Source organism: Schistocerca serialis, chromosome 2 (assembly GCF_023864345.2).
Source record: "Schistocerca serialis cubense isolate TAMUIC-IGC-003099 chromosome 2, iqSchSeri2.2, whole genome shotgun sequence".
NCBI classification, from domain to species: Eukaryota; Metazoa; Arthropoda; class Insecta; order Orthoptera; family Acrididae; genus Schistocerca; species Schistocerca serialis.
The window spans coordinates 120,614,493-120,686,581 of record NC_064639.1 but is presented as its reverse complement, the minus strand read 5'-3'; the positions used below and the strand labels follow the sequence as shown (position 1 = coordinate 120,686,581).

The following is a 72,089-nucleotide window of genomic DNA, read 5'->3' as shown; positions in this document are numbered from 1 at the left end:
TCATAAACACTTATCTATATTATGTGGAACTCTGCCCCATGAGATTTATTGCTACAATATCTATTCCATCCCATGGTCTAAGAAACCAGCAGTTAATAAGGAAATGAATCAAATGTTTGAATGGCATACCAGCCCACTGTTAGCTGTTAAAAATATGGTGGTGATGTTCACTTGGTTGTGGATGTGAGGTTTATGAACAATATTATTGTCCTGTATGAACTCATCCAGAGAATTCTGAAGAATGATTACAGAAATTTGTTGGGGTTAAATTTCTCACTTGAATTGAATTATGAAGTTCATACTAAGTAGTAAAACTCATTGAAGAATATAAGAAATACACAGCCTTTACTTTCAGTGGAAGAAGCTCTCAGTTCTGTGTACGCCATTTGGCTTATGTATGATTTCAGAAGCATTTATCACTTCCCTGGATGCTGTCCCTGGACCTGGACTGCTTGACCAAGTTACACTGTATGTTAATGATATACTAATAGCTACACAAATGGGAAGGACTCACGGAAGTATTAGAAAAATCACTGCACAAATTTGTCGAGATGGGAATACCAACAAATTTGCAAAAGTAAATTTAGCAGAGAGAAGGTTAAGTTTCTTGGACACTACTGCAATAACACCTGACCCTGATAACATTAGTGCCATCAAAATTTTTACATACTAAGACACAATTTAAAGCATTCTTGGGCTTATGCTTATTTTTTCCTTGATTTGTACCCAACCACCTTTAAAACAGTTAACACTTGCCAAGTCTTTTGAAGAAAAATAAGAGAGGCTTTGGTGAAGTCCAACATTCTGCATCATCCTGATATGAGTGAAGATATCTGTTTAATTACTGATGCATCATTTTCTGGATCAGGATCTTGCTCGTTTCAGATACATGAGGAAGGTGGAAAATGAGAAATCAGAGTTTGCTAGCTGCTCCTTATCTGAATGTGAACACTCATACTCCACTGTTAAATTAGAAACTTTAGCAGTGGTTTGAGGGCTTAGAATATTCATCTATTACATTTATGGAAAGGAAATTAAAATTTTTTGTTGACCATCAGGCATTTACCTAACTCATGTGATGTAAATTACTGCAGCCCCACTTAGGATGCTGATTTTTGTTTCTACAGGAACACATGGTCACATGCATATCTGACCCTTTACATATCCCAACATTATAGCAGATGTACCTATCATGATTACCTCAAGGCTTGTCCGAATACACTAAAATGATTGAAGAAACCACTGTCAATCAAGTACTGTTTGACAAGATTGTTTTTATTGACAGTATTACTTAAACATGTGTAGGAACATGGCTGATTGCAGACGCAGACAATCATTGGCAGAAGATAAAAACATTACTTACACAAAATCCATTAGACAAACTGAACCAGCACTACATGATACGGAATGACATCCTATTCTATTGAAAAAATCCTAAGTTATATGCTACAGAGTCAATAGCAGGAGCTCCAGTCATCAGGAGAATGATGATCCATTACAGCCCAACAATTAGCAAACCTGCTGTGCTGCAATCTGACAATGCTTGTCAAACTTAGAAAACATTTATGCATGGTTGTGATATTAAACAGATATTAATGTCATTTTTTTTTCACCCAGAAGTAAATCCATGTGAATGTGACTCAAAGAGTTCAGTAGATTCGTTAGGACATATGCACACACTCATCAGACCAAATGGGTCAAGTATTTACACTTCTTTGAACAGATGGTAAACAATCTAGTACAACATCCAATTCACTCCAGTTAAAATGATAAGTAAATCTGAAAGTAGAAATAAATGGATGAATCCATTGCCAAGAGTATATAGATAAGAGTGTTCCTGGGAGGAAAAGGTCAGGTAATTATTACACTCATGTGACAGGTGCACTTATGTAAACTGCACTATGATAGGAAGCTATGACATGTACAAAACTAGGAGGTAGGAGAATACATTCTTTTAAGAACCCACCCAAAATCATCACTTTTGTATAAGAAAAATTGTAAGTGATAACTTTAATATACTGTACTTATAGGATTGTAAAAACACCCCATCCTGGAAGTTATCTTCTGGCTGATCCTAAAAGTGATAAAATGAAGGGATTATAGTCCTGTCAGTTTAAAAAAGTATTTTCTATGTAATTGGTTTAATTTTTGTATATGTAATATTTATGTTTAACTATTTATTTATTGAGTGCTGTTTACAACTAGTTAACCAGCAATGTCTACAAAGTCCTGAGTCAAATAGAACAGGGAGATGACCCTTGAGGCCTAAGAATATGTGTTTAGGTCACTTCCTGACTATTAACCCAGATGACGAATAATTTGCTAGGAGCTTGGCTGCCTTAACCATTACTTGGCAGTCTATATATACATGGTGAGTCACGTAAGACATAACACCCTTTTCGTGAATGGTTACCTGTATCAAAACGTGGTTTTTTGTCAAATATTAGAGCATTGAAGGACCTGTAATTGTTTTTCTTTGGTTAATGTTTTTAGTATCGGTATCAGTGGAGATACTGAAGCAAGTAAGTTTTTTTTTACATGGAACCCTATACATTGTGTAACTGCATCTGATAGTTCTTGAGAAGACAATTACAGTGTTACAGCTTTTTGTTAATGTTGACACTGGAAACTGTTGTAAAAAATTTGAGAAATGTCCTAGAATGTGAGAGCACAGTGGCCAGAAAGGGCATTTGCAGTGCAAACACTGCCAAGCAGGCATCTCGGACCAAGCTGCACGGTTGTATACCATAAGGTAGGTCTGTGCTATGAGACTAAAGCTTTAGTTCCCCCTGAATCAACTTACCACTAGATGCAGGTTCACCTATGAATGCTGTTTATGGAAATACGATGCAGGCTAGAATGTTGTGTATGACAAAGGACTTAGAAAAACTATTTCACATTTATGTATGCTCTTATGTCTACTTTTTCTGTGGTGACTTTGGATGTCTGCGCCAGATGTTGTTGGTGTAGTGCTAATGCTTGAATCTTTCTTATTCATTTGCAGGTGGTTCTGTAGTTCAGCAGTAATTGGCACCAGCAGAGTGTTCCAAAATGGAGTCTGATATGGACATGCATATAAAACAGTGATGTGTGATTTAATTCTTTAGTGCTGAAGACTTGCTAAAAGTGCGTGGAGACAATAAAATAGACACGAGTGATGTGAGGTGATGGGTACAGCATTTTCAAAGCGTTGAAAAAGGTATACATGACAAGTCACAGCCTGGTTGACCCTGCACAGCTTTCATTACTCACAATGAAGAGCATCCTGATCAACTCAACCAGGCTGATTGGCAGATAACAACTAGAGAATCGTGTACAGAGCTGAATGTTGGCTGTAATGCCTTGGAAAAAATATTGGAACACTTTGGTTGTCACAAAGTCTGTGTGAGGTGCGTTCTGAGGGTGCTTACAGAAGATTAAAAAACTCATCAAAAGGAAGTTTGACAGTACCTACTGGACCAATATGAAGCTGAAGGTGACAATTTTCTGAATAGTATCATCAATGGAAGTGAGATGTGGTGTCACTTCTACAAGCAAGAATCCAAATGACAGTCCATGGAATCATGACGTACGAATTGTCCATCAACTGAAAAGAGACAGTCATCTGCAGGCAAAGTGATGTGCAGACTTCTGGGATAGCCAGTGTGGGGTTCTTTTGGATACTCTGGAGCCTGGAGAAACTGTCAATTCAACATGCTACAAGATGACACTGACTAAGCTGAAAGTCTCCATTTCCAGGGTAAGACCAGAGAAGAAGACCAACTTTCACCCGCAACATGTTAATGCCAGACCCCACAGCAGTTTTGCGACCACTCAACCCACTGCAGAATTCGGCAGGACTGTCTTACCACATCCACTGTACAGTCCCGATTTAGCATCTTCAGATTTCCATCTCTTTTGGCCTCTGAAAGATAGACTCTGTGGTGAACATTGTCAAGACTCGGATGTTGCTGTCAAAGTTAGCTTCTGCTAACTAAAGCGGTTAGCCTCAGTTGGATATGATTTTGACAAAGTGCAGCATGCAGGCTCTGGTTCATCGTTGACAAAGTGCATAACAAATGGTAGTGACTATGTGGAAAAATGACAGTCTGTAGCTGAAATACTGCTCTATTTAGCTGTTCTGTTGTGATTTGTGTATCTCCTGTAGTTTCCATGAATAAAAATAGCAGGAATTACTTTCAGAATGACCTTTGTAGATTTACATGAGCTGAAACAGTACAGATGTAAGTACAGTGGATGATATGGTAGAGCACACACTGGCCAATTGGTGACCCATTTCATCTGGTGTAGTGGAGGTTTTGTCATAGACTGCATTCTTGAGCGTTCCCCAAAGAAAAAAATAGAGTCAAATTGGGAGACCTTGCAGGCCATTTGACAACAGAATATTGTCCTGTCCAGCATCCAGGAAAATTCTCATTCAGTATTTACACTGCAGCACAGGTGAGTGAGATGGACAATGGTTGTATTATGGCCATGCTCACTGTTGGATATCCTGTGGTACCTCTTCTAGAAGAACCAGAAGAATGTTTGTCAAAAAGTGTGTGTAAGTATATCCATTTAGAATGCTTGAGATGGAGTAATGTCCCACAATGTAATTTCCTATGTTGCTACACCATATGTGTATGCTCCATGGCTATTGATGTTGCAACTGATGAAGCCAATGTAGAGCTTCAGCTGCCCAGTAGTGCATGTTATGCAAATTTATGTTAGCATGGTTAGTAAATGTTGCCTCATTGATAAAGAGCACACCTTGGAAAAATGTAAGATTGTCCCTCAGTTGCTAAAGGGCTAACCAACAATATTATATACAACATTCGAAATCAAGGCCATCAAGAGCCTGATATAGTGACAATGATAGGGATGGAAATTCTCTTGATGCAGAATGCAAATGACATACGTCTGGCTGAGTCCACATTCCTTGGCAATATAACTAGTACTATTGTGCAATTCATTAGTGTCATAGCCAGAACAGCTTCTTCATGTTCTCTGCCAGTTGCAGTCTTCTTTCTTGTCCTCTTTTTGATGTTCAAGCAGCCTGTCTACGCTAGCATCTTAATAATTTGTACAATTGCCTAGCACACCAGACAATGACAATCCTGATAGATAGGCATATACCATTGTACTGTTTTCATGGAATTTCTCTTGCTTTCACCATATAAATGTCAAAAATCAATAATTCTAATGGAAAACTTAAGGCTATATGGAACATGGTGGAATGAGAGACAGGACAACAAGCCACAGTACGGGATAGCAGCACTACTGAACTGAAAGGAAGGGCTGTGAAAGTGAGTCACACGTAGCAAACACATTTAATAATCATTTGTTAAATATAGTAGAAAGTTAGGAATACAAACAATTCAAGAGAAAAAATCACAGCATTTTGTTGAAAAAGTAACTCACACAGAATTCAATCATACGAATGTATCACCAACTTCTCCTTCCCATATTGAGAAAATTGTATGTTCTCTCAAAGATAAAAGCTCATTTGGGCTGTCAGTGTTCCCAGTAGAATACTAAAGGTTTGTTCCCACATAATAAGCCCAGTCTTATCCGTAATATGTAACTCATCACAACTCAAGGCACCTTTCCAGAGAGACTGAAATATGCTGTTGTCAAATCCCTATTTTAAAAAAAGTGGTAGGAGAGATGTCAATGACTACCAATTTGTTTCACTGCTGACACAATTTTCCAAAATTTTTGAAAAGATGATGTAAAATAGTATCTCAATTAAGCAACAATAATATCCTCAGCAAACACTGTTTGGGTTTCAGAAGAGTTGCTCCACTGAGAATGCCATTTATGTGTTCACTTACCAAATTTTACAATTGTTAAATAATAAAAATAATGCCTGCTGGTATTTTTTGTGCCCTATCTAAGAAATTTGACTGCGTGAGTAATCACAGTATTCTCCTAGATAAATTGAAGTTTTATGGGATTGATGGTATAGCCAACCAATGGATAATGTCATGTCTAACAAAAAAATGCAGGAAGTTGTACTTAGTAATGTTATAACGTCAAGTTGAACACATATATTTCAAAACGACACAACACATATAAGTCACTGTGCAAGTTGTCAAAGCAAGACATGTGAACACTGTAACATTCGAATGAGCACTGAGTCCAAGTCTAGCGACTGCTGGCTGGCTGGCTGGCTGCTTAGGTGGCGCAGCTGCTGCGTGGCTGGCAGACAGCGCCGCATGTAGAGGATGTGCGTAATTGTGCGGTAGCACTTTGAATGATTGGCGAGTCACAACACTTTTCCCCCCTTTGAAATTTTTTCACTGGTCTTGATGGAGGTGGCCTGTAGATTGCTAACGTCCATAGGCGTTGTGTGACTGGCCGTAAAGTCTCGAGGAGGAGGAGGCTTCCCGTACGGACGGAAGTGTCCCCGATGATAACGGGTCGAGATGACAGGAGAAGTAGGGGTCAAATCTGCTAGGGCCCTGTGCGCCAATCTGCCCATTGCGGCAAGTCCAGTTGATATAACAGGAGACATGGGCGATGTGTCGGCGTCCGTAGGAGGAGGAGGCAAGTAGATTGGCTCCGGCAGATGATGGTCATCCGGTTCCTGCATGGGCACGTCTCCTGATGGCGTCCATTCTTGTACTGGCACCAAGATGATGGTGAGAGGGCTGCATTATGAGTAATGAGAGACGCGAAGATCCCGAGCGTCCGGTAGAGCTGAAGGTGGTGTAGCGGCATTCGGAACAGGCGTTGCCGGCACATGAGGCCGAAGCTGGTCCGAATGATGCACTGCAACACCCGTATCCGTCTGGATTTCATACAGGTGTTGGCCACGGTGTTGTAAGATGAGGCCTGGACTCCATTTTGGCCACCTGCCATATCTCTGTATCTAGCTAGACAAAGTCGTCGGTGGTGAACCAGTCAAGTGAAGGCACCCGCGACCATGAGGTGGAAGGCCGCAGGAGATGAAGTAGCGTGCGGGGCTGTCGGCCATGTAAGAGCTCAGCTGGGCTGTGGTCGCCCATGGGGGTGAAATGGTAAGAAGCCAGAAACTGGAGAAGCGCATCATCTGCAGCAGAAGAAGTCAGGAGTTTCCGCATCTGAGCCTTAAATGTGCGGACCAGTCGTTCAGCCTCACCGTTTGATTGTGGATGGAACGGAGGGGCCGTGACATGCATAACGCCGTGACGGGCACAAAAATCTGCAAATTTGGAAGAGGAAAATTGCGGACCATTATCAGTAACAAGAGCAGAGGGAAGGCCTTCCAAAGAAAAAATGCGGGTGAGAGCACTTGTGGTTGCCGAGGTGGTAGGCGACGTGCAACGGACAATGAAAGGAAAGTTAGAGTAGGCGTCAATTACAAGGAGCCAATAAGTACGTAAAAAAGGTCCTGCAAAGTCAGCATGAATGTGCTCCCAGGGTGTCTCAGGCAAAGGCCACGGTGACAAAGATGACTTCGGGGCGGCGGCCTGTGACGCACAAGGGCCGCAGGCAGTGACCATGTGTGCGATTTCAGAGTCGATGCCAGGCCAGTACACATGACGGCACACCAGAGATTTTGTGTGAGATACACCTCAGTGCCCTTGGTGAAGGAGGCGCAAGACCGAAGCATGCAAAGACGCAGGTACCACAACTCGCGGCAAAGCATTGTCAATGGAAAGGAGGATAACACCGTCCCAAGCCATGAGGCAGTAGCGCAAAACGTAGTAGTTCCGCAACGGGTCAGAAGTCTTGGCGGACGGGCGATCTGGCCAACCCTTCTGAATACAGCGTAAAACCCGGGAGAGGGTAGGGTCAGAACCCACAGCAGCCGCCAGCCGGTCCCCGGTGATGGGGAATCCGTCCACAACCCGCTGCTCGGCAACATCCAGGTGGAAACACAAAAGTTCATCCCTATCGAATGCCAGATCAGGACCCATGGGAAGGTGAGACAGAGCATCAGCATTAGCATGTTGAGCCGTCGGCTGGAAATGAATCTCATAATTGAAACGAGACAAGTAAAGAGCCCAACGCTGGAGGCGGTGTGCAGCCTTGTCGGGAAGTGACGTTGAGGGATGAAACAAGGAAACAAGTGGTTTGTGATCCGTAACAAGATGAAATTTGGATCCATAGAGAAAAACACCAAACTTATGAAGAGCACAAATAATGGCCAAAGCTTCTTTTTCAATTTGAGAATACTTTTGTTGGGCGTCCGTGAGTGTTTTGGAGGCATAAGCAATGGGTTGTTCAGAGCCGTCTGAAAAACGGTGTGCAAGGACTGCACTGACCCCATATTGAGAGGCGTCCGTTGCAAGAAGAAGATGTTGGCCAGGTCGATAAGTAGGCAGACACGGGGCCTGTTTCAGCATAGTCCTCAATTTCTGGAAAGCCACATCATATGACGCGGACCAGTGAAAAGGCACGTTTTTATGCAACAGGCGATGCAACGGCTGAGCCACCGAAGCAGCAGATGGTAAGAACTTGTGATAGTATGCTATTTTCCCCAAGAAGGCCTGTAGTTCCTTAACAGATGTAGGGCGAGGAAGGGCATCGATCGCAGCAACAGTTTGCTGAAGGGACGAATACCATCCCGAGAGAGTTGAAACCCCAAGTACGTGATAGATGCCTGAAAAAATTTTGATTTCTGAAGATTACACTTAAGACCGGCAGTCTGTAAGACATCAAAAAGCGTGCGGAGGTTCTGAAGATGTTCTTCAGTGGTGGAGCCAGTGACAACAATGTAATTTATACACCCAGGGACAGGGAGCAATAATTGTTCCAAGAATCGCTGAAAGAGAGCAGGGGCGCTGGCAACCCTGAATGGCAATCGTTGGTATTGATAGAGGCCGAAAGGCATGTTAAGGACCAGAAACTGCCGGGAAGCAGCGTAGAGAGGAAGTTGATGATAAGCTTCTGACAGGTCAATTTCAGAAAAATACTGGCCTCCCGCAAGTTTAGTGAACAATTCTTCAGGTCAAGGCATAGGGTAAGTGTCGATGAGGCATTGCGCATTTACAGTGGCTTTAAAATCGCCACAGAGACGAATGTCACCATTGGGCTTAGCAACGACAATGACAGGAGAGGACCACTCACTGGAAGTGACAGGAAGCAAGACTCCTGAAGTAGTGAGACGATCCAGCTCCCGTTTTACCCTATCACAAAGGGCCACAGGAATGGGCCGAGCCCAAAAAAACTTAGGCCGAGCAGTGGGTTTGAGCGTGATATGAGCTTCAAAGTTGCTTGCACGGCCTAACCCAGGAGAAAAAAGGGACGAAAATGTTGTCGACAAGGAATCCAATTGAGCATAAGGAATAGCATCAGAGACGATATTGACAGAGTCGTCTATGGAGAACCCAAAAACGCGAAAGGGATCGAAACCAAAAAGATTCTCTGCGTTACTCTGGTCGACCACAAATACGAGAACAGTGTGAACGACGGATTTGTAAGATACCTCAGCATTAAATTGTCCCAAGAGAGAAATCCTCTGTTTATTGTACGTCCGTAACTGCCGAGTGACAGGTGATAGGAGTGGAGAACCCAACTGAAGATACGTCTGAGAATTAATTATAGTGGCAGCAGAACCGGTATCCACCTGCATGCGAACATCCCGACCAAGGATTTGGACAGTGAGGAACAACTTCCCTGAAAGGGAAGAAGTACAATTGATAGACAACACGGAATCAGACTCAGCGTCATGTTCATGAACATCATGTATGCGGTCAGATTTGCAAACGGAAGACACATGACCTTTCTTTTTGCAATTGTGACACACAGCCCAACGCTGGGGGCAATCCTCGCATGAATGTTTCATAAAACACCTCGGACATGAAGGAAGTTGTCGGGGATTTTGCTGCAGTTTCTTAGAGGGTTGTGTACGGTTAGGCCGAGGCTGGGCGTGGGAGCGTACTGCGGCCATGTCGGCCGGCGGGGACGCACCACACGTGTCGTCAACAGTGCACAGAGGTTATATTTCCCCGACATCACCCCACGCCTCTATTTGCGCCCCAGCGGAGCGAGAAATTTCAAAAGACTGCGTGATGGATAGGACTTCGTCTAGAGTCGGATTTGTCAACTGAAGGGCACGTTGTCGAACTTCTTTGTCGGGTGCCGACCGGATAATAGCATCCCGTACCATCGAATCGGCATGGGATTCTTTGTGAACTTCAGTAACAAATTGACACTTTCGACTGAGGCCGTGAAGTTCAGCAGCCCAAGCGCGATAGGACTGATGCTGTTGTTTTTGACAACGATAAAAGGCAACACGAGAGGCTACCACATGCGTTTGCTTTTGAAAATAGACAGACAGAAGCGAGCACATTTCAGCAAAGGACAAAGATGCAGGATCTTTCAAAGGAGTCAATTGCGACAACAACCGATACATTTGAGGTTAAATCCAGGAAAGGAACAGAGACTTACATGTTTGTTCATCCACGACATGAAATGCCAAGAAGTGCTGTCGAAGACGTTTTTCATAATGAGACCAGTCTTCTGCCATCTCATCGTAAGGAGGAAAAGGAGGTATAGACAACGACGAGAAATGCTCCGCATTTGATGCCACGACGGAATTGGAAATCACCGATGTTAGAAGCGTTTGCTGTTCAATGACACCTTGCAATAGTTGCTCGACAGTAGCCATGGAAACCTGTGGGTCAACAATGAAAAGGAAAAATCCACTACCACGTCGCCAATTGTTATAGCGTCAAGTTGAACACATATATTTCAAAGCGACACAACACATATAAGTCACTGAGCAAGTTGTCAAAGCAAGACATGTGAACACTGTAACATTCGAATGAGCACTGAGTCCAAGTCTAGCAGCCGCTGGCTGGCTGGCCCCTTAGGTGGCGCAGCTGCTGCATGGCTGGCAGACAGCGCCGCATGTAGAGGATGCGCGTAATTGCGCAGCGGCACTTTGAATGATCGGCGAGTCACAAGTAATTCAACCAATATGATCTGAGGATGTGATTATGACTAGAGAGAAATCCCTATGGGGTTTCTCAAACTCAGGCTTACTTTTGTTCCTTACATATGTAAATAATCATCTGTAAAACAACAAGAAGCTGAATTAGTTCTTTTTGCAGATGACACCAGTATTGTAATCAATCCAAGTGTGCATAAACAAGTAGAAGAAATATCAGCAATGTAGGAAAAGACAGATTGCTACTTACTGTAAAGAAGACATGTCAAGTGGCAGACAGACAAAATTAAAAGACACTTACATACAATTTTTGGCCATAGCCTTCATCAGTAAAAGAGAGAGACACTCACCATTCACACACACAAGCAAGCACACGTCACGCACACACGACTGCCAACTCCTGCAACTATCAAGTGGGATGCAAGCAGCAATCTGGAGGGGGTGGTGAAGGGGAAGGGATAGTAGTGTGTGGGTGGTGGAAGAGATGAATGCTGTCTAGTGAAGTGTGCAGGAACTAGAATGTCAACAGGAACAGCATCAGTAGGTTATGGGGCAGGGAGTTGTGGGAAAGAGGAGCAATAGTGGAGAGGAGTGGGCAAAGACGGGCAGATGCATTGGGAAAGGAACAGCATCAGTAGGTTATGGGGCAGGGAGTTGTGGGAAAGAGGAGCAATAGTGGAGAGGAGTGGGCAAAGACGGGCAGATGCATTGGGAAAGGACTGTGAGTAAACAGGATGGGTGATGAGTGGGGAGGAAATGATAGAACAGAGGGGGTGGAAACCGTTGAGTGGAGAGTGTGGAGACAGCACATTACTGTAGGTTGAGGCTAGGATAATTATTTTATTTTTATTTTTTTTATTTACACGTTAAGTTCCATAGGAGCAGACTGAGGAGCAAATCTCCAAGGTCATGGAACGTGTCAGTACATGAAATTACAACATTAAAGTAATAACAGATAAAAATTAATGTTTATGAACCTGGCAAAAGTCACTCCATAAGATTTAGTAAATGCAGTCAACAACACAATAAGAATCAGTTTAAATTTTCAAGGAACTCCTCGACAGAATAGAAGGAGTGACCCATGAGGAAACTCTTCAGTTTAAATTTGAAAGCATGTGGATTACTGCTAAGATATTACAAATGGAGTGGTAGCTTATCGAAAATGGATGCAGCAGTATACTGCACACCTTTCTGCACAAGAGTTAAGGAAGTCCGATCCAAATACAGGTTTGATTTCTGCTGAGTATTAACTGACTGAAAACTGCTTATTCTTGGGAATAAGCTAATATTGTTAACAAGAAATGACAGTAAGGAATATATATATTGAGAGGCCAATGTTAAAATACGCGGACTCGTGAACAGGGGTCGACAAGAGGTTCATGAACTTACACCACTTATTGCACCTCAAAAATATACTTTTAGAATGGGAAGAGTTACCCCCAAAATATAATATCATACGACATAAGTGAATGAAAATAAGCAAAGTAGACTAATTTTTGTGTTGAACGATCACTCGCTTCAGATACCGTACGAATGGTAAAAATTGCAGCATTAAGTCTTTGAACAAGATCCTAAATGAGGGCTTTCCACGATAACTTACTATCTATCTGAACACCTAGAAATTTGAACTCTTCAGTTTTACTAATCATATGCCCATTCAGTGAAATTAAAACGTCAAGTTTTGTTAAATTGTGTGTTTGAAACTGTAAAAACTGAGTCTTACAGTGATTTAGTATTAGTTTATTTTCTACAAGCCATGAACTTAGGTCATGCACTGCACTATTTGAAACCGAGCCAATGTTGCACACAATATCCTTTACTACCAGGCTAGTGTCATCAGCAGGTGACAGAAGATGTCAGAAGTAGGATCAAAAAGGCAAAAGGGGCCTTTGCCAAGCTGCGACCAGTTTGGACACCTTGTGAAATATTGTTGAATGTAAAGCTTAAAATCTTTGACTCAAATGTAAAATCTGTTCTCTTTTATGGGTGAGAGATGTGGAAGGTGACAGCACAAATTAAAACAAAGAGTACAAACCTTCAACAATAAATGTTTGAGGACTATACTTGGTATGCTGGCCAAATGTTATCTCAAATCAAGAATTATGGAAATGCACCCAACAATGGAAAGCTGAGATATCCGTAAAAGAAAGGAAATGGGGAGGGACTGGACACACCCTGAGAAGAGGCCCGCAACATATTCCAAAGTAAGCTTTAGAACGGAACCCACAAGGAGCAAGGAGGAGAAGCAGACCAAGGTCGACCTGGCACAGGACTGTTGAAGTTGAAGTGGCAGCCATTGGCCACTCCTGGAGTAACATCATGAAGATGGCAACAAACAGCATCAGATGGAGAGCTCTAATATGTGTGCTATGCTCCACATCTAAGTAAAAGGAATTAAGTAAGTAATGATATCTGTACAATGTCTGGTTCTTGTGCAATAAATAACTGAAAGTGTTCCCGGACTTTATGTACACCCTATATATTTCCTTGCCACCCTGATTTTCCCCATCTGTCTTTTGTTTCCCTACCTCTTTCCCCATCAAATAATCCCCTCTACTCCACCCCCTCTTTTGTACTGAAAGACACTCCTGTCCCATCAATAATATGACCCAGCCCTCAATCCTTGTGGCATCACATTCTTACCTTCCTCACGACCACACTTTTCCTCTTGAACAGTAGGCTTCCTATACCAGGGCAGTTCCTTCCAGTTTTAGTGCCAGAAAGTGCTTCTTTTAAATATCAGTGTTTTGGTATTGTGTTTCAACTGTGTTTTTATTCCATTTCATTTTCCCTTCTCTTATTGCCGTTTTTAACCAAAATAAAAACTTTCGCTTTATTTTCATCTTCAAAAAGTTTTGAATTCATTGTAAATATCTAGGTTTTGTTATCAGTTGGCTTAAGAATGAGTTGACTGTACCATTGAAAGCTATGCCTCCACCCATATGGGTGGGTGGGTGGTTGAGTGGGTGGGTGGGTTGGTTGGTTGGTTGGTTGGTTAAACCCAGAAGATGGCCACCATAACTATGGCCTAAATGTTTCGCCCGTAAACTTTTACGTCAATTTGTACTCATCCGGGCCTGCTGCATTGTACACATCATATAATAACATTATGTATTAACCTAAGAGACCAAGACACTGCTGTGCTCGATTATATTAGTTATTACAATAGAACTTTATATGCAGGAAGTATTTAGTTTGGTCTCATAGTATAATATATAACATTTGTGTCATATTATTTACTGTATTTCCAGTAACAAATAAATAAAATCACACAACGAAATATCCTATTAACTTTCAAAAATGGTTATGGAAATGCCAGAAATTGAAATAATTTGAAATCAAGTTCTGATGATAATAACAACATTATTTACCCATTTTGAAAATGCTCCATTTTTTGAACAAAAGTTTGAAATACTTTTGTTCACAGGGATTTTCCTAGGGAGTCTAATGAGCCATCATGTTCAACTTTTGGTGCTGCCCATATTGATAGTGTTCTCAGTCTGGAATGTTCTACATCAAATACTATTCCTGTTACCGGCAGAATAAAGAGGGCTGATAGGAATTGGGCTCAGAATGATATAAATGAAGTGCAGATGAAGATATGGGCCCTTGCAGAATTTTTGACAGAAGAAATATCACCAGTACAGCTATTTGAACTGTTTTACGATGACATTATTGTGGACATGCTAGCCAATTACACAAGTATTTATGCTCATCAGCAGGGAGATACAACATCCAATGTACCAAATGCAGAAATAAGAGTATTCTTGGCCATATTTCTTCTGACAGGTCACAACCCTTTACCAAGATATAGAATGCACTGGTAAATGAGGGAGGGTTGCCATACTCCAGCTGTGTCAAAAGCAATGTCAAGAAGTAGATTTGAAAAAAATTGTGAAATATATACATGCCTGTGATAACAACAGCTTATCCAAAGATGACAGATTTTCAAAAGTGAGACCCCTTTGGAAACTCTTGGATGATAGGTGGCTAAGAGCTTTCAATAACGAAAGACTGCTATGTATTGATGAAGCCATGATTCCATATTATGGTAGACACGGAACAAAGCAACATATGGCAGGTAAACTGATAAGGTTTGGTTATAAAGTCCGGTGTCTTTGCACAAGACTAGGGCACCTATTCCAAGCTAAACCATACAATGGTGCTGCAACAGGAAACACAAGACCTGAGATTGGTGTAGGTGGTTCAGTTGTGTTAGACCTAGTATCAACACTCCCATTTCAGAATGAACAGACGTGATTTCTTTTTTGATAACTTTTTCACTTCATTGCCACTTTTGGATGCACTAAAAGAAAAGGGCTGCACTGGAACAGGAACAATTTGCTCAATTAGAACAGAGGGTGCTCCTCTGCAAGACCTTCAAAAAATGAAAAAAGTTCCAAGAGGAACATATGACTAAGTAACCGATAATAAATCTGGATTGACTCCGATTCGCCACCATGACAATAGCATTGTTACCATCGCCTGAAACAGAAGTAGAGTTCAACCAACTGGACAATCCAAATGATACAGTAAGAGCGAGAGAAAGTTTACTGACATAATTACTCCTGCTGCAGTTCTTAGCTACAACACTTACATGGGAGGAGTGGGCAGACTTGATGAAAATATTGGGAAATATAGGATTAATTTCAGAACGAAGTAATAGCACTACCAACTTCTTGCTTTTCCACTAACTGCATCAATAAAGAATGCTTGGTTGATGTATAGACAAACAATACTGTATAAGGCCAATCCACTCTATCTTCTTGGCTTCACAAGGTATGTGGTCAACTGCTAATTTCAAAAGTACAGCTCATGCCAGTCACCTGCCCATCCAGTGCGAAATCCAAAAGCCTTACATAAAAGGGTGCTCAATGATGTAAGCTGTGATGGACAAGATCATCTGATTGTACCATTAGGCAAACAACTAAGATGTGGCCAGTGCAAGAACACAACAAAACAATGTAAGAAATACAAAATTCCTTTGCATGCAAATTGTTTTGCACAGTTTCATACAAACTGAAGTCGAAACTGAACTCACTAAAACACAGTGTAACCTGTTTATTCCTTTTTGGTTATATATTCACATTTTTTAAGGTCTGTAAATAAGCTGTATAAAATGTGTAGTGAGAAAAACAAACGTGAACATGAAAAACTTACATTCGTACACTCCCGTTCCCACAGTTACATTTTTTTGTACGAAATATATATTTATACAATCATGAATGTGGTATTTATGGTTTATCTACATTCCAAACATAAAATTTAAACATGAATTCGTACAAGATTTGAATAGCAAACCTTTTGGATACAGCAGATTAAGGAGGCCAATGCCGTGTTGATCGCTAAGATGTGAATAAATGCCTTCAGACTACCGCGTAACAGTGGATGCCTTTCAATCGTACTAAAGCACAATTTCATTCCTTATGAAACATAATGAGTTAATACTGAATGCGGCTATGAAACTATTATTTCCAGGTAATTGATGCCGCACATATTTCCTTGAAGAATTTTGTTTGGTAAATTGAAGTTTGTAGTAATGCCAGGACTAAACACCATAATTATTTCATATGTTTCGTAACAGAATGGTAAATTCTGATGTGAAAAGGAATTTGCAAGTGTTGACATCATATGGTTTTATGTGTAACTGACGTCGTTACGTGGTAATAGAACCTTACACATTCCTTAATACCAAACCATATTCAGTGTGGATTTGCTGCCTAATATTAGAGGACCGAAAAATTACGGCCTTAACTGTCTTTATTAAAAATGAGACAAAGTTTCGCGACACAACCGCTCCATGACTGCAACGCTTCCAAGCGGAGATCGCTTCAACTCGCTGTTCTAGCGATACAAATGTGCAATACAGCGGGAAATACGTATTGCCGCATGTCCACGACGTAGAGACGCGGCTGTGTGTTTTTAGTTACAAACTCGAAGCCAAGGGCGGAAGCGCTTCCATTAGTTTGTAGTTTTGACACCAGCAAACGGACCATGCTGCATAGAACCAAAAGACATCTGACGAGGAGTCAAAGACAAGAAGTAGCGAGCACCCAGTGGATACAAGAAATTGTGGCGACGTCATTTATCCACTGCGCCAAAAACAGCGGGTGAAAGCTGCAGCTGATAGATATTTATCTTTGCCGTAGTCGGCTTTGTTACGAGTTTTTTATTCTTGTTAGTTTTTGATCTGTGCTTGGAAAATAAAATGTTTTCTCATCTCATGAAAAAGCTGCTACTTCATAAAATATAAAGGCTCCCATAGTGGTGACCCCGAAAAATCGTAGCAGGAGCATAAAGAAAATATATATACCGACGAGAATAATGAATTCAGAGACAAAAACATGGGGCAGTGGAATCAAGATTGAAGACTACAGTCTGTTCGACCAAGGATCGCGGTCCACGCCCTTTGATTCGCCACAAAACGGAACGACAGATGTTAACGCAAAAGATGGGAGTACCTACGCGCGACACGGAAATGTTAAGCTTTCCGTGTTCTGGCCCACGCGCCCCCAGCTTTGGTTTACGCAGGCTGAATGCATATTGCGGCAGCGTGGGGTGTCTAACAACATTGACAAATTTAATATAGTGGTTTCACATACAAATTTAGAAGTGATAGAGCAAGTAGAAGAAACCTTGTCGCAACAAAATTTCTTTGTGCTAAAGGAAGCTCTCATACAGCATTATACGTTGTCACCAGATGTGCGACTACAAAAAATTTTCGCATACGAAAATTTGGGCGACAAGACTCCGTCACAAGTACTCAAAGCCTTACGTACATTAGCCGGCCCGGAACTCCTACCTGAAGAGTCTTTACGTCTAATATGGCTTCGTAAACTTCCTGCCAACATCCGTGCCGTCATTGCAGCAGAAACAGACTTACCATTGCAAGTCTTAGCAAAAAAAGGCAGACAGCATCGCAAACACCTTAACCGAAGTTTCTGCGAGTTCCGAATTCAACTACAGCCAGGATAGAGGCCCAAGAACGTGTAGTGTGATGGAATCTGACGTCAGTGAGCCAGGAACATGCAATAATACTCCCCAACAGCAGTGCTCATCGACCGAACCCACCATACAGCAACTGGCAGCACAAGTGGCAAAACTCAACGTGCAAGTAACTTCACACCACCAGCAGCTACGAAGTCGGAAAAGACGAAGAAATGCTATCCAACACGATTTGACAGATCAATGGTGCTGGTACCACAGACGCTTCGGTAACACTGCCCGTCAACGTATTCAACCCTGCAGCTACCCAAACTTAAAAGGCGGGCGTTAAAGGGCGCTAACGTCCGTCAACAACAACATAGGCGCCCGAGTCATAGCGTGATTCAAAGAGGCGAAAACGCCACGGTATCTGCAGTCAACCAATCACACCGATTGTTCGTGTTGGACCTCTCTTCAGGTGAGAAGTTTCTGATTGACACAGGTTCAGAAGTCAGTGTTTATCCAAGAAAGAGAGGTGATATACTCACGACAACAACGCAACATGTGCTGACTGCGGCAAACAATTCCAGAATATCTACCTATGGTGAGAAACAGTTGGCATTACATCTGAACTCCAACTTCCATCCAAAATGGACTTTTGTGGTTGCTGATGTGCCGAGTCCTATAATTGGAGCGGACTTTTTATGGAACTACCGACTTATGCCCGATCTGATTATCCGTCGTTTGGTGACAGTTCCCACAGAAGGGATATTGCCTACTGCGTCTTCCGCGTCGGTTCAAGTGCAGTGCGATGTGCCCGTGTCTTTCCGCACGAAGATTTCCGGCTCCTCTACCGCATCATCCGCGTCGGGATATTGTGATACGATTTCGTACCCGCAACTAAGCGGGGCGCACGCGTGTGCGTCACGCAAGAAGACACCCGACAGTCGTAACGATTCGTATACTGTAGGCAATATCAGAGCACTGTCGGAGGAATCACTTTTTCGTAAACTGCTTCAAGACTTTCCAGCACTTACCGAACCCGTCAACGCAACCAGGAAATGCAGACACAATACTCAACACCACATCAGCACGACACAAGGTCAATGCGTTGCCTTCCGCCCGCGGCGTCCGCCTCCAGAGAAGTTGCTCGCGGGGCGAGCTGAGTTCGACAGACTTCTAAAAACAGGCATTGTAAGTAGGTCTGATAGTTCATGGGCATCTCCAATTCACATGGTCCGTAAAAAAGACAATTCATGGAGAGTATGTGGAGACTACAGGGCGCTCAATGCCCGCACAATTTCCGACCGCTACCCAGTACCCAATGTGACTGATTTTAACAGTACGATTAGCAATGCTAAAATATTTAGTGCGATTGATTGCGCCAAAGCATTTACCCAGATTCCCATGGCTCCATCTGACATTAAAAAAACAGCAGTTATAACACCATTCGGTTTGTTTGAGTACAATTTTATGCCATTTGGCCTCAGAAACGCTGCCCAAACATGGCAAAGATTCATGCATGAGGTGCTTCGAGAACTACCATTCGTATTTTGTTATATGGACGACATTTTAGTATTCTCTGGTTCTGTATATCAGCATGTCGAACATCTGCGGCAGCTTTTCCGCCGTCTGACAGAGTATGGCACAATTATTAACGAAACAAAGTGCACGTTTGGAAAACGCCAGGTTAAGTTCCTGGGATATTTGGTTTCAGCAGCAGGCCTGTCACCTTTGCCTGAGCGGGTTGAAGCAGTACAACAGATGCCCCTTCCCACACAACTTACAAAGGACTTCGCAGATTTTTAGGCATGCTCAACTATTACAGACGTCACTTACCTAAATTAGCTGCCGCCCAAGAGCCACTCACAACGTTACTTGCAGGTAAAAATACAACAGGAAATCGTAAAATTCCATGGAGTCCAGATACTGAAGCAGCTTTCCATGACTTAAAGAAATGTCTTCCTCGGGCAACACTACTGGGACATCCAAGATTGAGCGCTCCTTTAGCGCTCATGGTTGATGCGAGCCAAACAGCAGTGGGTGCAGCGCTACAGCAAGAAGTTGATGGCAGATGGCAGCCGCTCGCATTTTTCTCTAAAAACCTGACTCGACAGCAGCAAAAATGGAGTGCTATTGACCGTGAGTTGCTTGCTATTTACTTAGCCATAAAGCATTTTCGCACGTCTGTCGAAGGGAGGCACTTTGCAATTTTTACCCATCACAAGCCGTTAGTAGCTATATTTCAACGAGACACAGAGCTCAATTCACCACGTCAGTGCAGGCAAGTCGAGTACATTGCACAGTTCACAACTGACGTGCGTCACATTTCAGGAAAAGACAACCTGATCGCAGATTGCCTGTCTAGGAATTGTGCCAGTTTAAATTCAATTCGTTGGACCGAGTTAGCGTCTAAACAACGAGAAGATCCTTTCTTGCGCCGTCTAATAGAGGAACAGAGAACTGCGCTGCAGCTCAGACGTGTGTCTGTCCCAAATGTTCCAGACGGAATTTGGTGTGATGCAGCAAAAGGAAAGGAGCGACCTTACATACCAGAACAATATCGTCGCGAGATTTATAGTGCACTACATAACCTATCACATCCAGGAGTACGAGCTACAGCCAATTTAGTTTCCTCCAAAGTAGTGTGGCCTGGAATACAAAAAGATTGTCGGGCGTGGGCGCGTGCATGCCTAACATGCCAGCGTAATAAAATCAGCAGACATGTCTTTGCACCTATTGCTGACTTCCCGACGCCATCTGCAAGATTTTCACATACATATGTGGACATTGTGGCCCCACTATCATGCTCTACAGAACAACGCTATTTGCTCACAATCATTGATCGTTTTGCCAGGTGGCCAGAAGTAGATGTAATACAAGACATTTCTGCGGAGTCGGTTGCAAAAGCACTGTTGCATTCATGGTTCTCCAGGTTTGGCGTTCCGCAAAACATAACAACAGATCGCGGAAGGCAGTTTGAAAGCCAACTGTTCAATGAACTTTTACTACTGTGCGGGTGCAACCACTTACGCATCACAAGCTATCATCCATCTAGTAATGGAATGGTGGAACGACTACACCGCACGCTCAAAGCTGCATAAATGTGTAGTTCCACTTCATGGCCTGAAGCACTACCGCTGGTCCTACTCGGATTGAGAACGGCCGTGAAGGAGGACTTACAATGCTCTTCCGCAGAATTGGTTTATGGCGAGCAATTGAGGGTTCCTGGAGAATTTGTCGTTCCAGCATCTACACAGCCGTTCGCCCCTGAGCTATGCACGCAATTCGTGAGACAACTCAGCGTTAGAATGAGAAACATCAAACCCACTAACCCTGTCAGACATGGAGACCGGAGAGTGTTTGTACATAAAGACCTGCAAGCAACGTCCCACGTTACGGATGATACGGTGCACCCGCCGCTTGTTTCGCCTTACTCTGGACCATACAGGGTAATCACAAGAGGAAGCCACAGCTTCAAAATTGATAATGATGGTAAAGAAGAGACAGTCTCAATTGAGCGGCTTAAACCTGCTTACACCGAAGAGGGTACACTCCTTCCTCGGTCTGCAAAATCACCCTCAAACGTGGAGGCCAAAGAAACAGCAGAGAGTCTCGCCGAGCCCTCGGTTTCAGAAGAGGACAACGAAGCAGCAAGTGCAGAACAGGTTTCAAAAGGAGGGGGGCTGATGTGGCGCCAAAAACAGCGGGTGAAAGCTGCAGCTGATAGATATTTATCTTTTCCGTAGTCGGCTTGGTTACGAGTTGTTTATTCTTGTTAGTTTTTGATCTGTGCTTGGAAAATAAAATGTTTTCTCATCTCATGAAAAAGCTGTTACTTCATAAAATATAAAGGCTCCCGTAAAATGAAGAATGGAAAATGGAAGTTACATGGTCTTCACGTACTAGAGGTTGAATTTTCGATACCTGCGTGGGTAACGAATTTAATATATACCGTTGCTGAGTACATCCTTTGTGTGGATCAGAGTGGCAGAATCAACAAACGTCAGATTTCAATTCGAAGTGTTATTGGTACGTCAAAATAAATTCAGATGCAATAATACACAACATGTGATGCGTAATTTCGCAATGATGAGCAGATTCAAATGTTTTTTTGGGTCTACATTCTGCATATCTGTGGAAGGCTTGGAGAAATTTAACCGGACTACCGTATCTGAAGAATTGCATTGAGGAAGGGACAGTAGGAAGAGGATTCCATGTATCGAAAAGACTGATGCCGAAATTTCCGGGTCGCTAGCTCGAGTGTAACATACGTGATGACATTTATTTCAAATTTTAATCGATCAGTGTAAATATTTAGAAACCAATAATCCAAAGGAATTAACTTTAATTTACTGCGAATGTTTTCTGTAAATTAGCTGCCGTTTATTGACAGAGCACTTCAAAACTTTGACGCTGAAGCAAGAGTACGCATATTTTTGAATGTGAAAGATGCATTGCCCTTGACAGTATATAGCTTTAATTTTAAGACATACTGAAAACGATGACGACCCATTACAACAGCAATGACACTGAAAAATTGTGATTTATATTTCGGTAACCACTCGTTGCAGTGTAGTAAGATTTCACCCTAGTTTTACTACAACTATAGCACTGCACAACCTGGAACGATATGCATCCTTCCTTTAACTACATACAGGGGCGCCAATATGTAAGTACGTCATGGAAGTGATTCTCCGATGTGCATTCGATTCCATTAAAAGTTCTCGAGAACAGACGATTAGCCTATGTCGAGAACAGAGTTATCGATTAGTGGAAGGTCTCGTTTTCGACTATATATAATGTAAATTTCTATGTATATTATCTAATACAGTGACTAAGTTAGTTTTTCATGTAACTTAATAACTCAGCTGCGTCTGGAAATGCCTAATAAATTAATAAACAAAAATGGTTGTAAATAAAATACTGTGTGTTTCATATTCAAAGTACGGAAATTTATTTCGCGTGCGGTTGGCTAGACTGATACCGATGGCAGTTGTTGTTGTTGTAGTTTGAAATGGCGGATGAGGGAGAAGCAATTGACAGAGGTGATGGTGACACTCAGAAACCGGATAAAATGTTTACGTTGAAAAAGTGGAATGCTGTTGCTATGTGGAGCTGGGATGTAGAATGTGATACTTGCGCAATTTGCCGCGTTCAAGTTATGGGTAAGTTCGGCGAATTATTGAAAATAATTCCACTGCATTGTGTATTTACAAATAAATATATAGCTTATAGTAATAGTACATTGTGTTTATTTATTATTATCTTGTAACTTCGGATGTACATCAGATAACGGTGTCGTCTTGCTGTTCATGTTGTATAGTAATCGTACTGACAATAATAACTACAAACTTTCCTTAAAGATTCGCTTAACTGAACCTAAATACTATCTGAAAAAAGGTGCACAGACATTCTGTTCCATTTGATGAGATTTCTGAATAGTCTCAATATTGACAACTAGCTTTGAAGTTCAGAAATGTAAAACGCTGTATGTCACAAAACTTAGCGTTCTATTAGCCGCACGATCATTTCACTAGTAAGTCGCAGTTGGCATCGGACAACTCGTGCAAATACTCGGGTGTAACAACTTGTAGGTATGTGAAATGGAACGATAACAATGCTCAGTCGTAGGTAAAGCAGGTGACAGACTTAGCTTCATTGGTAAAATGTTAGGGAAATGTAATCAGTCTACCAAAGAGATTGCATACAAACCATTGTGTGACACATCACGGAATATTCCTCAAATGTCTCTGTTGACCCATTGTGAGTATTCAACTGTGTAGGACCGCACCAAATAGCTGTAACAGGTGGTATGAATGGTCACATGTTTTGTACCCTATTGGGAGAGCATCACGCAATGGGAAAACTGAACTGGCAAATGCTTAAGACAGATATGAACTATTCCGTGAAACATACTTCCAAAAGTTCAAGAACCAGCTTTAAGGCAGAAATTCAGAAGTTTGTATATTGAAACTTAAGTCCACAAGAACAGTTTTTTTCTTCCGTTTCCTTATTCAGTGTTGGATTTCTTAGGTACTTATTGTATCTGATACAACTAATTACTGTAGCCTCAAACTGCTGTATCTTGTAAATACAAAATAAAATATGTTTTCATGAAGTTTGACACTGTAGACCGGCAGTACACCCGTGGATATTTTGACTTTAATTGATTAATTTATGTAACAGACTTTGGTAATATAAGTTGGGTAGAGACCCACAACACATTATGAAATTTTCAAAAACAGTGATGGCTTTAAGAAAAACTGTTAGTTTTTTACTTTTTGGTCAATAGAAATTATTTATGGACCTAGTGGGTAAGTGCTTGTTAAAAAGTCAAAATGTCTGAGGTTTGATCCCTAGTCAGTCATAGGACCTCTGGCAATGGTTTGTGCAAGTGAAAATGCAAATTTACTGTGGTACAGGATCCATTTTAAACTGTAGGTCCTCTTATGTCTGGCTGGGTAAGTCACTTCAAAGCTCACAGGCTGACAAAGGCATACCACTTCAAATAGGACCATGCCTGGAAAAGCACTGCAATTATCAAACTGACATTTGTTTGAAACTGTGTGTTTTTCTAGTTCTTTACAACTTAGGACCCTTGAATCTCTATATTTTTCCCCAGTTTATGTAGAAAGTTTGGGTAGTGTTTTCACCTCACTTTTATTGTTTGCTGTTGTGTTACTGCAATGGACAAAGTATTTGCTTTTATTAACACACCCTCTCCCACTTTTCTGTGATGGAAGGGTAAGTGGTGGAGTTTTATTGGAAGACCAGTGTTAAAGGCCTGTTATCATCTTGATGTTGATTTATTTGTCTGTCTGAAGTAAATACATTGGCTAAATATTTCAGCCAGCTGCATTGGTGTTAGTCTGTGCAGCATTTTTATCTATTTATTTATTGATTTATTCATTTATCCAGGGATCACTTCACAATGATTTAATGAGATGAAAGTAAATTACTCAAAATATATGTACAAACAGAATGTAGCGTGGGGGTGGGAGGGGGGTTTCTGAATAGAAGAGTTCAGCAGTCTTTTCATTGTCTGTCTGTGACTCAAAGCAATTCTGTGCATTGATTAGTAGTCCATCCTTTTCATATTATTATTATTGCATACCAGGACCATCCATTGTTTGGATTTTTCAAATAGTTCTTTACAATGAGCCTGATACACACTGCTTCTAGTTATTATTCTTATGACCCTTATCTACAGTTTAAAAATTATGTCCATGTTTTGTGCCTTTGGTCCCATGAAAAGAATCCCACACCTAAAAATTGAGTGTATGTAGGAATACTACGTCATTCCAAGACATTAACTGTTACATACTGATGATAGAAACCTAAAAGTATAATATTTTGATGACATTCATTCTTTTGCCAGTAGATTTGTGTGTTCATTCCATGTTAATTACAAGGTTGGTCTTCACACCAGTAAGAGCTGTCGGAAAATGAATATTGTATGAGGCAGCTCTTACAGGGCAGCTGGTTGATGCCAACAGTGTGATCCCCTGATTGGAGTGGGTGATATCAGGGTGGACACTCTGCACATGAAGGGTGCAAAGCCCCATACTTCTGGCTGCTCTTCCATGACCGTCTCTTCAGACACGAACAGTTCTCTCTCTGCTCCTATCTTTGCTTCTTCGGCCGTCCCCTCCCTGGCCACCCCATGGGAGGAGGGTCAGGCCTGCCGGCGTGGAGTGAAACCCTTTCCTCATTACTTGGCTTGTTCCGGGACAGATGGGGAGACTTTTGCCTCTACCAAACTACTCTTTTTTTGTAGAAGCTAAGTTTGGTGAATTTGACTCACTTAGTGAGATGCAATCTGGTCCCCTACTGATTAAAACCTCTTCTGTCAGTCAATTATCTTCCCTTTCTGCTTGTGAGCACTTAGGAGACACTACAGTGAGCATCACTCCTCACCAGTCCTTAAATATGACTCGGGGCATTACCTTCCATAGTGATCTCTTTCTTCAATTTGGTGAGGAACTCAGGACTAATTTGGCACTGCACAGCATTCATTTTGTCCAGCAGGTCAAGAGAGATCCTGAGGACAATTGCATTGATATCTGCACTTTCATCCTGGCTTTTGGGGGGATGCCCATCTGGAAAAAGTCAAATTTATTGTTTGCTGTTGCCAACTGAAGCCCTAAATCCCATCTTCCATGTGCTGTTTCTGGTGTCCCCATTTTGGTAACATGTCTTCGCAATGTATGGCGGATCTTATTTGTGGCGACTGTGGTCACCCTCTCCATGTGGTGAGCTCTTGTACCCTATCGCCTAAGTGTATGAACCGTTACAGCCCATATTTTCATCGTTTGCTGGATCGCTGAATCTATAAAAAGAAAAGCAAGATTCAGGAATTCAAAGCTCTCGACCCTCTATCCTTCTGAGGCTGGACAGAAATTCAATCTTCTCCACCCGGTATCTTTAACATCCTCCTTTGCTTCTGTTGCATCCTTTCCCTCTCCTCCTTACCTCTGTCCTGTCCCCTATCCCTTTCCTTCTTTCTGGCGATACGTATCCCCTCCCCTCACGGAACAACTCTTTTTCCTCGGCTGGAGAAGGAGCCTTCTTCTCAGGCACCCCCTGTTGATGGGGCTGCCTTGAGGAGTTCCTTTCCTGGTGTCACTAGGACAGGGAGCATGTTACTTCGAGTTGGATGTGGGACCCATGTTCTGTGGACCTCAAGGTCGCTCGTTCTCTTTTGGAACCTCATATTGCTGTGACTTGTGCACTTCTTGAACTCACCTCCTCTCACCCGCCAAGGAGAAAAGGAGGTGGGGTAAGTCTGGAGACAAGTCCCCTCCCCCCCCCCCCACCCCCCCCCCACCCGCCGCCCGACATTGCAGGGGGGTATCGTCCCCTATCTGAGAGTGTCTGATCTTACGTTCATGGATGTCACTCTGCACTCTGTACTTACTGGTAATTGACACTGTTCGGCACAATGAATGATTCTGGCCTGTTCAACATCCATCTGATCTCTTACTCTCCTCCAATGAAACTGTAATTGTTATTTTTGTTATCTTCAAGAATTGCAGTCTCTTCTTTCTGTCTACTCTGTAGCTTGTTGTATTGCAAGAATCTCATTTTGTGGCTACTCATTCACCAACTCTTCACTGTTTCCAAGCCTTCTGCCGGAACCATGTTGGCCCTTTGCGAGTGCCTGGTGGTGTCTATACATTGATCTGCAGATAGATCATTAGTTCTTGGGTTCCTCTTCTTATTGTGCTGTTAGTGGTGGCCATGTGGATCCATTTAGATTCTGTGGTAACAAAGGTAACAATATGCAATCTTCCCCCCCCCCCCCCCTCCCACACACACACACACACACACACACACACACACACACACACACACACACACCAGACTGGCCTCCTACACTTTCCTTGCCCTCCTTCGACAGCTCCACCACCACAACTTCCTTTGACCAGGGCAGGATTTTTGAGGACCTATTGGTTTGTTGAATACCTGCTGACAGTACTTAAGCTGTACCTCCTCAACACTGGGCATCCCCCCCCCCCCCCACACAATCACACTGTAATGTGGCACATGTCACATGGTACTTCTGTTGGCCCTTGATATTTCTGCCTGTAGCCATGGATTCCTTCCCTCCATTCAGTGCAGAGTTCATGACGATTGGTGTGACAGCGACTAATGTTCATAGGGTTGTCTTTTCCTTGGCTACTATCCCAACCGTTCCACCACGCAATGGCATTGATGAATCTGTATGGAGTTTCATCAATACCATCCTCTTGACAGCTGCTTGGCGATTCCTTCTTTCTTAGGTTCTCCCCAGTGAAAGACTGTCTCTTGGTGAACCCCTGAAATTGCTACGGCTATTAAAGACTGCTGTCACGCCCTCCAACACCACAAACAGCATTCTTCCCTTGGCCTTTAAATCACCTATTATCTTGTTGAATGCCAAAAATTGATTTGTTGGGAACAGTGTGTTGATCCCAAAGGGCCACATACTCCCTCTTAACAGGTTTGAGCCCATGTCACGTTGGAATCCTGGGGAATGAAATCACTGACAGGCGGCCAAATCGGCTACCAGTAAGCTGGCTTTTGACATTGGTGTTCTGGCACCGGACATCTGATCGGTATTATGGCATCAAGTGCTAAGAATTTGGGATATGGAATGGCACACTCTGACTTCACCAAACAAATCGCAGGCGATAAAGGAGACCACAAATTTGTGGATGTCTTCCATTGTCCTTCGCTCACTCCACATCGTCCCTACTTGGCTGACTCAAGGTCATTTCCTCTGTCGCAAGGATCCGCCCCACTGTTGTAGTGGTGCCTGTTTGACAGTGGTCCTCATTTTGATGGACTGCCCTAGCATAACCACCTTGCAACATACCCTTAATCTTCCAGAGTCGCTAACTCTGGTGTTAGCATACGATGCCTCAGCGGCTGACCTGGTCTTGTGGTTTATCCGTGAAGAGAATTTTTATCAGTCTCTATAAGGAAGAGCATCTCAGCCTTGTCGACTCTTTGAGGGGTTGGCAGGGTGCCCTGCTGTCTCCTTTGCTCTGAAAAGGTAACGGCTGTCTATGCTTGGTGGTCTGCCCCCAGCTCTCGATCTACCTGGTCCTTCGCTCTTCTTCCTCCTTCTGATGTGTTATGTTTGACCTGGTGTTCTTACTCTGTGATTCTCTCATCCTGTCCATGTCGCTAGTCTTATCTGGGTATCTTTTGGTGGGCTATGTCTGGTAAGCGATTTGCCTGAGGGGGGGGGGGGGGAGGCTGTATTGGGCTCTTCTGGGTGCTCTCTGGATGGAGCAACTCGCCTGACCTTCTTTTCTTTTTTTTTTTTTTTTTTTTTTTTTTTCCCTCACTTTTCTTTATTCTTCTTCCTTTCTCTAGGCTATGTTGATCTTCACTTGACCTTGTGGTTTTCCTACCTTGAGTTTCATGCTCTAGCCCCTTGTTTGGTGTGTAGTTTTGTTGCCTTGCAGGTTTCAGATAGGAGGGACTGATGACCATGTAGTTTGGTCCCTGTAATCATTAAACCAGCCATTCATTGAAATTTGATATTCCCCTTATGCAATGAAGAAAGAGGTGAAATAAGTATGAAGGAAGTTGCTTTTGACAGGTATTAGAATAAAGGTTAAAGAAATGATTTCTTCGTAGCTGCCCTTTACAGTAGGGGATATTTTTCTCTTCAAATCAATAATTGTGTCAAGAGCTTCAAATAACGCTATTCTGAACTCTGTAAATGGCCAGTATTGTACTTCTCCCACTTTGGAAACCTGTATGTGCTTCATGACAAAAGTTTTATTTATTCATGTAACTCATTAGTCTTTCGTGAATGATTAATTTATTTTTGAGAATCCATGCAACAGTGAAACTGGCCTATAGTATTCAATACTTACCCACATTTTCTTTCTTTCGTAAGGGAACATCATGTGTGCTTAAGGTACTAAGGAAAAATACGCGAACTGTAGGACTCGTTTATTGTATTTGTTAGTAGGGCTTGTATACTGTTCATAGATGCCTTTAGAACAGAGACAGAAATCTGTTGTAGAAATCATCATCATTATTATTGTTTTTGCTGTGTAAGTCATCATTGATGCAACATGTGTTTTAGAAAGATTTTGTTGCAACTTCTTTGCAATACCAGAGAAATATTCATTTATAAAGTTTGGCAGTTCATGAGGAGGATTTATTATTATTATTATTATTATACCCCATCTGTTGTTTTTATGTTACTTTTGCCTGTATTTTCCATGTTTTATTACTTCCCATACCACTTTGCTTACATTTTCTGCATTGTATGTTATTTTATCATTGAATGACTTTTTTGCAGTAAGCAGTACACTCCTGTATATTTTTTATATCTATGATTTTATATCTATGATAGTAATCTAGGAACTGTGGGTTAGTGCAGTGCTTTCGTAAAGAACTGAGAAATTTGTCTGGTAGGACTTTCTAATACAGTTACCCATCGTTTTTCTGGTGCCACTTCTTTCGATGTGGCTGTGTGTGGAAATGTCCCTTCAAAAATTAATTTAAACAATATGTAAAATTTAGAGAATGTAGCATCAACATTGTTTTCAATATAAACTTCATCCCAGGTTTGATTTGCCGTTGCCCTTGAAAATATGTAATTTGTTTTGAGAATATTCTGTAGTAGTCCTGCAGTTTTTACCAAGCCTGTCTTTGGCTTTGTTATTTGATTGTAATGATCAGCAAGACCAAGGTCTTTATATACTTTAACATTTTTCCTATTGATATCTGTAAGGATATGGTGTAAGAGTGATAGTGAACTTTTCAGTGCCGTAGTAATTATGTTTACAATTTGTGCCTCCCAAGAAGTGTTAATTATGTTTAGGAAGTTATTCCAATATTATGAAAAGGGTGCTACTCAGCGGAGATGCCGCGTCACAGAAAGCCACAACAAAAAGTGTGTCATAAAAAGAGCTTTCAGCCAACAAGGCCTTTCTCGAAAATAGGTCACGCGCGCGTGCCCACACACACACACACACACACACACACACACACACACACACACACTTTCTCTCTCTCTCTCTCTCTCTCTCTCTCTCTCTCTCTCTGGCAGCTGAAGCCAGACTATAAACAGCAGAGCATGGTGCGAAATGCAACTGGGTGGGGGTAAGGAGGAGGCTGGTGCTGGTGGGGGCAGGGATAGCAGGTTAGGGGTGGGGGACGATAAGGTGCTGCTAGTGGAAGCATGCAGGGATGAGGTGGAGAGAGGGTAGGGCAGCTAGGTGCAGTCAGGAGGTAAGATGAAGGCCGGAGGAGAGAGGGGAGGTTAGTAGAAAAAGAGAGAAGTAAAAAGACTGGGTGTGTTGTTGGAATACGGAGCTCACACAGCGCTGGAATGGAAGCACGAAAGAAGCTAGATGGGTAAGGACAGTGATTAAGGAAGTTATTACTAATTTCACCCTTAGCATCTGTGTTAATGTTCAGGTCTCACCATATTATTATGTTACTTTTGGGGACTGAGACTCTTCTAGAACTTAATTTGTTGAAGAAACTGTCCACATGATCTCCAGATGAGCGGTACAAGCATAAAATGGCTATTTGTGGGTGTCTAACTTTGTTAGTTCAGCATCTGCCACTTCAGAATGTTTATGTGCACTAATTGTGACCAAATCGTCACTAGCTTTAAAATGTGCACTACCTTTCTCATCTAGATATGATTTCCAACCCTTTAAGGTAGTTCTCCAGTAGCAACCTGCACATTCATATGATAGTAGCACTGTATGCTGTACACCATTGCTTTGTAATGCAGATCACCAATCTGCTCAAGTCTCTAATCCAACTTCAAGCTGGTGAAGTTTTAAAAAACTTCACGTTTTGATGATGGATGGATAATTCTGAACAAATTTGTCGTGTTAGTGCACTCGAGGTGGTACAGTCTATCTTTCGTGTACATGTTGAAGACGTCTGTAAACTGGTTGAGACACTTTCATGGGAGGGTTCACAATGTATGGCCGCACGATGGCCACTATAGTCTCGCTCATTAACTCTACCAACTTCCTGTCCCAGTCCTTTCCTGATAGTCCCCAGGAGCTCCAGGGCAGCGTGCGCTCAGTTAGTCAGTCAGTCAGTCAGTCAGTCAGTCAGTGCCATCTCTTACTTCACATTGAGTCACCATACAGCGCTGCCACGCTGCCAAGATGAGGCTGATCATGCTGCTGGAACAGCTCAGCTGTGCTCACACTATCTGATTTCCTTCGTAGCCAAGTGTCAGCAAATCTGTGTATGAGCCGATTCCAAGGGGAAATGTGGCAGTGCATGTCACTGTAAAGATCTGTCATAAAAAAGTGCTACATAGTATGCATTTGTTGAATTTGGGTGGCCATTTCTGTTTTATTTGCAATTTTCTACAGTTTTATACCATTACTGTGCATATATAGAAGCATCGTGACTTTCAGTTTTGTATTTTGTTGTTGTTTTTTGCTACTTTCACATACCTCACAATATTATTGTTCGGGAGTGCTGTGTCCCAGATGTAAACTACCCAATGGAAAGTAGGAATTAATTACACCTTAGAAGATTTATACTGAAAACAATGTGAAACATAGCTCAGCGTAATCACTTGTGTCCAGATCTGTAGCCAGTTTGTCTCCTGTATACACTATCACAGTAATAGTGTCACGACTGAGAGGAGACCTGGTCCGTACTCCAGGAGGCCCACCAGATGACCCTCCTACCGGGCCACGACGCTGCAACTTAATCCCATGGGGCTGCATCTTGATTGGCTCCGCTGATTCAAGCGGTATGCTGCTGCATCTGTTGTGGCGTCCCAGCTGTGAGCACTTTGAAGTGTGCCACACTGCTGCCACTGGAGCATTGGCACACAGTGCTTGAAAAAGTGCTGGCTGCGTCTTGTGTGCGGCGACCACGCTGTGCAAATGCACAGCACAACACAGAGTTACTACTTTGTAGTAACAAACATATATTTACATACCAGCTACTTCAAGAATGACATTCAGTGTGGCCGCTTGCCAAATTATTTATTATTAGCAAGCAAAAATATTCAGAGCTAGTTAAGCAACTATTGGCCCATTTTAAAACACGAACACATAGACATTTTCAGAATGGGTCACTGATTTGCATGGTGTTGTAAGGGATTGCAATTTCATATGTGATCATGGTGGGCAGGAGATTGCTTATACTAACAGACTGATCAGATATCATTATACAGGATGTATACCATACCGGGACAACCGGGAGTTTTTTCATCTGGGAGAAAACTGGGAAAAACCCAATAATTATTCGGAATTCCAGTAATTTTTCATGGTTTTAATTTTCAGTTAAATTTTTTAAATTTTGACTGATAAGAACCGATACTCTAACGAAGAATATTACTGTATCCCACTACTGCAGAATTATACTGCAGCAACAAAACATAAATGAGAGAAAAATACCAAAATAAGATTGTAGTTGCAAAGGAAATGTGCCATTGACAACAGCAAAACACCGTGCACACACAACTGTCTGCCAACAGCAAAATGTGTCGAAGGTGTAGGACGAAGACTATGCAATGCTTCATAACAACAAACTGCTTCTGATGAGTGTGACATCACAACTGTTTACTTTAAGTTTGTTTGAGCAGTTGCCAGAGGGCTCATGCACATGCGCAGTTCTGTCGCATATAAACAGTACATTCTCCCGCTTTTCTGGCTACTTGAAGCCACATGCTAACCGGAAAAAAAAATTTCTAGTATGTCCAAGCTGCTAGATTCGTGCATGCACAGAGCAGTCTGAGTTGTTATGGGGAGGGGGGGTAATCTCCACATGATACATGTTTATGTATAGTGATTTTGCTGTTTCCTCTTCATGTACGGCTCCCACATCAAATGAAAACAAAATGGATTTCTGTAACTGGGAACTATCAAATGAATTAAAATACATTCACATAATAACAGAAGGCTGAAATATATTATTAATTTCAGTTTTCTGTTTTTATATCATTTTCACGTTTTTGGCAGTCAAGCAATAATCACCTGGCAGAACAACGAAGTTATTTTTCCTGATATGCTAAAGAAGTTTGGTTTTTATTAATTTTTTCCACTGAGGCAGTCAATTTGTTTGAAATGAAGCATTTGATTCTACAGTATAGGCTAGTTCCTACTGTTCACTGAATTTCAAGTGCACGTTTTCATCTTCTGACACGCATGGAATTGTGCCATAATGAAGAACCAAACATGAGGTAGTACAGTACTGATACTCCAAGAAGATTTACAGCCCGAAAACCACAATGAAATCTTAATAACAGGTTGGAACCTACTTCATTGTGAATCTTGACATACAAATGTGCACTTCAAGCAGAATTATACAATTTAGTGTGGTTTATGAACTTCCAATTCTCTTGGCGCATCCTCTGATGTCTTGTTTCTTTTATGATGTAACATAAGATACCTTAATGCTTTATATTTACGAACATACAGATTTCTTACGCAGTCGTAGCTGTGTGAGTGCAGTAACACCTGTTTTCTGGCACACTCTGGCAACTGCTGAAACAAACCTATTTCTAAGAGGTCTTGGGGAAAAAATTGCAAATGGTGGTTTGATAAGCGTTAATTTCAAAGTAAATTTCCTTTTACTTCATGTATGAGAATGTGCAATTAATTTCTTAAATCGCAGAGCTGTTTGACTCTCGTTTACAGCTTAACATTTTGAGGACGGAGCACTTTGAAGAATTTTAAGCCCAAGAGACCAGACATTTATTTCGTTATTTGAAATTTTACTAGAAAATTTTTGTGATGCATCTTACATATTACATATGAAAGCTTAGCTTCTCTTGTAGCTTATTATTCTTCGAGATCAATATTATAAGTGAAAGCTTAGCTCTTCTTGTAGCTACACTATGTATATTAATTTAAATCATTAAATTGTCCTGTTTGTGTGTTTGCACTACTTAACAGTGACGTTGCTGTTGGCTGAGTACACCACATGCCCTGAATATCTGCTGTCATCAGCTGCAGAGATCACATGACATGAGCTATGATTGGCTCACAAAAGGGTATCACAGTCTTGGTTTGAATGCTTTGAAAACTAACGTGTTGTGTTTGGTGGAATTCGAATTTACACTTTTGTAGTTACCAAAATATGCAGCTTATCGTAGTATGAAAAAATGCAGTGTACATGTTGCTGCACATCATCAATCATCTTTCCATCATCAAAGATCTTTCCAAAACTCTTATTTTTCTTTCCTTCTAAAGTGGTAGTGGAAGGTTTACGCCGATGATCTATAAAATGTCAACTATTCAAAGGACTAGTAAGTTTTACAGTTCTGTGGGAAAGTACACTGTCACTTAACATGGAAAAAGTGTATTTTCACCTGGGAAAAGGATAACACTGTCACTTAACATGGAAAAAGTGTATTTTCACCTGGGAAAAGGATATTTTTTAACCGGGAAATGTGGGAGTATTTTTCCTTGTCCACATATACACCCTGTTATAATGCACACTACTCATTATACTCTGTGCAATTTGGCTCTAAAATATGGCAACAGTGAAGTTTTAAAGATAGGTGAAGCATGTGAAGCTATGCAGTGAACTATGAAAACAATCAAGGGTGAAAGTATAGAAGATTCACATGAAATTTTTCACATGACCAGCCACTACAAATATAAAAGGCCACATATCATGGACCAAGAAAAAACTGTGTTGCAAGTGGAGTCACATCAGCTGAAGAAATCAAGAGTAATGAAATTATCAACAGTGAAGATGCAGGAAGAATCTATATACCACAGGAAATCAGTGGCTGCACAATGACCTTGCTGCTGGATACTCGTGCCACTTCTTCTGTAATAGACCTGGATGCTTAAGAATGACTGGGATCACCAGAATACTTCACTTCAAATCTGATATTGAAAACATTCAATGGAGCCCCAATTAACTTAAAGCAAAAAATGATGGGAATGGTAAAATACAGTGGAACAACCAAAAAAGCTTCCATTAATGACTGTCAACTCGTGAAAAGCAGCAAATCTCTGTGTCATGAACTGGTTCAATGCCTTAAGTTTAAATATTAGTGAAAATAAGTAACTGATTATGAACATTGTGAACCAAAATAGCTTTAAAGAAGCCGAGAAGAAAATACGCCGGGAGCATGAATCTATGTTCCCGAATGGCTTAAGCACCTGCAGATCAATTCTGAAATTGAAGTCAGGAGCTACACCAAAATTTTTCTAGTGCAGACCAGTGCCATTTGCTATGATGGATAAAGTTAGAGAAGAAATTGAAAGACTGACCAAAGAACGATTCTGGAAGCCTTTCAGTGGGCTGACCCAATTGTGGCTGTACCAACTATAAATCCACAGCTGGAAATAGATTAGTATCTGATTCCAAGACCTGAGAAGCTCTTGCAGTAAATCAGAAATGGCAAAAACAGGTTTATCAGACACAAATCTCCAGTTGAAACTGGATGAAGAATCCAAGGGGATGACAATTTTAAATACTCCACTTGGACTGTGAAAGGTGCTTTTCTTGTATACTGAAATATTTCAGTGAAAACTTTCTCTGTGAGCAATGACAAAAAGCATTCCAAATAATTTGAGACTTAACATAAATTGATAATTGTGACAAGAATGCGTATTCCAGTGGTGATACCAAACAATCTCTCTTGCAGATGCACTACGTGGTGCAGGTAGGTTGATAATATGGAAATTAGAATTCAGTAATATTTTGATATGCCATCGTCAGTGAAATTGAAAGCGAGATAGTATCAGGGCAGTTTTTGATGATGCATGACTGTTCAATTTGGAACAATTCTATTTCAAGATAAAAAGATCGACAAATTTATTTTTTATTTTTATTTATTTATTTATTTTTTTTTTTTTGGGGGGGGGGGGGGGGGGGAGGTGAAGGTGGTCATGTCTTCAGTTAATGAAGAATTATTGAGAGAACACAAATAGTGTTAGATCATTTCATCATTGAAAAACCTGCCTCCAACTTCTTGCAATCATTGTCTGTAAAACATAAAAATATAATAAAAATTCTATTCATGACAAGGAAATAAGGTAGGTAATTAGTTTTGAAATAATTACACACTTATAACTTAATTATATAGCTTAATTATTTTCGGTAAACAGTACTACATGAGACTCGTGTCTGATATTTACAAGCTATCACAGACGGAAGGTACAAATCTAATCATGAGATAACCGAAGATCAATCTGGTCATTCGTTATCTGTGATACAAAGTAAAAGTTTGGGTAATTCCAGAAGCTGCTTCGTTAAGTAAAAGTTTGGGTAATTCCGGAAGCTGCTTCTTTGACCCATGTTTACTTTGGTTACAAAGAGAAATAATGTAAATGAACAGATAAAAAGATCTACTCACCAAGCAGTGTCTGGGGTACACGCACATGCTAATATGGTTTCATAAAAAATATGTTCACATGAATATACTTAAGTTTGTGCCTCCATACAAGTCTTTTTAAGTGAGCCATTTTGTTTTCTTGTGTCTTCTAATAATTCCTATCATGTGTCTCTTCATTGCTCCCTGATAAACTTTGTTTTTGGACAGTTTTGATATTAAAAATCTATTCTTTGCTGCTGTCCTTTACAGACATATTAGGAGCTTAGTTTTGGAAACTGTTTGGTTTACCAACTGTGGTTTTTAACCCTCTCTTTATTTCATTTGGAACCCATTTATTCTTCATTTGTCCTAAATACGAACTTCATTGTTCACTACTACTATTCTCTTTTTATACCTTGGTAGTATTTTTCTTTAGTCTAATTGTAATTGATTTACAGTCCTAGAATAGCTGTATTAAATTTTTTAATTGGTCATTGAAATTATTTTTCTCTAGATGCAGATAGTACGGTGTAATCAGTAATAAAACACTGGTTCAGCTATATTTCATTCTGTTTTTTTCCTAATTTAGGAAAGAGAAAACTTCCTGTAGGACTGCTGCAAATAGTTTTGGTGATACAAAATCTTCTATTCTGACTTCTTTCGAGTTTGAATTTTTGAGCATCCTTCTGAAGCCTAATGGAAGTTGGCGAATTTGCCAATATGTTCTTCATTGTATGAACATAAACTATCCCTTGGTAGTTAAATGGTGATCAGGCTACTGATATAAACAATCAGGGTGATATTGTAAGTGGTACTTTACTGGGATTTATTAGTACTGTGTACATGACTTGTTCCCAGTCTCTCTTGAGTCCTTTAATAGATATTCTTTTTTAGAACACAAAACTCGTTGCTGTACCTCTCTAAAAGTAAAACTAAATATGTTCCATAGTAAAAGTAGTTCATAGTAGAGCTAACATGCAGATAGAGATCAGTAGCAAAGTGTCCAGCTTGTATCTGTTGTAATCTATTAAAACACGTACAATAATTTTTACTGGTAGCAAAAGTAGTAAAAGTACATTTTTCTAAATTTTATAGTGCAATCCAGTGTTTGTATGTGATCACGGAATCTTAATGTAAACAACAGCTCTTGTATTAGAAGAGTGCTGTGTTAAGAGAGAATTTTCAGATAACACAATGTACAAATTTTAGCGAAAAAATTGATTGGACGTTAGATATAAGTTTCCATAACATGTTTATGTTAAGACGAAGTAATTGTTTTCTCCTTTACGCTATGAAACTGTAAGCATTTGTTTTGGATGTAATGTGTTTCAAATACGTACTTTGTGTACCAACTATCCCTTATCTCAGTGGAAGAGGATGGAACAGCAAACGTATTCAGTGGTTGTTGGGGGTGAAGGGGTGGGGTTGATGCAAACCTTAAGTAATTGTTGGGGAGCAGGGCAAGCAAACTTATTCATTGTTTTTAGTCTATCATGAATTAGATGTCCATATTTCAGTATAACTGTTAAGCAAATGTGTGTCAGTATTGTGGGAAGGTGTGTTAGGGAGGCAGTGCTGTGTTGTTCTACAAAGAGAAACAATTCATTAATATTCAGTCAGTGGTATGGCCCCAGTTCTATTGGTCCTGCTTCTCGAAAACAATTTTATTCCTGTAATTTTGGAAGAGACAGCATATAACTAGGTTGTTGCTGTTGCTGTTGCTGCTGCTGCTGCTGCTGCTGCTATCACTATTTGAGAAACACTGTGAATCCCATCTTGATGGAAAAAAGTCATAATTTCTTTGAAAAAGGAGATATTTCTTTTTGGACTCTAAAAATTTCATTATTTCCAAATATACTTTTCCTTTCCACAATTTGGAAAACAGATTAATCTATGACATGAATAAGATTCTGTTGAGATTTGGCAAGCTCCTTCCATTAGTGATTGCAAAGAAAGAAACAAAAAGTTTCACTTTTCAAGCGTCTACACATAGCCACACTTTACACATTCTTTCATCTGTAATTGAGCTGTGTGCATTCGGTTCTCTGGTCATTGTTTTCTGTTCCCTGTCATAGTTTTCCGTGAAATGTTTAAGAGATTTTACCCTCACAACTCACTGGGCTGGACCTATTGGTTCCAGCTGTTGAACTTTCAGGTTTTTAGTAGTCATGTCGACACCAAATGCTAGCACAACACATGTTTACATGTTTTTCCTCTTTGCTGATTCAAGAATTGTATTTGACATGTCACAGTTACCAGGACATGATGCAATGGATCACAGCTTCTTGACCTTGCAGGGGCTCGCAACTCTTTTGACAATTTGGGCTTGGCAACCACAGGACCCCAGCCTTTGCACCACTACTTCCTTTCTCTGCTGAAAGCCTATAATTCCACTTTCCTTTTCCCCCCTCTGTCTTTCCATTGGGGGGGGGGGGGTGTTTTCCTGGTACAGACCCCGCTTGGATGTGGTACATGATTTAAGACCGTAGTTTTCCATTTCACTTCCGGCACTCCCTACACCTTTTCATTAACAGATACATGCTCTCCATTATTGGGTTTGATCTGCTAACACTTTTTCAAATTTTCTGGAGGTATGGCTCATGCAGGGAAGGTCAACTGGCATGGTGTATGTTCCAATTTGTGCCTTTCCATGTTAGCAGCCTTCCTTTCCTGTAAGGTAGTATGCCCTAAATCCAGCACGGTAGCCATCCCTTTGAGTGGGTATGGGAAGGTCGTCAACCACCTGCACAGTGGTAGCCCCCTGATCACACAGGGATCCCACTGTTGTTGCTCGAGCTGAAAACTCTCCGTGTATGCTGAGGAGTATGTGCCTGTTATGACTGGGACATGGGGATTCCGAGCAATGGATTGATGTCCAGCTAGCTCTTGCTGAGACTGTGTAGCACTCTTGGGAAGAGTGCTCATTTGGAGTGGGTGTGCAGCTGAAGTGGATGAAGCTTTCTCCTGCTGGTGGTCATATGACCCCAGCAGGCCCTTTAGAAGGAAAGAACTTGTTCAACGCAGAGTGGTAGCAACCCCAAAAGTTTCCTTTCCTGGCTACGCCGTTGGAGGAATGTAGAACTAAGTGACAAGCAGGGGGATATTCCCCCTAATACCTAGTGTGTAAAAGGACAGATCTGGATTCTTTTTTAGTCACAAAGACTTTGCAGGAAAAGTTTGGGGAAGTTGCAACCATCTCAAAAATGAAGTGTTATTTCAATTAGAACAGCATCCCCTGCATAGTCATGAGCGTTACTACCTTGTGACAAGCTGGGTGACATTTTGGTGACTATCACTCCCCATAATAATTCAAATATGGTTCAAGGCATCATTTTCCATCGTGACCCCCTCTTGCAGTCTGACGATGAGCTATGTGCCAACTTGAACCGATGGAGTGTATGCTTTCTGACATGTCCGTAGGTTGCCGGAGGACAATAGGGTTGCTACTGGGGTCTTAATCTTTGCTGCCTTTGAGAGGGATTTGTTGCCTGGAAATGTCAAGGGGATGCGAAACTAAAGCCACCTACCACCCCATCGACCCTGCATGAGGTGCATCAAATGTATGGGATTGTGGATGACCTTTGCATGCGAATGTCCCTTGTGCCCCTCTCCCATTGTCTGCATCAACTATGGAGAGCACCATGATTCCTGCTCACCAGACTGCACTGTCTTTCAGAGAGAGGAAAAATACAGGGATATGAGACTCTGGCTAGATTGTATACAAAGAGTCCAAGAGAAAGTACGAATGTCTACTTCCTGCATGTGTGACAGTGTCATATGCCACACGTACAACAGTATCACCCTCTCTGATGATGGTATTCTTGTCTTTTATGCCTCCTCAGGGCCATTAGACCATGCCTGCCCCCTGTCCTGTTGGTTAGGGTTTTCCTCCTACTGCTTCCCCCATACCCACTTTGGGAGCAATGGCTCTCCACTTGAGGGGGACACCGATCCCCACACCCCAGCTGGAGACGCATCACCTCCGTTTGGCCTCTCACACCACTTCGACAATCCCTTCCATGGTTTCTTCCAGACTGCAGCCAGATACCAGCCAGTAGATGAAGGAGCCATAGGCTGCTGGCCATAGGGCTTTGCAGTCTTCCTCTGTCCTTGGAATTAATTCAGGACAGCTCTTGCAGTGATTTGAACCACCTAAGGAGAAGAAAGATATAAAATGTCTTCAAAGATGAAGGAGATTCCTATGGTCCTCATTCCACTGGATCCCACCTGTACCACTTCTGTGGCTTGGCTGAGGTGCCGGTCTCAGTGGCCCCTGAGGCTCTAGCTCACACCACACAACATGTCTCAGAACCTGTGTATGTTGATACCATAAACTGTCAACCAGTGGCAGCAGTCGATCTCTTGGGCATAACCTCCTTGGTTCCTTCATGCCCTCATAGTATACTGATAGCACGAATCTCCAGTAGCATTGAAGTGATTTTTTCCACCATCTGGCAGAGCTATGACATCTCTTTAAGCTCCTCCCTGCTTTCTGCATTGCCATTGAAGAAATGTGGTTTCCAGCAATGTGGATCCCTGCCCTGTGTGGCTGCTGGGAATATATTAAGAATTGTGGTATGATAGGGTGTTGGGTGGCATTTGCACTTGTTATGGATGCTATATATGGCAAACTTGTGCCTCTTGATAAAACTTCAGAGGCTGTGGCTGTTCGGGTAAGGGCATTTTAGGATTTTTCTGTCTGCAATTTTTTATATCCCTCCCAATGGTGAAGTGAAGTGCCTCAGAAAGTATTTTCTGCATTGGTTTCACAGCCCCCTCCCTCCTCCCCTTCCTGATCTTCGGGGCGACTTCAATGCCCAAAATCATTTGTGGGTTGGCCACGGTAAAGACATAGAAAACTTACTGGCAGATCTTGACTTCTCTTGTGAATACTAGTGCACCCACACAGTTCAGTGTGCCATATTGAAATTACTCGTTCATCAATTTCTGTATTTTCAGCCCTTGTCTTCTTCCACCCATCCATTGGAGAGTCCATAATGACCTATTGGTAGTGACCACTTCACGATCTGCCTATCTCTTCCTCAGTGTGACTCCCCTGGGTGTCTGGCCAGATGGACTTTCAGCGTGGATGCTTTCACCTCCATTATCATTCTTAGCTCTCTGCTACAGAGAGGTAGTGACACAGCTGTCCAGAGTGTAACTGAAGCCATTCTACTGGTAGCAAACTTAGCGATCTCCTATTCTTCAGGAACTGCTTGTCGAAGATAGGACTTTGATGGACCTCAGAAAACGCCGGGGATCTTGGAGATCCCGGGCCGGCTTTCCAGTGCCATAAGCGGCATCCATCGATGGAGCACCTGATTCAAACTACTACTTGCTCAGGTCTGCGACCTAATAAAGTAACGGAAGCAAGAATATTGGGAATGGTACCTTTCAACCATTGGACCATGTAAGCCTCCTTCGCTGGTTTGGTTGGGGATCGGACACTTCTATGGATACCAGTCCCCTGCAGGTTTACCTGCTATTTCCTTTAACGGTGCTGTCTTCACTGTTCCAGACACTGTTGTTGAACGTTTTGCTCTGCATTTTGCTCGAGCCTTTGTGTCTGAGAACTATCAACTTGCCTTTCATATCCATAAACAGCAGGTTGAGTGAATGCACTTACCTTCCACTACATGCCACCTGGAGTCTTATAATACTTCATTCATTGAGTGGGAATTCCTCACTGCCCTAGCTCTTTTCCCTGATACAACCCCAGGGCTGATACAGACCACATCCACAACTAAATGCTTAGATACGTAACACTGGGTTGTCAGCATTGTCTTACTATCTTCAACCGTGTCTGGAGTAAGGGTGAGTTCCCATCTGAGTGGCGAGAAAGCATTATCATCCTGGTACTGAAACTGGGCAAGCATCCACTAGAAATGGACAGCTATTTCCCAGTTGGTCTCATCAGTGTTATCTGTAAGTTGCTTGAATGCATGGTGAGCCAGCTGCTGTGATGGCTCATTGAGTCTCAGGGCTTTCTGACTCTATCTCAGGGCAGTTTTCGCCAGTGCTGTTCCACTGCTGATAATTTGGTTGTTTCAGTATCACTGTTCTTGTATGCCAATGATTTTTGCTTTTTCTGTTGCTCCTCTGGTGTGGATATTGCAGAACATCGACTACAGGGTGGCATTTGAAAGGTGTAGTCATGGGCCCTTATCCACATATTTGTTTTCAGCCTCAAAGACTCATGTCATGCACTTCTGTTGACATTGTACTGTTCAGCTGCAACCAGAACCTTATCTTGATGAACAATTACTCAATGTGGTGGATATTTATCACTTTTCGATGTGGCTTCCTCATCTTTACCAGTTTAAGCAGAAGTGCTGGCTACACCTTACTACACTCGCTACCTCAGTAACACCAACAGAGGTGCAGACTGCAGCTTTACAAATCCATGATGCTGTCCTATCATGATTATGGGAGTCTGGCATATTGTTTGACTTTGCGATCACGGGATGCAATACACCACTGTGGGGTCCGTCTTGCAACAGGAGTCTTTCGAACTAACCCTGTGAACAGCCCACTCACTGAGGCTAGGTTACCTCCAGTGTGGACCAGGAACCAACAGTGATTATACTATACACTTTCATGACTCCCCTAAGCACCGGAACTACTTTGTCCTTTTTCCTTGTAGGTAGATCCACTTCCCTCAATAGAGGCACAGAACTGGGATTGCACTTCAGTTAGATTAGTGTCTTTGCTCTGAATTCCAACTGCCCCCACGTGACCTGTTGTTTGGGAGCAATTGTGTGCACCCCCATGGCATGCACCCCAACCTCGGATTTGTCTCAATTTATTTTCTAGACCAAAGGATTCGGTTGCCCCCGTGATTTTTGTCACCTGTTCCTGGCTGTCGTCAATACACTTCTGGGTTACAAAGTGGTATACACTGAGGGCTCAACAATTGATAGACAAGGCATTTTTGCATACCTACATGAAAGGTCACAGTGAACTATGCTTCCTGCCAAACGGATGCAGTGTCTTCACTGTCGAATTGATGGCTGTCAAGCGAGCACTTAGGCATGCTCGTTCTTGCACCAGCGAGTTGCTTCTAACCTACAGTGACTCCGAGCGATCTTTGGGCTATAGATCAGTGCTACCGTTGTTACCCATCCATCAACATCTACATAAATACTCCAAAAGCCACCTAAGGTGAATGGCAGGCGGCACTCTGTACCATTATTTGTCATTTCCCCTTGTATTCCACTTGCAAGTAGAGCAAGGGAAAAACTATTGTATGTACGCCTCCGTATGAGCCGTAATTTCTCTTATCTTCATGGTCCTTATGTTTGATGTATGTTGGTGGCAGCAGAATCGTTCAGCAATCAGTTTCAAATTATGGTTCTTTAAATTTTCTCAGTAGTGTTTCCCGAAAGGAACGCCACCTTGCCTCCAGGGATTCCCATCTCAGTTCCCAAAGCAACTCCGTAGCACTTACATTTTGTTCAAATCTAACTGTAACAAATCTAGCAGCCTTCCTCTGAATTGCTTCGATGTCTTCCTTCTATCTGACCAGGTATAGATTCGAAACACTCGAGCAGTACTCAAGAATAGGTCGCACCAGTCTCCTATATGTGGTCTCCTTTACAGGTGAGTCACTCTTTTCTAAAATTCTCCCAGTAAACTGAAGTCAACCATTTGCCTTCCCTACCACAGTTTTCACATGCTCGTTCCACCTTATAGCGCTTTGCAGTGTTACGACCAGATATTTAAACGACCTCACTGTGTCAAGCTGGACACTGGTAATACTGTATCCAAACATTACATATTTGTCAAAGCTATCCAGGATCTTTCTGAGCTTCAAGCTGGACAGCTAGTTGTCTTTGTTTGGATTGCTGGACATATTGGGATCGTAGGGAATGAACAAACAGACTGGTTGGCAGAGTTGGCTGCCAGGATGTTGATTTTGGACAAAGTAACTGAGGGAAATAGAGACCACTTCCATGTGGCTGTCTTCCCTTCACACTTCTCTCTTGCTCTCCTTTGTCGCCTACGCATTGGCGACATGTGGCTGAACCATGGCCACATTTGCTGATGTGAGGACCAACCTTACTGCTGATGTGGTACCCATCTGATGGTGGCCCACATCCTACTAGACTGCTCAAATTTGGCTGCTTTGTGGTGATATCTTCAAACTTTCTGACATGCTACCTCTGCTGCTAGCAGACAATGCCAAAGAGACTGACCTAGTTTTACATTTCTCCTGTGAATGTGGTCTCTATTCATCACTGCGAAGTGAGGCACTGTGGTCTCATTGACTGCCTGAGGAGCTGGAAGGCACCTTTCACCTGCTCTGGCCCAGGGAACTCACAGCAGTCCGTGTTTGGTGGCTATTACCCTTTGAACTTTTTTATTCTTCTTTCCTACTTCTCCTAGCTTTTAGTTCTGTCTTACTGTATCTTTTTTACAGTTGGGCTTCCCAGGATTTGCCTTTTATATCCTTCCTCCGTGGAATTATTCCTGGTTTGACGCATATAGGATGAAGAGACTGATGACATCACAGTTTGGTCCCTTTAACTCCAAAAAACCAACCAACAGCTTCTTGAAACGTCGGAGCTCCAAACAGTGGTGACTGCAGTGGTTGTAACGGTTCTGTGGCTGGTCTTGAAAAAGATGCACCATTGAAACAGTGGGCATTTAGAGAAACTCAATTCCTAGTGATAGTATTAGTAGGCTGTATGCGATGGTGGTTGCCAGTGTTTGTGCTCTAGACCCTGGCAGACTGTATAAACCCAAAAAAGTTCTTTCCCTTAGTGTTGTAATTGATGCAACATAGCCAGAAAGTGAACTGCTTCTGATCAGCCATGTTAGTCATTGGGTCTGTTGAGCTGTATAATGAAGATAATTTTTTTTTTAATTTTCTGCACAATATCTTGCTGCATCATGTTAGCCACAATTTCCATTATTGATTTGTATTGCTGTCACCAAACAAATGTTGCGTCCTTTGTGGTACATCGTTCTTCCATTTTTGAGAAGTATGTTGAAGTTTACATTGATTGTTCCATGACCTCTGTGTGTTTCCTGTTCTTTCTAGGATCATGAGTGAACTGATAACTACTAGGAAAGCTGTTCTATAGTTGAGTTGGTGTAAGTTGATCCCAAAAATTGCAATGAGCTGGGCATGGCAGCTTTGCGTAACACTATGACAACTCTTCAGTTTTGTCGTAGCTGTGTAGACTGTACTGTTTTGCCTCCAGCTGTTAGCACTTCACAGTTGAAAGCTGGCAACAGTGCTACAAGCTGTCAGGGATCTATTTATGCCATCTGGACGACAGCTTTCTTCTTATCAGCCAGCAGATGATATGCAAGTTTGCTGACCAAAGGTGTGCTGTTTTCACGTTTCTGAATAATTGTAACGAACTTTGAGTGACGTGTCTCTTCTTATGTAGTTTGAAGTTTTCTATAGGTCTTTTCCAGTTACAGAAACCTTTGCACTCTTGCGATACCAATACCTTTTGAAAATATTGTAATCTAATCAGGTACTAAATGTGTAAATTTTCAGTTAAACTTAACCCATTAACTGCCGTAATCGTCATTAGGGATTTCTCTCTGTAATAGAAATTTTGCATTTGTAGTTGTATGGGTAGCGGTTATTACTGGTATTGTTGTCTAGACCTTTGTCAAGCTTGTGCATTATTTGTTAGTCAGCAGCTGTTGTTAAATGAGTGAACTGTACAGGATTATTCATCTGAAGAAATAAAGTTTTTCATGATTACAAGAGTTGAACAAAACACTGAGTTATATTATTACGTAAATAACTTCCAGTGCCTGCCTAATGGCATGTTCTGTAATGGTTTCAGATTATGTTCAGCAGTTGTTCATTTCTGAGGCTTACTTTATTTTCTCATTTGGGGCTCATGGCAGGTTCCGCCAGAAACCTTTTTACTTTTCTTTTCTCCCCAGGCATAGTGAGTCGCTATAAAGCACTGTCACAATAAAGCACTTTCTATAAGGGAAATGAAAGACGTTGTAAATGATCTCAATTTCTTCTTCTGGTAAGGGTGAAGTGAATGATGATGACATCGTAGAGCTCCTTCCGTACTATGTAGATGAGATGTCTCACTGTGATCATACTGATGAAAATATGATGGAGGATACTCTTGCAGAATGTTATAGGTACCTTGGAAGTTAATACTAATGGACTAAAAGAGGATGTCGAAAATGTAGGCCATCGCAGAAAGAAAATGAAAGCTAATGTCACTTCTAATTGATGCACCTTGCAGTAAAACCTACACCAGTCTAGTAGAAATTGCATAGCACTAATGCCATTTGGTAGCAGCACTAAGAGGAAAGTCTGCAGTGGATTGCTTTAAAAAAAATTTGGATGAAAAAGTGCTGAACTTTGTTTCCAGTGAAAGAGTCCAATATGCTATATGGAACAATAATCACAGGTTTTATCCAATGAATACATAAAAAATATTTTAGGTATACTGCTCTTCACTGGATGCCATGTTCTCCCACAGGAACAGTGACACTTCATGAAGATGAGGACTTTGATATGAGGTGTTTATGGCAGTGTACGAGCTGCGACGTATCTAGAAATCAAACACCACCTTCAGTTCAATGATGACACACATCTAAACGTAATTCCAGCTCCCGAAAGGAATAACCTTCCTAAAATTCTTCCTGAACAAGGATTCCATGAAATTTGAAGTTTTTTCCCTTGCAGCATGAGCCCAGATGAGCAATGGACACCATTGTCAAAAACAATTCATTTGCGGGAAACCGGTGAGATCTGCATTCAAACAGTGGGACATGTACTAGTCCTATCAACTACTGCCTTATGAATGAAAATATACTAATGCCACATTTCGTAAGGATAATGGCAAGGGCATATTGTGCTCAGTCATCCACTGCTTCTTACCCAAAAATGGCTGGACATCCATCATACCTGAAGACATCCATTTCACATGTTCCAGATGAGCTCAGGACTTCTTCAACCAGACACGTGATAAAATACATGACATGAAAGAAAAAAAAGTGAAACTTGCAAGAAAAATGCCAGGAAGCAGTGCTCTGTGTGCAATGTAGGACTCCATAATGAATGCTTTGTTGTCTGGCACAAGAAGTAAAAGTAAATGTAAAAAGTGTGTGGCATGTGCCATGATCTCCATTTGGGTAGACTAAAATGCAACATTTATTCGAAGGTTATTTAATTTTTTCCCCATTTCTTTTCCTAGTCTATGTCAATCAGGCAACTGATAAATAAATGTAGATAGAAGAAAACAACTTGGCAGTTTGCAGGTGTACTGAAAAATTTGTCTTAGTAATGATGTGGCCGTTCACAAGGAATGTCATATTCAATTTTTCCAGGTTCCAGACCCTATCTTTTTTTAAAAAAATGTGTGAGTAAAAGTCAACAATAATTAACAAAATTTCTGTTTTCTAAATGGTCACATAATGCCCCTGTTCCACCTCCTGGTAGTACTTGTTGCTGGAAGAGCGTTGGTAATTATGCTAAGAATGTGCTAAATGATATGTTTAAGTTCTGTACGCTACTTGCATATCAGTACCGCCTTAAAAATCATCCAGATCATGCGACAGTTAATGTTATATATTTGTCATATGTTTGGTCCTGCACAAATTTTTAACTTTCGCCATTGTATTACCACAATGCCTTGTGCAGCAGGAAGTCATGAATTCGCACCTATCCCTTGCCTTCCCTTTCTTTCTCCATTTTCTATTTCATATATTTGTATCTTTATTTCATATACATATAAGAGTAAGATAAATAAATGTGTTCATGAATATGGTTGCATGTGATTTTCGTTCACTCTCTGTAGAAAATGGGTGGTGGTGGTGGTGGTGGTGGTGGTGGTAAATATTTAACCTTTTTATTAAGTGTGTCACTTTTATAACCTTATTTATGATTATAAATGATAGGCAGATCTTTCTCTCCTGCTCTCCCATAAATAATTTTACCTCTTCATACGCCCCCCCCCCCTCCCCCCCAGAAGGAACGGTAAATTTATGGATGTGTGTTTTTATGTGAGTGTTCACGAAGATTGGACTTTCCAATTTATTTGTACTGTTTACTGCAGTTCACTTCTTGTTTCATGTTACAAGTAACAATTTCCTTACAGATTTTTCTTTTTCAGAGCCGCCTCTGCTATAACAGAATTTACAACAATGAAGAACGTCCTATATGTTTGTCAATTTTTTGCATAGATAATGTAAAGTAAACAGAAAGTAAAGATACTTTTTAGAATAGTTTTTGGCATGAGGTGTTACACGAAATTGGCAAATAACTGTAAGGAAGGAACAACTACAGGTTTGTCATTGATAAGAAGGTGGATGCTTCAAGAAAATACTAAAATACATGGATATTTACTTAGTCACTCACAGTTTCTTATTAGCTGAAACTGTGAAGGAAGAGATTCAGAATCTCATTAATATTTATCCATTCTTACTGCACATTTATTGTGCTACAACAGATTTAGTTCTTAAAATATCTACAGGTTGCCATTCTTAAGTATTTTCACTTGAACTGCAAGGGTTACTCGGTTTGCCTGGTCAAGAAGATAGGAAATAACATTGATCATGTTGAGCACCCTGACTGACACTAATTTTAATGATTGATGAAAACCATCTCAGCTTATTAGTACACATTTATTGAGCTGTGGTACTCAACATGAGCCAGATTTATTTCTTGTCAGCCTGACCGGGCAAAACGAGCAGCCCCTACAGTTCAATGAACAAGATTAAAACTGGCAACCTAATGATATTCTCAAACAAAGCTGTTATAGCATAGTAAATGTGTAATAATATAGCTGAGATGGTTTTCATTAATCTTTAAAATTAGTGTCAGCTATGGTGCTCAACAATCGACATTATAATATGTTTAGCAAAAATTAATGAAATTGTACAGAAAGATAAAAGTTTAGAATTGTCATTGATGCACTGACATACCGCAAATAATACTGTTACACAGAAGAGCATGGAGAGCCTGTTGTCATCCAGTTTCTTAGTCGAGGAAAGTATTAACAGATTCATTATATCAGTCTTAATATAAAAACTGTTATAATTACAAGGAGACAGACTGGCTGGCATGTACTTCCCTTAGAAGGCAACATTTGAAGTACTGCCAGTAGAAACATTTAAAAATAGAAAATTCTGTTTGTAACTTTCAGAAATTAGAGGTTCCATCCTCAGGGAGAAAAGAGAGATTAGTCTGGAAATATTGGAAACCAGAGCAGGTCGCTCAGATCACAGGTTAATGGGGATTCATTTTCTGTGAAGACAAGGATCTTAGTTTTTATTAAGCCTTAATGTAAGACAACATAATGAAAATTAACGAGATTAAATGTTAAAATCCTTGTTAGTCATAGGACTGGTAGTCTCAACAGCTACTGGGATGTAGCATGTGGTTAAGAAGACTCAAACTCCAATAAAGATCATAGTCAAAGATGTGATGAAATTATTATTGGGTTATTGACACATCAAACAGCTAACAAAGTATGAACTAATAGCTACATGGAGTGAGACAAACATTGTCACTGTGCACTAGTGTCACAATTTCTCATCCTCGTGCTGTGCTGATGTTTCCCCTTGAGAGTTCTGGATTGTGTTGCAACATTCTAGAGTAAGTCATGGGAATGATAAGTATTTTTTCACAGAGGTTGTGAAGACAAGAAAATTAAGATGAATACAAACATAAAAATATAGTGAATTTGAATCTAGTCCGCTCTTTGGGTTGATAAATTTCTGATTAAACTTTTACTTTGCAGTGTGGAATGTAAACTGCCTTGAACTTGCTCTATGGACTTCACCTCAGCGGCAGATCAAAACTACAAAACTGAGTTGCACTCAAGTAGTTCAGTTGGCGGAATGTCACAAGTGAAAGCCTAATATTTTAGTTTGAATCCCATGTTGTTGTTGGCAGTTCAGAGATAGATTTAATGCACTAGTTTATCTTTGCATAAGCACTGCAAGATACAGTTATTTGAACTTGCATACTGCAGTCAAACCTTTGTTTCCCTCTTTCCTTCATTTATCATATTTATGGTGCCTCAGGATATAGTCTATCAGTCAGTCCCTTCTTTTAGTAAAGTTGTGCTATCATCATCGTCATTGGTGCAGTAACCCTTTGTGAGTATTGGCCTTCTGTAGAAGATTATTCTATTCTACCAGATCTAGTGCCAAACTCCTCCAATTCTAAATTCCAATTTTCTTTATATCTTCTCTGACACCTTCGTCCCACCTGAGCTTTGGTTTTCCAGCTGTGTTTGTTCTTTCTGGCACTTTACTGAGTATCTTCTTAATCATTCTGTCATTAGCTCTCGGTACATGCCCTGTCCGTTCCAGGCTTTTAACTTGATGTAGTAACAATATCTGGTTCACAATGTAGATTACATAATTCATAATTCAATCTCCTCCTCTGTACACCATTTTCTTCCTTTGGCCTAAGGATAGTCTCAAGGTCTGTCTTCCAAATATGCCCCATTGCTTTTAATTAAATTTTATTAATGTCCAACTTCCAGCACCTTATGTTAGTGCCAGCCCTACTAAAACTTTATATGTTTTGACTTTAGTTTTCCTGAATAGCAATTTAGATTTCAGATGTTTTCTGTGGCCATGATAGCACCTGTTGGTGGACAATATTTGTTTCTGGATTTCAGAGCTGACATAGTTCTTACATTTTAATTCTGATCCATGCTGAGTGCAACTACATACATCAAACTTAAATGAACCAATTTCTATGATTTGGGGGACACATTTGGATAGTCTTCCTTCGTAACAGAAATATATGTAATTTTCCCTTCATTTTTCTGTAGGTTCATTTTTCTAGTAGCTCCTTCAAGACTTGTATAGGTTTCTTTCATATGCCTGTGCCTGAACAGATGACCATAGCAAAACTGCCAAAAGCAATTAAAGAAACCTTTATAAGTCTTGAAAGAGCTACTAGAAAGATGAACCTACAGATAAACGAAGGGAAAATTACATATATGTCTGTTACTAAGTACATTCATCTGAAGATTTCCATGTCATTTGGTGTATACCTATTTGGTCAAAAAGTTGTGCTGCCCACAGCAATATTTCCTGAAGAAGCAAAGTGTACAAGTCTGATCCCATTGTTAGCTATCATGTAGACTGTATTTTCCAATACAAATTGATATTCATATTCTTTTCCTCTTTTGGCATTAATGTTTCCAAAAATTGTCGTACAGTCTCCTCTCGGACATTCACATTCCGTGTATATTTCATCTTACTCATCATAAATAGCATCCTTCTCTTCTTCACTCTTTTCTTCAATTGAGCTTGAGCACATATAAAACTATTGTTGAAAGATTTCCCTCTGATTCTGAGTCTACCCAATCCGTGTGGTTTCATGTGGGAGTGCATAATTAGATGCTTCTTCCTCTTTCATTCCTACTAACAAATTTTAGGTACACAGCAGCTTGCACTTAAAATTATGGATTGTAACTATAATTTAAAACACATGGAGCATGGATATCACTCATTTTGAGTGGAATTTGCATTTCTCTTTCGATGTACTTGTATTAAAAACAGCATTCCATAAAAAATTTTAGTGTACTCTCTTTGTGTCTTCTAAGAATCTGTTTGTAGTCTTAAGCTTACTCAACTCCCTTCCACCTCTGCCATTCATCTATCCCTGTTGATATTGTCATAGGAGGCTACATCCTTGGCTTCCAATACAATTGGTAGTTGACATAAGGCTTATGTAATAACTGTCTACTGAGTTTGATATTTGAATGGCTGAAACTTCCTGTCAAATTGAACCTGTGTCATATTAACATGTAATCTCTGGTGATTGCTTTCATAGGAACTTATCTGTAGGAAGATCAATTTGGATTCTGGGAAAATAGGAACAAGCAAGGCAATAATGACACTACAAACCATATATAAGCGTTTGTAGATATAGAGATAGCTTTAGACAACACTGAATGGAACATACTCTACAGAATTCTGAGGCGGCAAGGATAAAACACAGAGAGCGGAAAGTTAGTTACAACTTGCTGAGATACCAGGCTGCTGTTACAAACAGTCAATAGACATGAAAGGGAAGCAATAGTTGAGAAGGGTGTGAGAGAGGGTTGTAGCCTATCCCAAAGGTTATCGAATCTGCAAATTAAACAAGCTATGAAGGAAACCAAGGAGAAATTTTAGGGTATAATGAAGTCCAAGGAAAATAAATAATAATTTTCTTTGATCTTTGCAGAATACATTGTAATTCTGCAGCAAAAGACCTAGAAAATGAGTTTAACACAATGGACAATGTCTTGAAAAGAGTGCATAAGATAGATCAAAAATATAGTCTGCCCTGTCGAGATGAAGTAGCTTTTTTGTACCCTGTATCATTGCATGATAAAACAGTTTGGACAGAAAAAAGAGGTCAGAAGTTTTCTAAATGTGGTGCTACAGAAGAATGTTGAAGATTAGATGGGTAGATCATGTAACCAATAAAGAGGTACTGAACAGAATTGGGGAGTCAAGAAATTTGTTGCACAATTTGATCAAAAGAAGGAATCGGTTGATAGGACCCATTTTGAAACATCAAAGAATCACCAATGTAGCATATGAGGGAAGTGTGGGCAGTAAAAATCAGAGAGAGACCAAGCGAAGAATAATGTAAGCAGATTCACAAGATGAAGAGGCTCACACAGGATAGACTAGCACGGAGAGCTGCATCAAACCAGTCTTCAGATTGACCACCACCACTACCACCCCCCAACAACAAGGTACATCATTGGCTTCTATTACAAGATATATAACAGGCATTTGTAGAAATTGTGGTATTAGTAAGGGCTATGAAGCTATCATTAACACACAGCAGAAATGTCCCCAGGTATGAATAAGTAGTGACACTTACCCAGTATTTGTCAGTATCTTTAATGAGACAAGGATTATTCATTGAAGATGAGACTTTCTTCCAACGTCCAGAATCAGATTATCAGCACTTATCTGCCAATTCATACGATCCTATGCTGAATGATCCTGCTGACATAATGCCTTGAAAGGAAGACTAGAAAGGACACATTTATTCAACCATCCAAAACCTCATAAAATGGCACAAGACAAGATTGAGAAGTGGATTCCAAATCGCCTAACTCAAAAATAGAGTTAAGGTAATGTTTGCAACCTATGTGAACAGTACACCGAAGATGAAGGGGATGATTAACAGAAAATCATCATCACTGTCAACTAGTCTTTGTTTTATTGTAATGCCCATGAACTCAAAGAGTGCAAAGAATTTTGTAAAAAGGTGTGACCTCATAAACACGACACTGTGCAATTCATGATCTTAAATGCTAATGCACAAAACCTGTCAAATCACACCCTGCAAACAAACAGGCATCTGAATAAAAATACAATCCTTGTAACATGGGAAAAAAAACAATCCACCATTAGAAGAAAGATGCTGGGATATTAAAGCTTTTAGTTAGGCCTCGGTGCCTCAGTCACCAACAGCACTGCCTATGAAAGCAATCACCAGAGATTACATGTTAATATGACACAGGTTCCATTTGACAGGAAGTTTCAGCCATTCAAATATCAAACTCAGTAGACAGTTATTACATAAGCCTTATGTCAACTACCAATTGTATTGGAAGCCAAGGATGTAGCCTCCTATGACAATATCAACAGGGATAGATGAATGGCAGAGGTGGAAGGGAGTTGAGTAAGCTTAAGACTACAACAGAGTTTCTCATAATAATAATAATAATTATTATTATTATAATTCATGTAAGTGTTTTGTAACTATGACTTATTAGATTGACAGTTCAATAATATTGATGCCTCCTGCCTTGTTTTGAATAGGATAGTATTTTACGTCTCTTGTATATCTTGAATATGTGACCACCTTCCCGTTCCCTGTTCAGAGTGGGTAGTACCAGAGCAGACACTCTGCACATGCCGCGTGCTAAGCTCCACGCTTCCAGCCATTCTTCTGTGGTCATCCCTTCAGATAGGAAAGTTCATCTCTCTGCTCCTCCTTTTGATTCCTCAGCCTTCCTATCCTTGGCCACTCCCTTGGAGGAGGTCAGGCCTGCTGGCTTGGGACGGAATCCTTTCCCCATTCCTTGGTTTGTTCCAGGATTGATAGGGAAACTTTCACTGCCACCAGATAATTCTTTTGTTGTAGAACATACAGAAGATAGGTTTGGTGTAGTTCACTCCACATTTTGCTGGACTGTCCTGACCTGACCATCCTGTGGCAGACTCTTTAATGTTCCTGACTCGCTACCCTTGGTGTTAGCAGACAATGCCTGAGTGGCTGTCCTAGTTTTACGGTTTGTTCATGAAAGGGCTTTTTTATCATTCTCTCCAAGGAAGGGTGCCTCACAGTTGTCGGCCCTTTTGTGGGTTGGTAGAACACAACATTGACTCACTCTGCTCCAAACGGGCAGTGGCTGTCTGGGCTTGGTTGTCTGCCCCTAGCCCTTGCCTTACCCGTTCATTTGATTTTTTTCTCCCCTTCATGCATGTAATTTTTGACTTGGTGTTCTTCCTCTTTTTCCCTGTGCTTCTCTCGCCCTGTCCATGTCACTAGGTGATCTTGGGTGGGGCATGTCTGGTAAGTGATGTGAGATATGTCCTCCATTGCGGTTTCTATCTTTGAGGTCCCCACTGCTGCTCCCTGGATAGGGCACCTTGCCTGCCTTTCTAGCTTCTCCTCATTTTTCTTTCTTGTTTCTTCCTCTAGGTGTTGTTGACCTTCAGTAGACCTTGGGGATTTTTTTTCCCTGGGTATTGTGCACCAAGCCCTTCTTTGGTGTGTAGTTTTGTTGCCCTGCTTGTTCCAGGTAGGAGGGACTGACGTCCTTGTAGTTTGATTCCTTTAATCTTTAAACTAACCAGCAAACAATGCTAGTTTCATTTCCCCAGGTGAATTCATTTTACTGAGCAGTCCCCGCTCAGAGATTGAAGTGGGGGACTATTATATTTCAGGAATATTTTACCCGAGAGGATGCCTTCATAATTAAACCACGAGGGAGAGCAAAATGCCATCCGGAAAAAATAAAAAGAAAATGGTAGTTTTCTCTTGCTGTTGGCCATTTGCATTACCAACATATCAAGGCCGTGCTGGTTAATGTTACAACACTAGATTGGTCAGTCATCCTGACTTTTCCCTCTGCTACTAGTAAAATGGCTGCTATCCCTTCTCAGGAACCTAATGTTTGTCTGCCCTCTGCACAGGTACCACTCTGACGTGGTTGCACATATGGTACAGCTGTATAAAAGTATGTTGTAGAGGCATGCAACTCACCTCACCTTTTGGCAAAGCCCAAGTTGTGTGTGTGTGTGTGTGTGTGTGTGTGTGTGTGTGTGTGTGTGTGTGTGTAGGGGGGGGGGCGGCGCAGGGGGCAGAATTATTTGTAAACAGAGTAATGTGCATTTCATCTGAAGAGATTTAGGCTACTGTTGTATAATGGGTCAGCATGTGAGGACCGCTACACGTCCACTAGCGTTACAATGCTTTACTTAACCAGTCACTCTTGATTTGCAACTCTTAACTTTGCAAACTTAGTGTTTGAAGCTTGCATACCTATCCCTTGTTCAGTTTGTGCTCTACACAGTATTTGTTTGTCTTTGCCCATTCAGTTGTTCATACATTTTAAGAAACCAGTTCTTAGATGAAGTTGTTCTGCTGAGAGAGATACTGCTGGAGATAGGCTTTTATATTGTAGCTTTTTATCACCTTTCTGAAGTTTTGCTTGTCAGTGCCTCAGTGACATAGTTTATTACAAATCTACAGATGATGATACTAGTTTACCCATGTTGCAGTATCCTTATTAACTTTTATAAATGACAGCAGTATTTATGTTTTTCTGTATTTGTAATATAGAGTTGAACATGTTATATAAATGATATTAAAATTTGTATTTTTATAATCTACGGTTCTAATAAAAGGAAATAGAAACTGTCAATCTATGAGTACTTTTGTTCAGTTTTTATCCTCCATCTTAGTCTGTGATTATACTAGCCATCGTGGGTGAACACTCTTAATAGAGCAAGACTTCAGTGAATAATCATTGCCCTTTAATTCCCTGTATAGTTATAACTCCTAAATTATTTTTATTAAGTGATTAATGTGGAAAACTGACATTTATCAGGTATTAAACATTACCACATTGTACGGACTATAAGATGCTACAGACTATAAGACACACCTTAATTTTTAAGCAATTTAAACAAATAACATTTTTACCAGTTTTCTTATTAGATTGCAGAGCCAGACTATCATTGTCATGTTTATATACAAGGCAGTCTTCACTGCCACCGAAAGCATTACTTATGCCACACTTCTGGAAATATTTAACAGTAACGTCTTCTCTCACTCTAGACTAAGAATTTTTATCCACTGACACATGTGTTTGATTGTAGGCCGTTCTAATGCTCCCTGTGGCATGAATTCATGTTGGGTTTCAACCATCATCTGTTTGTTCCACTCCTCTCTCATATGCACTTTAAATGGTTTGTTTATTAAGACATCAGTAGGTTGCAGTTGTGAAGAAAGTCCTCCTAGAACAACAGCAAGCTCTGTATTTCCCTGTCTCAGATGCTCTTAACAGAATTTTTCAAATGACTACTAAACTGATCTAGCGCAAGAAGAGAACTCTCCTTCAGTGAAGCATCTTTCCTTCTCTCTCACACTCTGTTAATCCATAATTTCATACCAGCCTCATACCAACCCTTGTCATGTACACAAACAACAACACTTGGCGGTATTTCAGAAGGTTTAGGCATTGTGAGATCTTAACTTTTCCCGGCGAATTGGATGTTCAAATAACTTACAGGTGTGCTGCCGGGTGACGTCGTCGACCACCGCCAATATTTCGACAGGAGCACACCCTGCGATTCTCAAGGCACAAATGCGGCATTTGTGTCTTGAGAATGGCAGGGTGCGCTCCTGTCGAAATATCGGCGGTGGTTGACGACGTCACCCGACAGCAAACCCGTAAGTTATTTGAACGGTTTAGGCATTGTTTTGTACTTGAAAATGATCGTTGGATTATGTTTAGCACTGTTAGCACAACATGAAAGGACAACACTGTTGTGCATTTTCTGATGTCCACTTGTTTTTATAGTTATAGTTTAAGCACCTTTCATGGCAACAGTTCTGTTACTCGGAACATCAGAAGTCAGAAGAGTTCTGTCCATATTCGATATTTGGCTTAGTTCCACCATTCTCTTGTCGCACATTCTGAGATATTTTTGTTTTGGTTCGCATGCTATGTCCTTGATGTTTCACAAACCTCTAGCACCAACCAACTCCACCATTAAAGTTTCACAGTAGCACTTGCATGTGAGCATGTATTTGAATCATTTTTGTATTTATTCCAGTGCCATTTTGATGGTGTCCTTGAATCCATTTCTATAATTCACCTTCCAGTTTTGGCCATTTTGCGTTCAGTGCTCTATTTGCTCGCTTAGTCTTCCCTCATTTTTTTTTCAGTCGTTCTTTGCTAGCTCACCAATCGGGAATGGTTTTTTCAGTTGGTAGAGGGCTGAAATGCTGTTCAGCTGCTCTTTTTACATGTTCCTCTGCACATGCCATTACTTTCAATTTATAGCCCACATCATATGAATATCTTATATTTTTATCCTTTATAAAACTAGTTACTAACAAAAATATTGTACTGTTACTAATAACACAATCACTTCAGTTCAAATAATGGAAAATCAAGGATGGAATGAAACAATACCAGAGAAGGAAAGTTATCATATAGCGGATGTGCTGAGTCGCGATAGGCACAATAAAAAGATTCACACACTCATAGCTTTCGGCCATTAAGCCTTTGTCAGCAGTATACACACACACACACACACACACACACACACACACACGTGGGTGCGCGCGCGCGCGCAAACACAACTTGTACACATGTCTGCAGTCTCGGAGAGCCGACTGCAGTTTGTGTGTGTGTGTGTGTGTGTGTGTGTGTACTGCTGACAAAGGCTTAATGGCCAAAAGCTATGAGTGTGTGAATCTTTTTATTGTACCTATTGCGACTCAGCATCTCCGCTATATGGTGAGTAGCAACTTTCCTTCTCTGGTATTGTCACTTTCAATTCAAGTTCACTGGCACCATAGTCAGCAATGACACATCATAGAGTAGACAGTGTTCTGGGTTTGTGATGGCAGGGCGGGAGGGAGGCTGTGTTAGCAAACTTGTGAAATCCCGCAACTCATGTTCATCACATCGGTACACTGCTGCTGCTAATTGAGTCTAATGTTGTCAGATAGAGAGAAGTTTAGTAATAATGATGGTGATGATGGTGATTTCTATTATTATTAAGCACTAATTGTTTGTTTCATTATAGTTTTGTGTATCTTTGCATTTACTGCCCTTTCACTGAAAGAAGAAAAAAGTGATTGTTACATATGGAATTGTTGAAAGCTTTAGATTTCATCAAAACATTGAGGTTATGTCCAAGGAGGCTGCTGTTATCAACACTGTATCATTGTCATTTATAGTCATCAGTTTGGTTGCGGAACTAGTATTGGATGTGGTTTTGTTGTGAGATTCCAGCAGTGCATTGCACTACACTTGTAAAAGATATGTTCTCATCTAATCGGTTGCATGTCATTACTGAAGAGTGTTTGACGTGTTTAAGAAGCATCATAACGTGTGGTTTGTTCTTAACTGTCGTTTTATTGGCGTTGAAGATAATTTTACATTTGTTTATGACAGTGAAATTTCACCCTTTTTTTAATACATTTTGTACCAACACACAAAATTACAGTTGGTGTCAATACTTATGTAACCAGGTGTTTTGGAATTGAGATTCCTAATTCTAGATCCAGGGGAAGGGCAAGAAAATAGAGACATTCCAAAGCTCAATGCATAGAGGCTAAAAAGGAATTCGGAACTGGCTTCAGTAGCATTTGCCTGGGATAGAAAATTTAATTTATGCCTGCAGGTGGACTTACCAGTAAAGTGATTCAGTAATATCAAAGAAATGTCCCAGAAAAAGAGGCAGCTTACAGCAACAGCAGTGATAAATACGTAGGTATGGCATTTTATTCACTATTCCAGCTGTAATTAATTATATATTCAGTATTTAAGTTTTGAATTCGTTAATACATCCCTAAAGAATCATTTTTGAAGCATACAGTATCTAAAAAAATGAGGACAAGTTCATATACATCATGGAGTACTTTTTTTACGTTGTAAACTGAAATGGTAGTTTTCCTTCTAACTTGGAAGTGAAATGCAAACTGTAATAAGGCATTAGCAGCAGGGAGACAAACTGGGATCTCAAATGGTATGTGTAAAATTTGTTTGTTTATTTTTAAAGTACAGCGCAAAAAAGTGAGATGGTTAAAATCATTAGAAATGTTACTCAGTACCTAGCATCACGCTACAGAAATAAAGATGTAATTTCCATGTTCCCTATATGTAGATGAGTCTGAGAAGGCTTGAAAGCTAGTTTATGGGAATTAAAAAATTTCAAAAAATGGTTGGTTTCAGTGTTCTATATTTATATTTTGTGATAATCCAGAGTTTGTTGTGTTCGAGAGGATGGAGTTGCAAAGTAATTGTGAAGGAAAATGTGGCATTGTGAATAGTAAAGGTTGGAGACTACTGTGCACCAGTAGTTCTCGTATGTTACATTGCATCTTCAGTCTTCGGCCAGTAGAATAGTGCTAATGAAAGTGACCTCACCCTGAACAGCCACTAGTGACGGAAAAGCAATTACAGTGATGGACAAGTAGTTAACCAGTATTACAACAATGAAAAATTTTATCTTACACATCTTGAGCTGATAAGTAAAGGATCTACTTTGTTACTGGGGAATTGAAAACACTTTTGAGCTATTTATGAATAAGTTGCATTGTGACTGAAAAGACCAAATGCAACACATACAGAAGCTTCCAAGGAATGTTTCTGTCTCTCTCTCTCTCTACTCTATTTAGGAATGCAGTGGTAGAAAAACAAAACTTGTATTGTCTTATTGAGATTGTCATTGTTTTAATTTGGGAAGTTGTATACAATAATTTAGCACTAATCTAATAAGAATAAGAGACGATCTTCGCTGTGGTCTTACTGGTGGCAGTGTCTTCCTGTAGTTTGAGTGATATAGAAGCGGTAGAATTGAAGTATCTGAGTATAGCCAAATCATTTCCCTGTCAATTACGTGTCAACACATTAGGATGTCGCGTTTCTGCACCCACACCTTACATACCTCATAAGATTTCAATTAATAGACAGGATAGAGGGACAAATTCAAATAAACTAAGAGTTTGACAGAAATCAAATCGTAGCACATACATATGTGCATTCATTTCATTTTAATACTGTGCAAAATAACATGTGTAGTACATACTTACACATACAGTGTATGATAAATGCACCAATGAAAATTTTACACTTCGTTTTGAAAAATAGTCAGCGATTTTATTTTGAGAGAACGACTACCATCTAGCATTGTCTAGTGAATTTTGGATGGTGGTAAGAACCAAGAAGAAATCATTTGTTTCCATTGAGGGCAAAGGAGCAGAGGTTATGGACAGCCAGCCTTGCCTTGCTCAGTGTGATGAGTTTGTGGTTATTCTAGTTACTTTCGTCATCCTCATCCTGACAGACAAACAATTCAGCTTTGGTTAGAACACCATGGACACCAGTGTCATTTTCAGCATGAACGAAATCCCCAAAAGGTTAACTCACCACAGCTGCTTGGAAGTTCCCACTCTGTGTCTGGCAGGATTGAATTCATTAATTCACATGACTCTGATGGCTGTTCTGTGTTTTGTCTTTGCATTACAAACCTGCACTTTCTGAATCAATTATAGGATGTGGTAGGGCTGACATTTTGCCGGGCCTTGTCATAGTTGGAGTGGTTATATTATGTTCACCTTCTCATGTTTTTCAATGCTGTGTAGCAAAAGTAAAACAGTTTCACTGCCGTAAGGAGTTTTAGAATTTTGCTTTAAGCCCTGGTCCAGTTGCTGCAATTGTAGTGTCATATTGAGTGGCAAAAAGGTTTTACGTGATCTAATGGTGCAGGTTGGGTATACAGGGTGAGTCACCTAACATTACCGCTGGATGTATTTCGTAAACCACATCAAATACTGATGAATCGATTCCACAGTCCAAACATAAGGAGAGGGGCTAGTGTAATTGGTTAATACAAACCATAAAAAAATGCACGGAAGTATGTTTTTTAACACAAACCTACATTTTTTTTAAATGGAACCCCATTAGTTTTGTTAGCACATCTGAACATATAAACAAATATGTAATCAGTGCCGTTTGTTGCATTGTAAAATGTTAATTATATCTGGAGATATTGTAACCTAAAGTTGACGCTTGAGTACCACTCCACCGCTGTTCGATCGTGTGTATCGGAGAGCACCGAATTACGTAGGGATCCAAAGGGAACGGTGATGGACCTTAGGTACAGAAGAGACTGGAACAGCACATTACGTCCACATGCTAACACCCTTTTATTGGTCGTTTTTACTGACGCACATTTACATTACCATGAGGGGTGAGGTACACGTACACACGTGGTTTCCGTTTTCAATTACGGAGTGGAATAGAGTGTGTCCCGACATGTCAGGCCAATAGATGTTCAATGTGGTGGCCATCATTTGCTGCACACAATTGCAATCTCTGGCGTAATGAATGTCGTACACGCCGCAGTACATCTAGTGGAATGTCGCCGCAGGCTGCCACAATACGTTGTTTCATATCCTCTGGGGTTGTAGGCACATCACGGTACACATTCTCCTTTAACGTATCCCACAGAAAGAAGTCCAGAACGGGCTGGCCAATTTATGCGTCCTCCACGTCCTATGAAACACCTGTCGAACATCCTGTCAAGGGTCAGCCTAGTGTTGATTGCGGAATGTGCAAGTGCACCATCATGCTGATACCACATACGTCGACGCGTTTCCAGTGGGACATTTTCGAGCAATGTTGGCAGATCATTCTGTAGAAACGCGATGTATGTTGCAGTTGTTTGGGCCCCAAGTGAGGACCAATGAGGTAGTCGCCAATGATTCTGCACCATACATTTACAGTCCACGGTCGCTGTCGCTCTACCTGTCTGAGCCAGCGAGGATTGTCCACGGACTAGTAATGCATGTTCCGTAGATTCACTGCCCCGTGGTTTGTGAAACCCGCTTCATCGGTAAACAGGTAGAAGTGCAACACATTCTCTGTTAATGCCCATTGACAGAATTGCACTTGATGATTAAAGTCATTACCAGGTAGTTGCTGATGTAGGACACATGAAACGGGTGAAAGGGGTGACGATGCAGTATGCGCATGACACTACTGTGACTCAGTCCACCGGCTCTTGCAATGTCCCGTGTACTCATGTGTGGGTTTATGGCAACAGCAGCTAACACACCAACTGCACCCGCTTCTCCTGTGACGGGCCTGTTACGGACCTGTTTGCGTGCTATGACCATACCTGTTGCATACAGTTGGCGGTAGATGTTTTGCAATGTGCGGCACGTTGGATGCTCTCTGTCCGGGTACCATTCTGCAAACACCCTGCAGGCTTCAGCTGCATTTCGTCGACACTCGCCATAGATGAGTATCATCTCCGCCTTTTCAGAGTTCGAATACACCATGGTCACAGTTCCAACAACACTACACTATCACAGACGTCTGGTAACACGATGTACTACAGTTGGTCTGTGTGCGGATACGAATGCAGAATAACAATAGCAGCAAGCGCTACATGTGGGCACTGCGACAGCTAGACCAAACCACAACAGTGCACTACAGCCACACTCGTAAACACGGTCGTCGTCGTAAACATGTCCCTGCAGATGCTGCTCGCCGACCGTGGCCCGTGTTTGTTACAACACGCAACTGAACGTCGGAAGTTTCAAGCGTCAACTTTAGGTTACAATATCTCCGGATGTAATTAAAATTTTACAATGCAACAAATGGCACTGATTACGTATTTGTTTATGTGTTTAGATGTGCTAACAAAACTAATGGGTTCCATTTACAAAAACGTAGGTTTGTGTTAAAAAACATACTTCCGTGCATTTTTTTATGGTTAGTACTAAACAATTACACTAGCCCCTCTCCTCACGTTCGAACTGTGGAATCGGTTCGTCAGTATTTGATGTGGTTTACGAAATATATCCAGCGGTAACGTTAGGTGACTCACCATGTATAAGATGCAGTTGGCCAAAACCAGTAAAAAAAAGCATTTTGTCCATAATGCTGTTGACTGAGGTCAGCCATTCATTAAACAATTTTGGTGTCATCCATGATTTTTTTGTTTGAGTTATATGTCGTGGGAAGCGATCTTATTTTCTAGATGCAGTATGATTTCCCAGATTTCTCTACTATGAGTGGTTTCAGCTTCTGAAATCTGTCCATGTTACTGGCTAGAAGGAAAATTATTCTTTCCTTGCTTGGTTTCTTCCGTGTCACTTTCCATTTAGAGTGATTGTTCGGGATGGGCAAGCCATTTATAGAAAAAACGTCAGTTTAGTCTGTGTTTAATATGTTACGTGGAGTGTAGCCACTCAAAAGTTGTTTTATTTCATCAATCAACTCAGTACAAATGGAATTGCCCACACTGGCACTGTCATCACAGATTTTTTAATGTGCTGTCATGATGTTTTTTTAAAATTTGAGCCATCCCTCACTTGTCGCAAATTCTTCAGTCCCAGGAGGCTGAGCAAAAAACTTGGATTTTTCCTTCAACATGAAACCACCCATGAGAATGTTTTGTTCTCTACACTGATTTATTCATTTGTGCAAGCACTCCTCAAGATAGGGTAATTTGACCTGACATAACCTTTTTTGTCCTGTGCTTGGTACACTTATGGTGACACAGTAATTATTTTTCAAACATAATTGATAATGTAGGTAGTAAAATAGTGAATTGTTTTGCAACACCTTTTTTGGGAAATTCCACACTCTACAGCTGTAATGACAAGCTTTTTCTCATTAACTCAGACATTTGTTCCCCCTATAGGTCAGTAGACTTAAAATCCAAATTGAAAAGAACTGCAAGAAAAGCTTTTGTTGTTTCAGTGGCTTCATGTACCCCCAAAAGTGGTATCTTTGCAGTTTTATGTTATATCTCATAAAAGACTCAAAATATTGAAAACATAGCCCTATTAAAAGTTGTAGGGCATTCAATTCTGCAGTGAGACCCCACACACATTTTTTGGACAACCCTTTCCCATGTTAGTGCTCATCAAAGTTGGACAGATTTTATATATCTATGAAAAATTTTAGTTTTAATTCCTGCTTTTTGATAATATCATCTAAACTAACTGAAAGTGAATTTTTTGGACCACCTTTTTCCATACAACTTCATCTTAAAGTTGAACAACTCACATTCATTGTGTAGGTTGTGGGAAAAGTAAGGAATTTTTTATTGCAGCTTAAAAAATTCTTCCTTTACAAGCAGACAGCCTATCCCCTCTCTGATTGATGTGCCCATGTCAGTGTTATATGACTTGTTCACACTGCCGAATGAGGTAAACTTGGAACGAACAGCTTTTGTCATCAATGGTGGATTTGTTCTCCACCAGATTTTGGGAAAAAAATGTGGAAACATTCCAATTAATCCTAACCAAATACATTGACTAGCTAGAAAGACAGTACAGCCCCAGTGCGACAAGTGTGGTGTTTGATGGCCACCCAGAAGACTTGTCCGCTCTGCCAAAGCAAAAGGCACAGTATTCCTGACATCATCTTTAGCGAGTTAATGGTGGTGCCCATAACTCGAAGCAGTTCCTTTCCAGCGACAGAAACAAAGCATGTCTCATTAGGTTTCATACTGAGAGGCTCGAAGGTGAAGGTTCCTCCTTAAAGCCAGCAAATGAAGATAAAGGACAACTGATTGTTGCCACAGCCCTTGAGGTTTCGCAGGAGCATGTGAAGGTTGTGGTAGTTGGTGAGGATGCGGACCTTCTCATCTTGCTCAATGATTTGTCTGCTTTTATGGTTTTATAGTACTGGCCTGCTATCGTTTAAGGTGTTCCACAGTTCCATGAAACACAAATTGATTACAACACAGTATGAAAGCAGACTCCAAAGTGAATAAGATATAAGCCGGAGAAACAAACTACAGGTGATCTGAGCGTGTATTGGGAATCAAAGAAATAGAGAAACTTCAATAAGAATCACAGAAGTAGGGGATGCCAAATTGTAGGGTGCCCTGGCTTCAAATTTAAAGTGTTGTGATGAGGTGCCCTCACCGTTTCAGCTTCAAATTACCTGGAGGAGAAAAACACATTGATTTTTTTTTTCAGTATTTTAAAGTATTTTTCATGGGAAAAATTTCGAATTGTCGGTAGTTCCAGGCTCATCAGCAGTTAGTTCTAGGCTTGTTGGTAGTTTCAACTGTATCTATTATAAATGAACTTGAAGTGCACTAATTCCTTAAATATCATATTTTAGTAGGAGATCTGTAGGATTACAGTGCATGAATTCTTCAGACTTAGTTTATTCTTAAAATTGGTAAGTGATGTAGTACAAATTTTAAAGTAAAGTTCAGTACCAAGGACTGCTGTTGTGTCAAAAATACTAGTGCATAAATCTACATCAATGTATATACTTGGCAGGCCATCTGACAGGGTGGTAAACCACCCCTTCCCCACTCCATTCATGAATGGATCGTTATTAGATCTCCTTGTTAACTCTAATTTCTTGAATTTTCTTGTTGTGGACATTTTCCAAGACGTATGTTGGAGGAACTAATATCCTGGAACATACTCGTTTGGAATTTCAATAGTAAACTTCCATAATACACAATGTCCATCTTTAGGCATCTGCCACAGCACTTTGTTGAGCATCTTCACAATGCTCTTGCACTGACTCAATGATCCTGTGATGAAACATGTCACTCCTCATTGTGTCTTGTCTGTCTCTTCTATTAATCCTATCTGGTAAGGGTCCCAGACTGACAAGCAATACACAAGAACTAATCGCTCTTTCCTTCTGATTCTTGATAGGAACCTGTCTGGCATCTGCCTTCCTGCTGAATTGTAAATTGTGTTTTATTCATCTCACGACGTACATTTGCAATCCATTTGGTTTGCGTGCAGGAGACATGTCAAAAATTTATAAAACAATTACAATGATTTTTACATTAACAAATAATAGCACTATAATAAATAACAACACTATAAGGAAAACACATTGTACCCAGCTCAGATTTCCTGTTTGTCCCGCATGAATTCATCCACTGAGTAATAACACTTCAGTGTCAGTACCTCATATAGCTTTCTTTTAAGTGAACCTAAATTCATCTGCATCAACTTGTTCCCTTTTAATTTATTACAAATTTCCATTCCCATGTATTGAGGTCCCTGGGCATACCGTCTGAGGCAGTGGGTGGGGAGCATAAAATTTCCTTTGTTTCTGGTATCACGTGAATGGACAAAATGGTTTCCCTCTAATAATTCATGTCTGATGTACAAAAATATAATAATCTCATATATGTATAAGGATGGCAGAGTTAATATTTTAAGTTTTCTAAATAATGGTTGACATGGTTCTTGGTGATTTCCAGTGCACATATTTCGTATGACTTTTTCAGTATTTTTAGTATCCGCACTATTTTTGTCTGAGGGTACTGATCACAGATTTGGGAATTTTTTCTGAGTCCTGATCTTCAACTAAGACAGAAGTATCATCTGCAAACAGAACTGATGGGGAGCTGATATTTAATGATAAGTCATTAGCATAAAAGAGAAATAGGACTGGGCCTAATATGGAGCCTTGTGGAACATCCTGAGATAGTTTTTTTTCCAGTCAGAAAAAAATATGTACCATTTGAAGAAATGCTAACACTTTGCTTTCTGTTGGATAAGTAGGGTTTACGCCATGTAGGGCACTGTTGCTAATGCTATACTTTTCAAGTTTGTAAACAAGCAATGCATGGTTTATGGAATCGAACGCCTTTGTGAGGTCGCAGAAAATTCCTGCCACCTTATTTCTCTTGTCTAATGATGTGCTTATTTTCTCAATGGAACTGTTTACTGCATCGATGGTGTTTTTACCCTGCTGAAAACCAAATTGATTGTTCAGAATAACACTATATTTTGCAATGAAGTTTTGGATTTGTGCAACAGCAAGTTTTCCAAATATTTTAGATAGGACTGGGAGAATGGAGATAGGTTGATAATTTCCCATGATCTCTCTTGATTCGTTCTTGAAGAGTGGTTTGACTTCAGCATATTTCAGTACCTCTGGGAAACAGCCCTCTTCAAAACATTGATTTATTATCTGAGCTAGTGGGTTTGCAATTCTATTGTGTACCACTTTAATAACTTTGGTGGGTATTCTATCCCAACCTGCAGATTTTTTGTTTCTTAATGTTAGAATAGGATTTTCTACATCCTCCACAGAAACTTTAGAGAATTTTGTAAAATTTTCAGAGTTTTCGCCTAGGCCAAAGGGATTTACTTTGTTGTGATAATCTGTTACTTCATCAGACTTTGCAACATTTATAAAGAATTCATTAAAGTACTCCGGTATTTGAGTTGGATTTACAATAGTATTTCCTTCAATGTCAACTTTTGAAATTTCTTGGTTACACGCCTTAACACCTAACTCAGATTTAATGACAGACCACACAGCCTTTATCTTATTTTTATAATTTAAAATTAGCCTGTTATTTTCCAGTTGTTTTGCTGCCTTGACAACTCTTTTAAATTTGGTTTTATAGAGTCTAACATGTTTAATGAAATCAATATCTTTATATTTTAGTTCTCTGTGCAGTTGCCTTTTCCTTACACTGGAAAACTATTCCTTTTATGTGATTATTCCACTTGAGGTCACCATGGGTTGTTACTTCTGGATATTTTAGAGCAGTTACTGTTTCCAGCAATTTATTACCAATAGTGTAATTGTACAGTAGTGCAGTTGTTCTCCTGTGTGTACACAGTAGGACTTCTCTGTGGTGCTCCTCAAATTACTTTTACGTCTGTTGATTTTGTTCCATTAAGAGCAATGTGTTGACTTATGTCTACAAGGAAATACTGAATCCAATCACAAATCTGGCCTGATACTTGAAAAGTTAATATTTTATTTTCACTAAATGGTAATACCTGGTAATCAAAAGTCAGTGTAAATTTGAAAACTGAAAAGTGTCCGACAGATGGCGCTTCATCTGATCACCGAATAACAATATTTTTTTAAATTTTTTTTTGTATTTGGCCTTTGAGTGTGTACTCAATTTAGCCATCGGCAACACATCGTGACAATGTACACATAATTGAATAAACAAATACAGAAATGCATATTTACAAGAATGAAAAGCTTAACTGTTACAGTTTTGTACATAATGTTTTAAAACATTGAATTAAATTGAATTGGAAAATAATTAAAAGTGGCTTGGCTTACAATTCACACCACTTCTGAAATATCTTCATCAGCAAGACATATTTATAATTTATGTATACCATTAAAACCTACAGATTGTAACCAGTACTCTTGTTGAAGTTAACTATCACTTTATATAGACGAACGTCTTTAGTACACAAAAGAGAAGAAGCTGATTGAGGAAGATGGTAGCCCATACTCAGCAATGTCTTCAGAAAGACCAACCGTTCACGCTCACATTTGGGGCACATAAATAAGATGTGGTTGACATCAGCTTCCGACTCAGGATCACACTCACATGCTGGTGTACTGTAAATGTTGATCCGATGTAGATGTTTTGGGAAAGAGGCATGATTGAAGCGGAGTCTTATAGCGTAACAAAGTAAGACAAAGGAAAGATGATGTTCTTTACAGGAAATGCTCAATATGTCCACCATCATTCCTTAACAATAGCTGTAGTCGAGGAATAACGTTGTGAACAGCACTGTAATGCATGTCCGGAGTTATGGTGAGGCATTGGCATCGGATGTTGTCTTTCATCAGCATTCCTAGAGATGTCTGTCGATCATGATACACTTGTGACTTCAGGTAACCGCAAAGCCAATAATCGCACGGACTGAGGTTTGGGGACCTGGGAGGCCAAGCATGACGAAAGTGGCAGCTGAGCACACGATCATCACCAAACGACGCGTGCAAGAGATCTTTCACGGGGCTAGCAATATGGTGGGTGTTTCCCCCCCCCCCCTTAATAAAACCCCATGTCATTCCAAGCGTGTGTGTCAATTTTTACCCCTCTATCTGCATTATTCCGTGGTTTATTAAGTTTTCAAATTTATACTGACTTTTTGATCACCCGGTATATGACCGTTTCAAATGCTTTTCCGAAGTCAACTAACATGCCATCGACCTGAGCATTGATATCTACGACATTACAGATCTTGTGAAAGAATTCAGAAACTTAGTTTTGCAAGATATCTGTTTGTGGAATCCATGTTTATTTTTATAGAGGAGATTTTCATTCTCCAAAACTGTCATTTATGGGCATGTAACTGATTCCATATTCTAAAACAGATTGATTTCAGTGATTTTGACCTATAATTATGTTCGTCTGTCCTATGATCCTTCTTGAAAATGGAATTGACCTGTACTTTCCAGTAGCCTAGCTAGTTAGCCTTTGTTGCTCCTGTGACTGGTGATAAACTGCTGCTAGAAGGGGAGCAATTTATTTTGCCCAATTTCTGAAGAATCTTACTGGTATCTTATTTGTTCCAGACGTCTTTCCTCTATGAAGGGAATGTAGTCTTTTCTGTTCTGTGATAACTTACCTCAACACCTGCCATTTCAACACTCATTTTGTGGTGTCACTGCCAGACACCACACTTGCTAGGTGGTAGCTTTAAATCGGCCGCGGTCCATTAGTACATGTCGGACCCGTGTGTCGCCACTGTCAGTGATCGCAGACCGAGCGCCACCACACGGCAGGTCTCGAGAGACGGACTAGCAATCGCCCCAGTTGTACGGACGACTTTGCTAGCGACTACACGGACGGAGACTCTCTCATGTGCCGAGAATATAGATAGCATAGCCTTCAGCTAAGTCAATGGCTACGACCTAGCAAGGCGCCATAGCAATTGATAGTTATCGTATGAAGCATGTCTCATCAAGAACGATGTATACAAATGATGGATTAAAGTTAAGTACTTCCAGAAGCTACGTACTTTTCTTTATAGCATTCATTACGTATCCTGTTTCAGACCTAACGCCCGCCTGCGTGAGTTAGCGGGTGCATCTTGGCCGCCTCTTTCAATTAGTGTGCGTAGTGTTGGCAAGTCTGCCGACACTACACATTTGATGGTTGAAAGGAGGGACTGCGTTATGATCTCCTGCAGTGAAACATTTTTGGAAGTCCACGTTCCGTATTTTGGGCCTCTCTCTCATCTTCAGTTTCAGTGCCCCTATGGTAATTGAATGACTGAATAGATGATCATCCACTTGCTGATTTTACATAAGGCGGGAATTTATCATGGTTTTTAGTCAGATCAGTTGGCAAAATTTTACTTTAGAAGTCACTTAACATAAATTTTACTTTAGAAGTCACTGAACATTTGTCTCATTGGACACAATTTTGCTTCATTCCGCTTTTGTTATGTCAACTAGGTTTTGTCTTCTCTTAAATCAGTGATGAAGTACTCTTTGTTTACATAGCAGCTTTGTAATGTGGATGTCAAACCACAGTGTCTTTCTCACCCCTTTAAACCTCAGCACTTAATATTTGATGTTGATTACTAAGGTGCTCTATAATATGAATTCTGTTACTCATGTTGAGCAAGAATTCCTAGATTTCTTAAAATTCCTTGTAATATTGGTAGTTATAGTTGCTATCACAGCATTGTAATCACAGATACTTCCTTCTACCCTAACTGAGAGTTCAGGTCTGTCAGGTGCTAGGAGATATAAGATGTTACCTGCAAGAGCTGGTCCTCTAATTATATGTACAACGTAATTTTTGCACAAGAAATTCAGAATAATGACACACAAATCCCCGTCTTCGCACCATTTTTCATCACAAAACTCTCCCATTCTGTAGCAGGGGAGTTGAAGTCTGCGCCCTGTTACAATAGTTATCATGAAACTTACTAATAAAATTCTGCAAGTTCTCTTTGAAGTGCCCTGCCACTCCAGTTCCTCGCACAGGTGGTCTACAAAAGGATCTGATCAGAATTTTTGACCCACCTTGACGCTTATCTTCACCCAAATTATTTCACATCCGGAATCCATAATAACATAACTAAATATCATTGAATTATTTATTAGAATAAATATTCCACTACCATTGGCGACTTAGTTACTCTCACAATAACTATTCCAGTCTGTATTTAGTTTTCCGGTTTCCAGCAACTTTCTGTTCCTCGTACTACACTGTGGTGACAAGTCATGGGATAGTGATCTGCACATACACAGATGGCAGCAGTATCGCTTACACCAGGTATAAAATGGTGATGCATTGATGGAGCTGTCATTTGCACTCAAGTAATGCATGCATGTGAGGTTGTTTCCAACATGATTATGTCCACACAATGGGAATCAAGACTTGGAACATGGAATGGTAGTTGGAGCTAGACACATGGGACATTCTGTTTCAGAAATTGTTTGGGGATTCAGTATTCAGAGATCCACAGTGTCAAGAGTGTGTCGAGAATAACGAATCTATGGTATTATCTCTCACCAC

At 40.7% G+C, this 72,089-nt stretch overlaps 1 long non-coding RNA gene across 1 annotated transcript; it reads left to right on the top strand.

The window, feature by feature from the left end:
* The first annotated feature begins 22,796 nt into the window (after positions 1-22,796).
* On the top strand, positions 22,797-48,782 carry LOC126456797 (uncharacterized). The gene is made up of 2 exons (XR_007585390.1): positions 22,797-22,953; positions 48,671-48,782. It is a non-coding gene; the product is annotated as an uncharacterized LOC126456797 (long non-coding RNA).
* Positions 48,783-72,089: the final 23,307 nt, after the last annotated feature.